Here is a 62,100-nt window from a genome sequence, read left to right as displayed (position 1 = left end):
GCTAGTTTTTTTGTATTTTTTAGTAGAGACGGGGTTTCACCGTGTTAGCCAGGATGGTCTCGATCTCCTGACTTCATGATCCGCCCACCTTGGCCTCCCAAAGTGCTGTGACTACAGGCTTGAGCCACCGCGCCCGGCCGACACTCAAATGTTACAGAATGGTTCTTGTGACTAGGCCTTTAGTCACAGCTACTTGGGAGGCTGAGGTGGAAGGATCACTTGAGCCCAGAAAGCTGAGCCTGCAGTGAGCCGTGATGGTGCCACTGCACTCCAGCCTGGGCAACGGACTGAGACTGTCTCAAGAAAAAAAAAGAGAAGGCCGGGCGCGGTGGCTCATGCCTGTAATCCCAGCACTTTGGGAGGCTGAGGCAGGTGGATCACCTAAAGTCAGGAGTTTGAGACCAGCCTGGCCGTCATGGTGAAACTCCGTCTCTACTAAAAATACAAAACTTAGCTGGGCATGGTAGTGGGCACCTGTCCTACCAGCTACTTGGGAGGCTGAGGCAGGAGGATCCCTTGAACCCCGGAGGTGGAGGTTGCAGTGAGCCAAGATCGCTCCATTGCACTCCAGCCTGGGTGACAGAGCGAAACTCTGTCTCAAAAAAAAAAAAAAAAAAAAAAGGAAAGAAAAGAAAAAGAAAAAAAATTCAAATGCTTTATACAAAGTCTTCTGTTTTGGAAAACTCATGTTATTAGTTCCAGCTCTGGAAGGATGAAGAGTGGTCTCTTGCTACATACCCTAGCTATCCAGATGTGTCTGTTCATGTTCTTTTTCTTGCTTCAAAACAAAACACATCTGTGTTTTAAGTTATAAGTATTAACTTGCTAGATTCAAAGCATTCATGAAACATATGTGACCACACCATTAAAGAAACACAGAAAAAAAGGAGAAAACAGTCAATTTATTTATTTATTATCGAGACAGGGTCTCAGTCTGTCACCCAGACTGGAGGGCAGTGGCGCAATCATGGCTCACTGCAGCCTCCCAATTGTACAGATGAGGAAACTGAGGCACGCATCTGTATGTCTCAGACTGATGGGCAGCACGGCTCACACCTGTAATCCCAGCACTTTGGGAGGCTGAGGCAGGAGGATCGCTTGAGGATCCAGCCATAAAGCAGTCAGTTTAGAAGCGGAGATTGTATGGTGGTTACAGCCATACTGAGTCAGGCACCATGGCTCCGGTCCCATGCATAACAGCCCTAGAACTATCAATCTGGATAAAATGATTCTTTTTATTTATTTATTTTTTGATAGAGATGGGATCTTGCTATGTTGCCCAGGCTGGTCTTGAACTCGTGGGCTCATGCAATCCTCCTGCCTCAGCCTCCCAAAGTGCTGGGATTACAAGTGTGAGCCATGCTGCCCATCAGTCTGAGACACACACATGTGTGCCTCAGTTTCCTCATCTGTACAATTTTGTAGCGACGAGGTTTCACCATGTTGCCCAGGCTGGTCTCGAACTCCTGGGCTCAAGTGATCCTCCCACTCAAATGCAAGGTTCATCACCCTCTTGCGCATGGGGTCATTGTGAGGACAGGGTGGGTTGGGCCTGGTGCAGTGGACATTGTCAGAGCGTGGGAAACAAGTCCCAGGTTGGATTTAGTGTCTTTTGTCTTCTCAGCTGCGTTCACTTGTTTACGCTGGTGTGAGCCAACCTAAAGTCTCGCTCTGACACATTGTCATCATCCAAATGGCCAACTGCTAATCATCAAGCACTTCCCTGCCACCGCAGCGAGGCGGTAGCAACAGTGTCCCAGGATCTGCCAGTTCCTGGTCACATCCCATTGCACAGCTGCCCCTAAGCAGTCCTGGGGCTGCTTAGATTCTAGAAAAATCTTGGGAGCGAGGAGCCCAGGGTGGCATCCTGTGGTCTTGATCCCAGTACCGTGCTCTCCCAGGGTCACTTGGAAGCTGGACTCAGTGTCCCAGTCGGGGAGCTGGTGGCTCAGGCAAAGCGACGCAGAGGAGCCCCGTTGGGGACTCAGCAATGTGGCCCTAAGGGAGCTGGGTGCAGTGCAGTGGCCCACACCTGTAATCTCAGCACTTTGGGAGGCCGACTGGGAGGATCACTTGAGCTTAGGAGTTTGAGACCAGCCTGGGCAACATGGCAAAACCTCGTCGCTACAAAAATACAAAATAGAGCCGGGCGCCGTGGCTCACCCCTGTAATCCCAGCACTTTGGGAGGCTGAGGCGGGTGGATCGCCTGAGGTCAGGAGTTTGAGACCAGCCTGGCCAACATAGTGAAACCCCGTCTCTACTAAAAATACAAAATATTAGCTGGGCGTGGTGGTGGGTACCTGTACTTTCAGCTACTCCAGAGGCTGAGGCAGGAGAATCACTTGAGCCCAGGAGGCGGAGGTTGCAGTGAGCTGAGATAGCACCACTGCACTCCAGTCTGGGTGACAAAGCGAGACTCCGTCTCAAAAAAAAAAAATTAGCCGGGCATGGTGGCATGCACCTGTAATCCCAACTACTCAGGAGGCTGAGGCAGGAGAATAGCTTGAACCTAGGAGGTGGAGGCTACAGTGAGCAACGATTGTGCCACTACACTCCAGCCTGGGAGACAGAGTGAGACCTTGTCTGGAGAAAAAAAAAAAAAAGCAGAAATACCAGGTGTGAGAAAATCGAGAAAATCTAGTAGAATCAGGAATATAGTGGAGAAGAAATCATCTGGTGCTGTGGAAGCTCAGGACAGAGTGCTACATCAAAAAAGAGGAGATTGTGCCGCTGCACTCCAGGCTGGGTGACAGAGTAAGACTCCATCTAAGAAAAAATAAATAAATAAATAAAGGCCAGGTGCAGTGGCTCCCACCTGTAATCCCAGCACTCTGGGAGGCTGAGGCGGGCGGATCATGAGGTCAGGAGATCGAGACCACCCTGGCTAACACGGTGAAACCCGTCTCTACTAAAAATATAAAAAATTAGCTGGGCATGATGGCGGGTACCTGTAGTCCCAGCTACTCAGGAGGCTGAGGCAGAAGAATGGCGTGAACCCGGGAGGCGGAGCTTGCAGTGAGCCGAGACTGTGCCACTGCACTCCAGCCTGGGCAACAGAGTGAGACTCCATCTCAAAAAGAAAAAAAAAAGAAAGAAAGAAAGAAAAGAGGAATAAAGGAATCAAAAAGTGTTTTCAACCCTGTAGGGAAACAGACACAAACTGTATTAAGAGAGATTAATGATGGATTAAGAGATGGATGTCCAGGACCTACCTGCTGGGGGCCACAGTGGCTTAACTCCACTGGCTGTGGGGACTCAGAGGTCATGGCAAGCACAGCAGTGAAATTCCTGCACCAGGAGGGGGCCCAGGCCATGCATGAGGAGTTACTTCATGAGTACCAGCATGGCCCAACTTACAGAACTGGCTGGGCTCAGCTGTTCAACATCATTGCCAAGGCATATCCTCCCATATCCATGTCCAGGGCCCCTGCTGCTGTCCCAATCATCCGTGGCCCAGGGAATAATGGAGAAGGGAGCCTGCTCTGTGCTTGACATCCCAAACATTTTGGTCACCAGCCAATCATCTTTGACCCCAAAAGACCCAACAAGCCACTCTACACCATGAGGAAAGGGTCATTCTTTTTCCTGGTGAAGTGCCCCCAGAGCCCACACTGATCAATGAGCTGTATGGGCTGGGGGTGGATGCCATCTTTGGCGTCAGCTTCAAGGGCAATGTTTGAAAGCCATTCTGTAACATTCTGAGTGTCCCGAATGGACTCACTGTGCCACTGCCAACGCTGACATTCCCTTGGAATGGAACATGGAGAAGGAAAACTCCAGAGGGATCCAGCCAGATCTGCTTCTTTCCCTGATAGCACCCAAAAAGCCTGAAACCTAGTTTACAGATTGCTACCACTACTTGAGGGATTGTTGACTGCCACCTGCTTTGGAAAAGAAGTACCAGCTAAAATCTGCCATTGTACCTTAACACTGAGTATGTCTCATCATCTACAGTGAGGGAAGGTGGATGGACATTCTTCCCAATAAAGACTTAGTGTCTCTGTCTCCCAGAAAACACATACACATGCACACACACACACACACACAAAACGCAGAGAGAGACTACTAAGGCTAAAGAGACAGTGGGCATACCATGTTCATGGACAGAAAGGCTGAGGCTCATACAGATGCAGATTAACTCATTTAATAGTCCCAACCCACCAGAAGGAACCAATCTTGCAGATACCTTGATTTCAGACTTCTAGCTTCCAAAGATGTGAGAGAATAAACACATTAAATTAATTTTCCCCTCTGTTGTTTCAACACAATCCCAATTAAAGTCATGTCACAGCTTTCCCTGTAACTCAATATGATAATCGAAACATCTAACTGGAGCAGCACAGGGTTGCAAATACTTGGGGCATTACTGCAGAAGAACAGGGCGGTCCTACCTGACATACCAGATATTGGAACCCATGGCAAAGCCTGTAATTAAGTCAGCAAAATACTGACACAGAAAGAAACACATTGACCAATGGATTAGAATTAAATGCCCACAGACAGCCCTACGCAGGTCAGGAATTTTCCTTCAAGAAGGAGAGAGTCTATCCCAGCAGCGGGAAGGGGAGGCTATCCCATGAAAGGATCTGGGGAATGGGAGACCATGTTGAAAACAATATTGGTTCTCTACTTCACACCATATGCAAAACAAAAATCCACATGGGTTAAGGAGTTACACACAAAAATATAACAAAATTAACCTTTTTATTTTATTTTTTTAGACAGGGTCTTGCTTTGTCACCCAGATTGGAGTACAGTAGCATGATCATAGCTCACTGCAGCCTCAAACTTATAGGTGCACATTACCATGCCTGACTATTCTTTTTAAATTTTTTTGTAGAGACAGGATCTTGCTGTTGCACAGGCTAGTCTTGAACTCCTGGTCTCAAGTGATTCTCCTGCCTCAGCCTCCCAAAGTGCTGAGATTACAGGCATGAGCCACTGTGCCTGACCCAAAAGAAAGCTTTAATGTCTTGGTAGAAAATAGAGGTGAACTTGAGGGCAAGCCTTGGTGCCTCATGTCTGTAATCCCAACATTTTGAGAGGCCAAGAGGGGAGAATCATTTGAGCCTAAGAGTTTGAGACCAGACTGGGCAACACAGGGAGACCCCATCTCTACAAATTAAAACATTATCTAGGCATGGAAGTGTGTGCCTGTAATCTCAACTACTCAGGAGGCTGAGGCAGGAGAATTGCTTGAGCACAGGAGTTTGAGGCCGCAGTGAGCTGTGATCATGCCACTGCTCTCCAGCCTGGGCCATAGAGTGAGACCCTGTCTCAAAAAAAAAGAAAAAGAAAAAAAAAGGCCAGGTGCCAGGAGCAGTGGCTTACGCCTGTAATCCCAGCACTTTGGCTGAGGCAGGCAGATCTCTTGAGGTCAGTAGTTCGAGACCAGCATGGCCAACATGGTGAACCCCGTCTCTACTAAAAATACAAACATTAGCTGGGTGTGGTGGCAGGCACCTGTAATCCCAGTTACTCGGGAGGCTGAAGCAGGAGAATCTCTTGAATCTGGGAGGTGGAGGTTGCAGTGAGCCGAGATCATACCACTGCACTCCAGCTGGGCCACAGAGCGAGTTTTCACCTCAAAACAAAACAAAAAGACTAGTTACAAATTAGGGGAAGATATTTGCAATACACTCAACAGATGGAGGAATACTATCAAACCTACATGAAGAATTCCTATAATGACAGCCAGGCACAGTGACTCACCCCTGTAATCCCAGCACTTTGGGAGGCTAAGGTGGGTGAATCACCTGAGGTCAGCAGTTCAGGATCAACCTGCCAACATGGTGAAACCCCATCTCTACCAAAAATACAAAAATTAGCCAGGCAAGATGACAGGCACCTGTAATCCCAGCTACTCAGGTGGCTGAGGCAGGAGAATCACTTGAACCCAGGAGGCGGAGATTGCAGTGAACTGAAATTATACCACTGCACTCCAGCCTGGATGACAGAGCAAGACTTGGTCTCAAAACAAAACAAAAAGATAAGTGACAAATTAGGGGAAGATATTTGCAATATACTCAACAGATGGAGGAATACTATTAGACATATATAAAGAATTCCTATAATGAACACCACAAAGAACACAGAGTAAGATTTCATGAAGGAGGAAATCTTCTTCATGTGGCAAGTGGCACATGAGATGGCAAGGAGATGATCATCTATTGGGGATCAGGAAGATGCAAATTAAAACACCAGGTAGATGCCATTTGATTGTCAAAAGCTACAAAATCCACCCATACCAAGTGTTTCCCAAGATATATTCATGAGAAACTCACAAATGGCTGGGGTAGGGTGAATAGTGCTGACACTTGGGAAAAACCTCTGGAGTTTCCAAGTGTCTCTGAGTCTACAACCCACATACTCCAGAAATCCCCAAAGAGAAATACACACCTTCCTGCTCCTGGCCAGAGTGCAGGAGGTAGGCACTACCCTCTCAGACCTGGAGGACCTGCAAGAGGACAGGGGAGTTTTTACTTGGGATTGGAGAGGGGACTGTGTAAGTTTCCTGGGGCTAATGTAACAAATTTGCACAACCTGGGCGGCTCCAGACAACAGAAATTTATTCTCTCCCGATTTTGGAGAGAAGTCTGAAATCAAGATAATTGCCAAGGTTGATTCTTTCCAGTGGTTTGAGGTGTTTAAATGAGCTAATATTTGGTACACACTAAACACTTAGTATATGCTTGCTGGGAGAAAAATAAAATGCAGGAATACAGCAAAGCATAAAATAAGCATCGGTTGTTGACTGGATGCGTGATTAAGACTAAGTGAAGGGCGGGGCACTGTGGCTGATGCCTATAATTCCAGTACTTTGGGAGGCCGAGGAGGGTGGTTTGGCTGAGGCCAGGGGTTCGAGACCAGCCTGGCCAACATGGCAAAATCCTGTCACTACCAAAAATACAAAAATTAGCTGGGCATAGTGGTGCATGCCTGTAATCCCAGCTACTCAGGAGGCTGAGGCAGGAGAGTCACTTGAACCTGGGAGGCGGAGGTTGCAGTGAGCCGAGATTGTGCCACTGCACTCCAGCCTGGGTGATGGAGTAAGACTCTGTCTCAAAAAAAAAAAAAAAAAAAAGTGGTGGCTGGGCGCAGTGGCTGATGCCTGTAATCCTGGCACTTTGGGAGGCTGAGGCAGGCGGATCACTTGAGGCCAGGAGTTTGATACCAGCCTGGGCAACATGGTGAAACCCTGTCTCTACTAAAAATGCAAAAAATAGCCAAGCATGGTGGTGTGTGCCTATAGCCCTAGCTACTTTGGAGGCTGAGACTGCAGTGAGCTTGAACCCGGGAGGCCGAGGTTGCAGTGAGCTGAGATCACGCCACTGTTCTCTAGCCTGGGCGACAGAGTGAGACTCTCTCTCAAAAAAAAAAAAAAAAAAAAGACAAGACTAAGTGGAGATGAAGGTTCAGTGCACCCCCCATCCCCTGGCCCTGCTGCCCACGAGCCAGACCCTGAGCTGACAGATTGCCCATTTCCTCTTATGGATTGATACGGGTCTCTTACCTCTGGGTTTGCTCAGCCCAGCAGCAGGCAGTCAGAGCCAGAAGCTGTTTGCAAACCGAAACCGGTCTGTGGCTTGGGCCACCTACTTGTGAAACCAGCTGTCGCTGTTTCCTCCCTGTGAGAAAGTACCCCAGTAAAACTGCGCGGGGGAGGAGAGGGAGGGTGAAGGAGGGCAGAGTAGCTTCCCAGGAGACCTTGGGGCGTGGCGACGCTGCTCTGGACTTTGGTTTGCCCATCTGCAACCGGGCACCATGCGGAAAGGGGATTGCAGGCTCCTGGCTGGGGAGTTTGGATCTGGGGATGCTGGACAAGTGACTTCACCTCTCTGAGCCTCAGTTTCCTTATCTGTGAACTAGTGAGAAACACATGGCCACCAGAGCTGCTGCAAAGGGGCATGTCCCTCTCTTCATTCAGGCCTGGGCCCCAAATGTCATCTATTCCAGGAAGCCCTCCAGGACTGCCTGATCAGGCAACGCGCTCCCCCTGCTGCATCTGGTCATGTATTCTACTTTATTCATCGCACTTTTCAACACCTGATTCCACATTATAGATGCATTGCTTCAGGTGCATAATGTCCTCTGGGTCCCACCTTTGTCCCCAGACCATGAGTCCTACAAGGGCGAGATTGCTCTCAATTTTCCCCAGCTGTGTCCCCAGACCACAGCCCAGGGCCTACAGCACAGCAGGCATCTGGTATTATCAGCGTATGATTATCTGTGAGCACACTCATTAAGCCCCAGCTGTGTAGAGGAGCCAGAGACACCACCATGAATGAGATACAAATTCTTTTTTTGTTGTTGTTTTTAGATGGAGTCCCATTCTGTTGCCCAGGCTGGAGTGCAGTGGCACAATCTCGGCTCACTGCAACCTCCACCTCCCAGGCTGAAGTGATTCTCCTGCCTCAGCCTCCCAAGTAGCTGGGATTGGTAGCTGGGACTACAGGCTCCCACCACCACGCAGTTAACTTTTGTACTTTCGGTAGAGATGAGGTTTCACCATGTTGGCCAGGCTGGTCTCGAACTCCTGTGATTTGCCCACCTCAGCCTCCCAAAGTGCTGGGATTACAGGCATGAGCCACCGCGCCTGGCCAAGATTCAAATTCTTAATGGCAGAGGAGGGAGAGAGAGTGTGATTGACGATGATATTTGAACGGAGACCCAAAGGAGATGGGGGAGACATATGGGCGTCTCTGGGAAGATGGTCCCCGGGAAAGCACAGCCTTTGGACAGGCCCCGAGGCAGGACCCTGTCTGACTCACCGGAGGAGCTTGGAGGAGGCTGAAGTGGCCTAAGTCGATTAAGCAGGGTGGGGAGGGAAGAGGTAATGGTGCAGTGAGACCAAGCAGGGCTTTGAGGTCTGGGGGAGAACTTTGGCTTTTACTCTGAGGAAGGTAGGAGCCACGGAGGTTTCTAGAAGGACTAGTTGGACTCAGGATACCAGGGTGGGGTATCTCTGGGGGATAAAGGGAGAAGCGAGGAGACCAAAGAGGGGTGCCTGTGCTGGTCCTAAGACGCAAGGAGAGTCTGGACCAAGGAGAAAGACCTTCATGAGAAGGAATCGGATGTGGGAGCAATTTTGACGGTGGATGAGTGGAAGAAGAAAATTCAGGGGCGCCAGTGTGAGCCCATCTCAGAAGGGAGGAGACTGAGACTCTGGGGGCAGAGGGATCTCAGTAAAGGAAAAACTGGAAGAAACTGGTGGGACGCTCAGAGGTGGCCAGGGTCCAGGAGGGAGCCCCCATACCTCCCTGAGTCACAGGGGTTGCCAGCTTCCTCCTGATGCAACCTGACCTTCCATCTCTCTGTTTGTTTTTCCTTTTTTTTTTTTTTTTTTTTTTTGAGACAGAGTCTCACTCTGTCACCCAGGCTGAGGTGCAGTGGCATGATCCCAGCTCACTGCAACCTCCACCTCCCATGTTCAAGCAATTCTACTGCCTCAGCCTCTAGAGTAGCTGGGACTACAGACGCACACCAGCATGCCCGGTTAATTTTTGTATTTTTAGTAGAGACGGGGTTTCGCCATGTTGGCCAGGCTGGTCTTGAACTCCTGACCTCAAGTGATCTGCCTGTCTTGGCTTCCCAAAGTGCTAGGATTACAGGCGTGAGATACTGCACCCAGCCTGTCTTTGATTTTATCTCTATAATTCCCATCCCTGTCAGAGGAAAGAGGCTCTACCACCCACGGACGCCAATAGTCCTGACTCAGCCTCCCATAGATTCATTTACTAAACCCTAAACCCTAAGACATGGGTACCAACCCTGTTTTACAGATGGGAAAACTGAGGCTCATATAGGGGAAGTGGTTTTCCAGGTTGACTAGTGGCAGAGGCAGTATTAGAACCCCGAGCCTTGACTCTAGACCCTGCTCTTGAGGTGGCACTCTGCTGGGGGTCATCAAACATTCCACCCCGAGATGCATTATTCAGTTCCCAGCTTCTGAGAACTTGGACTTGGGTGGGAGCCCCCTGCAACATGCTAAAAATCCAGGTTTAGGCATTTTTTTAATTAAAAAAAAAAACTTATTTATCGTCCAGGCGCGGTGGCTCATGCCTGTAATCCCAGCACTTTGGGAGGCCGAGGTGGGCAGATCATTTGAGGTCAGGAGTTCAAGACCAGTCTAGACAACATGGCAAAACCTCGTCTCTACTAAAAATGCAAAAATTAGCCAGGTGTGGTGGCGCATGCCTGTAATCTCAGCTACTAGAGGCTGAGGCAGGAGAAATCACTTGAACCCAGGAGGCAGAGGTTACAGTGAGCCAAGATCTTGCCACTGCACTCCTGCCTGGGCAACAGAGCAAGACTTCATCACAAACAAATGAACAAACAAAACTTATTTATTTATTTTCTAGAAACAGGGTCTCACTATGCCACCCAGACGAGTGCATTGGCATGATCATAGCTCTTGCAGTCTCAAGCTCCTGGACTCAAGCGATCCTCCCACCTCAGCCTCCCCGAGTAGCTGGGACTACAGGCATCTGCCACCATGCCCAGCTACATTTTTTTCAATTTTTTGTAGAGAAAGGATCTCACTATGTTGCCCAGGCTAGTCTTGAACTCCTGGGCTCAAGCAATCCTACAGCCTCAGCCTCCGAAAGTTCTGGGATTGCAGCCTTGAGCCACCAACCTTGGCCAGATTTAGATTTGTATGGCCTTAGGTTTCTGAGTTTGTAAGATTATATACGATTCATTTGTTCATTCGTGTTCATTCATTCCTGGCCACCTCCAGGTGCCTGCCTTATTTGAGGCGATGCTCGAGGCCCCAGCTTGGGAAGGTCCAGGCTGGATAGAGATATTCTGGTTCCCAAAGGGTCAAGGCTAGGCTGGAGAAAGGTACCCAGGGCTGGGGGTGCACAGCGATCCAGGAGGTGGGGGGCCTCCTGAAGAAGGGAACCTCATGCCAAGGGCCCGAGCCCCTTCCTCTTAACGCCCCCCACCCCCATGACGAAAGCCAGAGAGGATGAGGGCAATGTGGGGCTTCCAGACCCCAAATCTGAGCCTGGTGCCTGGCGTGGAACCCCAGAGCCTGCCACTGTGTCTCTAGTGATCCCTGAAAAGTTCCAGCATATTTTGCAAGTACTCAACACCAACATCACTGGATGGCAGAAAATAGCCTTTGCTATCACTGCCATTAAGGGTGTGGATGGAAGATACGCTCATGTGGTGTTGACCAAAGCAGACATTGACCTCACCAAGAGGGTGGGAGACTCACGGAGGATGACGTGGAATGGGTGATCACCACTATGCAGAATCCACAGCAGTACAAGATCCCAGACTGGCTCTTGAACAGACAGAAGGATGTAAAGGATGGAAAATACAGCCAGGTCCTAGCCAATGGTCTGGACAAAGCTCCGTGAAGACCTGGAGCAACTGGCATAGAGGGCTGTGCCACTTTTGGGGCCTTCGTGTCTGAGGCCAGCACGCCAAGACCACTGGCTGCCGTGGCCACACCCGTACCGTGGGTGTGTCTAAGAAGAAATAAGTCTGTAGGCCTTGTCAGTTAATAGTTTATGGCCGGGCGCGGTGGCTCACACCTGGAATCCCAGCACTTTGAAAGGCCGAGGTGGGTGGATCATGAGGATCAGGAGATCGAGACCATCCTGCTCACACGGTGAAACCCTGTCTCTACTAAAAATACAAATAATTAGCCAGGCGTGGTGGCACACGCCTGTAGACCCAGCTACTCTGGAGGCTGAGGCAGGAGAATCTCTTGAACCCGGAAGGTAGACGTTGCTGAGATCATGCCACTACACTCCAGCCTGGGCGACAGAGCAAGACTCCGTCTCAAAAAAACGAGTAGTTTATATACCAAAAAAAGAAAAAAAACCTGAGGCCAAAGCCTCACCCTAAACGTCACCTCCGGTCCCCATTCCTGGCTTGCACCAGGCAGCAGCCAACACCACGGGGACGTGGCCTGGGCTTCCTGCCAGACTGTCTGCTGGAAAACCAGCTCTGGGAGGTGGGGGTGTCACCGTCCAGTATGTCGGGGTGGAACCTTCTGGGCTGACCATTTATGGGTCAGGCCCCTAGAACGGGAGGCCCAGGATAGCCGGAGAGCCACAGAGCCCAGCAGCTGGACCAGGGTGACTGTGGTGCCACTGGGGCTGGGATACCTGCACGAGACTCTTCAGGAACAAGGCCCTATTTCCCCACCTAAAAATGGAAGTGGGACCGGGCACAATGGCTCACACCTGTAATCCCAGCACTTTGGGAGGCCGAGGAGGGTGGATCACTTGAGGTCAGGAGTTCGAGACCAGCCTGACCAACATGGTGAAACCCCGTGTCTACAAAAATACAAAAATTAGCCAGGCATGATGGTGGGGGGCCTGTAATCCCAGCTACTTGGGAAGCTGAGGGAGGAGAATCACTTGAACTGGGAAACAGAGGTTGCAGTGAGCAGAGATTGCACCACTGCCCTCCAGCCTGGGCCACAGAGTGAGACTCTGTCTCCAAAAATAAAAAAAAGAGACAAAGAAACAGAGAAACAAGGAGAGACAGAGGCAGTGAGAGCCAGAGACCCAGAGAGACAGACAGGGAGAGACAGAGACAGGTGAAACAGAGACAGAGAGAGATGAGACAGAGACACACAGAGAGACAGAGACACAGAGAAAAAGGGAAAGAGAGAAAGGGAGACACAGAGAAACAGGGAAAGAGAGACAGGGAGACACAGGGAGACAGAGATAGAGAGACAGAGACAAAAGTGAGACAGAGAGGTGAGACAAAGAGACAGAGAGAGAGACAGGGAGAGAAATGAGAAATGAGATAGACAAAGAAAGATGACACAAATATTTTGGGAAGCTGAGGGGGAAGGATTGCTGGAGGCCAGGAATTAGAGATCAGCCTGGGCAACATAATGAGACCCTTATCTCTACAAAAAGAAAAAGAAAAAAAAAGATGGCATAGAAAGAGACAAGGAGAGAGACAGAGAGACAAGAGACAAAGAAAGAGAGAGAGAGGCACAGGGAGAGAGACAAAAAGAAGCAAAACAAGCCATGCGCAGTAGCTCACTCCTGTAATCCCAGCACTTTGGGAGGAGGGTGGATCACCTGAGGCCAGGAGTTCAAGATTAGCCTGACCAACGTGGTAAAACACCATCTCTACTAAAAATACAAAAATTAGCGTAGTGGAGTGGCACACGCCTGTAATCTCAGCTACTTGGGAGGCTGAGGCAGGAGAATCACTTTAACCTGGGAGGTGGAGGTTGCAGTAAGCCGAGATCATGCCATGGCACTCCAGCCTGGGCAATAGAGTGAGACTCTGTCTCAAAAAAAAAAAAAAAAAATGGCAAGACAGAGAAATAGAGACAGACAGAGAAAGACAGGAAGATAAGACATGAGAGATAAGGAGAGACAGGGAGAGAGGAAGGAAATAGGAAGCTGGGGCTGGGGCTGGGGCACAGTGTCTCATGCTTGTAATCCCAGAACTTTGGGAGGCAGAGATGGGAGGACTGCTTGAGGCCAGGAATTTGAGACCAGCCTGAGCAGCAGAGTGAGTGCTCTTTCTACAAAAAATTCAAAAATTAGCTGAGCTTGGTGGCACACACCTGCAATCTCAGCTACTTGGGAGGCTGAGGTGGGAGGATTGCTTGAGCCCAGGAGGCTGCAGTGAACTATGATCACACCACTGCACTCCAGCCTGGGTGACAGACAGAGACAGTGCCTCAAAATAAAACAAAATGAAAATTAGGGCCAGGCACGGTGGCTCAAGCCTGTAATCCCAGCACTTTGGGAGGCAGAGACGGGCGGATCACGAGGTCAGGAGATTGAGACCATCCTGGCTAACACGGTGAAACCCCGTCTCTGCTAAAAAAAATACAAAAAGCTAGCCGGGCGAGGTGGCGGGCGCCTGTAGTCCCAGCTACTGGGGAGGCTGAGGCAGGAGAATGGCCTAAACCCGGGAGGCGGAGCTTGCAGTGAGCTGAGATCCGGCCACTACACTCCAGCCCGGGCGACAGAGCGAGACTCCGTCTCAAAAAAAAAAAAAAAAAGAAAAGAAAAGAAAAGAAAATTAGCAAGGCATGGTGGTGGGCACCTGTAATCACAGCAACTTGGGATGCTGAGGCAGGAGAATCGCTTGAACCCAGGAGGCAGAGGTTGCAGTGAGCCGAGATTGCACCATTGCACTTCAGCCCGGGAAAGGAGAGCAAAACTCCATCTCAAAATAATAATAAAATAAAATAAAGATCACTGCTGTTCAGTTGGTTAAGAAAATAAAAAAAGAGGTTTAGGGGTACAGGACCAGTCACTGGGAGAAGAGGGCCCTCCTCCCCAGCCAGAGGAGCCCCTGGCTGGAGCTCCCGATCCCAGCACATAAGGTTTAATATTATTAAAGGTGATGATATCTTGGAGGGTTGGGCACCTCCTTCACCTAGCTCCGTCTCACCTCTCATAAGCCCCCCGGGGTATAACTACCCCATTGCACCGATGGGGAAACTGAGGCTCGGAGAAGCCTTGGCTGCACAACTAGTTGGAGGCAGAGCCAGGACTCGGCTGGATCCTTGAGACATTTGTCGACTGTGTGATCCCTGGCCCCTTCAGTCTCCAACCGGGAGGAGAAACCCGCCACTCTTCCCCTCCCCCACCCCCAGCCCGCCTGGCGGGTGTTTTTTTTCCCCTCCTGCTGGGTATTTTGGTTTCGGCAGGAACCGCACAGGGCAGCAGGCGGTTCCCGCTGGCAGGGTCAGCCCAGAGCGGAGACTGGAGCCAGGAGCAGCTCCAGGCCAGGGAAGGTGGGGAGGACTCGGGGAGGGAGCCCGGCCGTAGCCCCGACCACTGGGACCAGGCAGGTCGCGTCCCCATCTCAATCTTCTGGTGCCTCAGTTTCCCCACCTGGAAAGCGGGGCCCTGCGTGATCGTGGCACGGCCCGTGGGGACGCGTAGCGCATAGTGCCGGGCGGGGTGTCTCCGTCTCCGCCAAGGTTCCGTCCGCTCAGTTATTAAACATTGATGGAGGCCTCCGATTCAGGGACGGAGCCACAGGCCACTGCCCCAAACTGGGGCGGGAGGTGGGGAGGAGGGGGGAAGGACAGGCCAGAGGTGGGGGCTGGGGGCGGGGAGGATGGGAGAGGTGCCCGCAAGAGGGGTTTATCAAGATCAGGAGGGTTCTTAAGTAACGCACCCAAAGCACAAGCCAGCAAAGGAAAATAGATCAACCCGACTCCATGCAATGTAAGACTTTTCTTCTGCAAAGGCCACTATTAAGAGAGGCCGGGCACAGTGGCTCACACCTGTAATCCCAGCATTTTGGGAGGTTGAGGCAGGAGGATCGCTTGAGCCCAGGAGTTCAGGATCAGCCTGGACAACATAGTGAAATGAGACCTTGTCTATACAAAAAATATCAAAAAATTAGCTAAGTGTGGTGGTGTGTGCTTGTATAGTCCCAGCTAATGGGGAGGCTGAGGTGGGAGGATGGCTTGAACCCAGGAATTCGAAGCTGCAGTGAGCTATGATTGCCTCGCTGCACTCCATCCTGGGCAACAGAGGGAGACCCTATCTAAAAATAAAAAAAGAAAAAAGAAAAGATAAAGAAGAAAGACAGAAAAAAAGAAAAAATAACCCACAGACTAGGAGAAAATATGCAAATTATGTATCTGATAAGGGTCAAAAAGATAAATAATCCAGCCAGACATGGTGGCTCACGCCTGTAATCCCAGCACTTTGGAAGGCTGAAGCGGGCAGATCACTCAAGGTCAGGAGTTCAAGACCAGCCTGGCCAACATGGTGAAACCTCGTTTCTACTAAAAATACAAAAATTAGCCAGGCATGGTGGCTAACACCTGTAATCCCAGCTACCCAGGAGGATGAGGCAGGAGAATCTCTTGAATCTGGGAGGCGGAGATTGTGGCGAGCCAAGATAGCACCACTGCACTCCAGCCTTGGCAACAGAGCAAGACATCATCAAAAAAGAAGAAGGAGGAGGAGGAAAAGGAGAAAGAGGAGAAGGAAAACAATGAGAAGAAAAAGGTGGCCAGGCGCAGTGGCTCACACCTGTAATCCCAGCACTTTGGGAGGCTGAGGTGGGCGGGTTACTTGAGCTCAGGAGTTCCAGAACAGCCTGGCCAACATGGTGAAACTCCGTCTCTACTAAACATACAAAAATTAGCCAGGCTTGGTGGCAAGAGCTTGTAATCCCAGCTACTTGGGAAGCTGAGGCACGAGGATGATCGCTTGAACCCGGGAGGCAGAGGTTGCAGTGATCCGAGACCATGCCACTGCACTGCAGCCTGAGTGACAGAGCGAGATCCTGTCTGAAAAAAAATAAATAAAAAGGAAAATAGCAAGTGTTGATGAGGATGTGTAGAAATTTGAACCCTCATGCCTTGCTGGAGGGAATGTGAAACGGTACAGCTGACGTGTGGAAGTCTGGCAGATCCTCCAGAAGTTAAACACAGAATTACCACATGACCCTGTGATTCCACTCCTAGATATAGACGGAGAAAACTGAAAACAGGTGTTTATGCCAAAATTTGTACACAAACGCTCAGAGCTCCACTATCCACAATAGCCAGAAAATGGAAACCACCCAAATGTCCATCGATGGCTGAGTGGATAAATAAATAGTGACACATCCACACAATGGAATGCTATTCAGCCATCAAAAAGAACGAAACCCTGACACACACTATAACGAGGATGGGTTTCAAAAACATCTGAGTTTCTTTCACAAAAGAACAGACAAAAAGGCCACATATTGTATGATTTCATTGATATGAAATGCCCAGAACAGGCAAATCCATAGAGAGAGGCAGCAGATTAGTGGCTGCCAGGGGCTAGGGGAGGGGAATGGGGAATGGTTACTATGGAATGAGGTTTTCTTTTTGGGCAGATGAAAATGTTCTAGAATTAGGTATGAGTGATGGTTGCACAACCTGTGATTGTACAAAAACCACTGAATTGTACCTTTTTTGTTTTGTTTTGTTTTGTTTTGAGGCAGGGTCTCACTCTGTCACCCAGGCTGGAGTGCAGTGGTACGATTATGGTTCACCGCGGCCTCAACTTCTTGGGCTCAAGTGATCCTCCCGCCTCGGCTTCTCAAAATGCTGGGATTGCAAGTGTGTCAACTGTATACTTTAAGAGGGTGAATTGTATGGTGTGTGAATGTATCTTAAAAAAGGAGGAATGGCTGGGCGCGGTGACTCACGACTGCAATCCCAGCACTTTGGGAGGCCGAGGTGGGCAGATCGCCTGAGGTCAGGAGTTTGAGACCAGCCTGGCCAACATGGTGAAACTCTGTCCCTAGCAAAAATACAAAAATCAGCCATACATGCATGGTGGTGGGTGCCTCTAGTCTCAGCTACTCAGGAGGCTGAGGCAGAAGAATTGCTTGAACCCAGGAGGCGGGGTTGCAGTGAGCCGAGATCGCGCCACTGCACTCCAGCCTCCTGGGCGACAGAGTGGGATTCCGTCTAACAAAAAAAAAAAAAAAAAAAAAAGGAATAAGGCTGGGCTCAGTGGCTCATGCCTGTAATCTCAGCGCTTTGGGAGGCTGAGACAGGAGGATCGCTTGAGCCCAGGAGTTCAAGACCAGTCTGAACAACATAGCAAGACTGTCTCTACTTTAAATTTTTTTTTTTTTTTTGAGACGGAGTCTCGCTCTGCCGCCGGGGCTGGAGTACAGTGGCCGGATCTCAGCTCACTGCAAGCTCCGCCTCCCGGGTTCCCGCCATTCTCCTGCCTCAGCCTCCAGAGTAGCTGGGACTACAGGCGCCCGCCACCTCGCCCGGCTAGTTTTTTGTATTTTTTGGTAGAGACGGGGTTTCACCATGTTAGCCAGGATGGTCTCGATCTCCTGTCCTCGTGATCCGCCCGTCTCGGCCTCCCAAAGTGCTGGGATTACAGGCTTGAGCCACCGCGCCCGGCCAATTTTTTTTTTTTTTAAAGAAAGAAATGAGTTAAAGAGAGAGAGAGAAAGAAATGGGCAGAGGGCAGAGTTGGAAGAAGGGGCTTCCTGGGCAGAAGGCTTGGCATCTGGGGGACAGATAATGAAGTATCAGGGGCCAGGCCAGGAGCTACCCTGAGTCCAGGGGTCATCTCCTGCAGCCCATGGTCCCCAGAAACCTCTGACACCTCAGTCCCATCCTGGCTCAAGGGCAGAGGCAGAGACAACATCTGTTTCTGACCAAACCCAGAGGCTACTGGAGAGATAGAGAAGGAAGGTACCTGGGGAGGTAAACTGAGGCAGCCTATCTCCCTGATGGAGACAGGCTTCCCACCTATAGGTGGGAGCCATGGAGAAGGGAAAAGATGGATCAGGAAAGACAGAGACAGAGGAGGGGAGGGGGGAATAGGGGCAGGGGCTCTGGAGAGACTGCCTGACCACATCCATTTTATGGACCAGAAAACTGAGGCTCACAAGATGAATCACTCACCTCCAGCTGAACTGCAGCCAGAATAAACTCTGAACATCTCACCAGTCAGGGCCTGACTCTCCAGCTCCAGGACCCACAACCTAAGAATAAAACCCTAGCCCACACGTGCAGTGGCTCATGCCTGTGATCCCAGCACGTTGAGAGGCCAAGACAGGAGGATCACTTGAGCCTAGGAGTAAGAGACCAGCCTGGGAAATATGGTGAAACTCTGTCTCTACAAATAATCAAATAAACTAAGCTGAGCGTGGTGGCATATGCCTGTGGTTCTAGCTACACAGGAGGCTAAGGAAGGAGAAACAGTTGATCCTGAGAGGTCAAGGCAGCAGTGCGCTGTGGTCACGCCACTGTACTCCAGCCTGGGTGAGAGAACGAGACCCTATCTCCAAAGAAAATAAAAACAACTCTGGCCCATATGTCCCCAGCCTCACGTGGGCTACAACCTCTTCCCCCATCCCTCACCATTCCCCACTAGCCACCTCAGGGCCTTTGCATTCCCTCTTCTGGCCCCTCTTTACCACCTTAGTCTAGCATTGCCTCCTCCAGGAAGCCTTCCCTCAGTCCCTACTCCTCACGTCCCCACTCGTCACTCTTACGGTTTCTCATGACTCTCTGTGTGATAATTAGATTAGTGTCTGCCTTCCCACCCAGCTAAGACTCCCTCATGATCAAGAAGATCCTGACTTGTGCAAGATGGGGCCTGTTATACAGTAGGCACTGAATGCTGACTTTTTTTTTTTTTTTGAGACAGGGTCTCACCTTGTCACCCAGGCTGGAGTCCAGTGGCGTGATCTCAGCTCACTGCAACCTTGACCTCCCCAGGCTCAGATGATTCTCCCGCCTCAGCCCTCAGCCTCCCCAGTAGCTGAGACTACAGGCGTGTGCCACCAAACCTGGTTAATTTTTGTATTTTCAGTAGAGATGGGGTTTCACCAGGTTGGCCAGGCTGGCCTCGAACTCCTGAGCTTAAGCGATCAGCTTGCCTTGGCCTCCCAAAGTGCTGGGATTACAGGTGTGAGCCACCGCGCCCGACCCTGATTTCTTAAATGAATGAATGAAACTGAGCTGTGAAATGGGGGCTAACATCGTCCTGACCCCTGGAGCTGCTGGGAGAAGCTGAGGCATGGCTGCTCTGAGGAGCCCTGGAGTAATAGTTATATAGCAGCCCTTGCTCAATATTTACCAGGCCAGGGCCCTGCTAAGCAAACTTGCTGAACCCATTGAGAAAAGGACTCCAAACCCTTTCCTATTTTATAGATGGGCAAGCAGAGGCCCAGAAAGAACCTCCTGTTGGTCATTTTCTAGGGGCAGAAGAAGGACTCAAAGTGGCTTCATCAAAACAGGGAACTGAGGCCGGGTGTAGTGACTCATGCCTGTAATCCCAGCACTTTGGGAGGCCAAGGCAGGTGGATCATTTGAGCTCAGCAGTTCAAGACCAGCCTGGGCAACATGGCAAAACCCGTCTCCACAAAAAATACAAAAAAATTAGCTGGGCATGGTAGCTTGAGCCTGAGGTTGAGGCTGGAGGATCACTCGATCCCAGGAGGTGGAGGCTGCAGTGAGCCAAGATGGCGCTACTGCACTCCAGCCTGGGCAACAGAGTGAGACCCTGTCTCAAAAAATAAATAACAAATAAAAAATAAAAATAAAATATCTATCTATCCATCTATCTATCTATTTATTTATTTATTTTTGAGACCAAGTCTCGCTCTGTCACCCAGCCTGGAGTGCAGTGGCACAATCTTGGCCACTGCAACCACCACCTTCCAGGTTCAAGTGATTCTCCCGCTTCAGCCTCCCAAGTAGCTGGGATTATAAGTGCTTGCCACCATGCCCGGCTAATTTGTGTATTTTTAGTAGAGATGGGGTTTCGCCATGTTGGCCAGGCTGGTCTCAAACTCCTGACCTCATGTGATCCACCTGCCTCGGCCTCCCAAAGTGCTGGGATTAGAGGCATGAACCACTGCGCCCAGTCTAAAATATTTATTTATTTATTTATATTTATATATTTTTTGATATGGAATCTCACTCTGTCACCTAGGCTGGAGTGCAGTGGTGCCATCTCCGCTCACTGCAAGCTCCGCCTCCCGGGTTCACGCCATTCTCCTGCCTCAGCCTCCCGAGTAGCTGGGACTACAGGCGCCCACCACCACGCCCAGCTAATGTTTGCATTTTTAGTAGAGACGGGGTTTCACCGTGTTAGCCAGGATGGTCTCAATCTGGTGACCTCGTGATCTGCCTGCTTCGGCTTCCCAAAGTGCTGGGATTACAGGCATGAGCCACTGTGCCCAGTAAATATTTTTTAAAAAAGAGGAACCAGATGGAAAATACTGTGTTTCAGGTAAGGCTGGATCCAGGAACCAATGCTTCATCTCGGTGCTGCTGTCCTCCCTGCAGTCTCCTCTCTCAGGCAGGCGTCCCCACGGTGGGAAGGAAAGAGGCTCCAAGCTCCAGGCTTCCCTCTGTCCAGCTCAGCCTCCCGCTAGCGGAAGCAGGGTGCACATTTTCCCCATGCACTCTGGCAAAAGTCCCAGCTGCTGCACAATAAACATTGCCTGTCTCCTACTTCTCGCATCCAAGAGACTGTGCATAGGGGTGGGTTTGCGGCCAACTCCAGGGGCCTCCAGGGCTCACACCTGCAATCCCAGCACTTTGGGAGACCAAGGCGGGTGGATCTTGAGGTCTGCAGTTCGAGACGGCGAGCCTGGCCAACATTGTGAAACCCCATTTCTACTAAAAACACAAAAAAATTTTAGCTGGTCATGGTGGCGGGCACCTGTAATCCCAGCTACTTGGAAGGCTGCGGCAGGAAAATCACTTGAACCCGGGAGGCGGAGGTTGCAGTGAACCAAGATCGTGCCATTGCACTCCAGCTTGGGCAACAAGAGCGAAACTCCGTCTCAAAAAGAAAAAAAAAAAAAGGAAGATAAACGCTCAAGGGAGGGCAAGCCTGGTGGAGGGAACGGTTTGAGCAGAAGCTGGGATGTGGCAGATCCGGAGCGGCCCGGGGGGCATCTGCAAAGCTCTGAGCACCCACTGTGTGGCTGGGACACGGGAGCCCAGGCCTCTGTTTCCCCATCTGGATGCGTCCATGGGGAAACGGGGGTCCCCCACCAAAGGGTAGGGGCCTGGGACTCTTGCCTCCTGGCCCTACTGGCTGCAAGAGGTCTCTCCCCGAGAGGTCTCATCCTTTTTTTGCCACAAAATTCAGTAGTTCTGGGCTTTAATTCCCCTCCTCTGAAACCGGAAAAGTCTGTTAGCAAACACGGTAGGAGAAGGCAGGGCGGCTCCGGCCGGGGAAACGCGCGCCGCTGTTGCCACCTGGTGGCCATGGCGGGGATCTGCGACTAACCGCTAATCGCCGGGACTGGGGTGGGATTTCAGGAGCCCCGCAACACCTCGGCTCAGACCGCAGTGGAGATCAGGGGGAGGAGGCTGCAGAGTGTGGGCAGAAAGAGGGAGGATTCAGGGTGTGTAAAGGGGGCAAGGGTCCTGCTGTGAGTTGCTGGGCGTGAAGAGGAAGGAGCATAGGGGCAAACCACGGTTCCTGTTACGAGAGTGCCCGGCTGCTCCACTCCCCCTAGGCCGTCCCTTCCCCTGCTCAGTCCCAGCTTAGCAGGGTTCCCAGCTCTCATCCGGCTCTGTCTCCCCCAGATTAGGTGCTCCTGGAGGAGACCCAGAGGAAGAGATTAATAAATATATGTGGAATGAATGAATGAATGAATGAACCCAAAGGCTCGTGTTTTGAGATTTTGAGGACATTCAAGCTTCAAACGGGAAAAAATGCCCAGTAGGAGGCTCATTTACGATGATTTTGAACAGCTGTGTAAGGTCATTACCATCACCCCCATTTTATAGGGGGGTGGGGATGGGATGGGAGGACCATCATTTTTTCCACAATGTTTACAGTCCCCTTCCCCCATATGCCTGGATCCTCAAGCTACAAGACCCCACAATGCTGCAGGGAGCCCTTGAGTCCAGACTCCCCATCCAGTGCTCCTGGGGGTGGATGCCCAGCCCAGGGTCCGGGGATCCATCTGATCCCCCTTTGCTCCCATTCCCAGTCTATTCTACTCCAGAACAGGTCAATGGCAGGGTCTGCTCCTGCTCCACGGACGCCAGGCCCAGCAAGGTGCAGCAGCTTCCATTTCATGGCAGCATCTAGGGTTCCCCCACAGGATGCGTGGCAACAGGCACCGGGCAGAGAGGAGGCAGGTGCACTGGAGCCTGGAGGAGCTCTGGGTTATTTGGGTCCAAATTTGACTCCTGTGTGTGCTGAGTAGCCTCAGGCGAGTCACTCACCCTCTCTGAGCCTCAGTGATCACATCTGTAAAATACAACAGTTATGGTTCCTTTCAGGGGGTGGTTGTGGGAATTTGGTAGGGAATCATGTGAGTGGATGGAATAGGCTGGGTATGCCATAAGTGCTTAATAACCAGCCATTGTGATTGAGATAGTCGCTCTTCCTGTGTGTGTAAGACAAAGTGGATGTTCCCGTTTCTCCCTGAAGCCTACAGGTCCTGATCTTCCAGGAGCGATGGACATCTAGCCCCCCACCCCGGGGCAGTGTTGCACCCCTAACCATCTGGCCCATAGGGCCCCAGGACCTTGGCCTTGCACCTGTCTCCATCCTCCAAGGACAGCTGTGTATCCAGGGCCAGCTCAGGGGCACCCTCAGGTAGCTCTGTCTTCTCAAGAGGCTCAGTCCTCTCGCCTTTGTCCCAGGACATCTCCACCACCAGGGCCTCCTGCAGGGATGCCTCTTCCTGTAAGTCCACTGGGTTGATCCACTGCCAAGTCTGCAGAGGGAGGGTAGGGCCACAGCTGTGAGCGGAGTTCTACTTCCTATCTACAGCAGGATGGAACGGACCGGGTCTCTGCTGGCTAAATTCTCTAAAATCCTGAGACCTGGATGGGCGCACTGGCTCACCCCTGTCATCCCCGCACTTTGGGAGGTTGAGGCGGGTGGATCACTTGAGGTCAGCAGTTTGAGACCAGCCTGGCAAACATGGCCAAACCCCATCGCTACTAAAAAGAAATACATATATATATCCTGAGACCAATTTGAGGATGAACTCTGCCTCAATGACCCCCATTCAGCCCCTCTTAGGAAGAGCACTTCCCTCTCTCTTTGGGAAAGTTCTCTCCCCTCTTTTCACAGATGGTGTGGCTGACAGTGCAGTGGCCCCACCTCAGCTCTAGCACTGGTCATGTGACCCTCGCCAGCCCAACCATCAGACCCTTCCCTAACCCTCTGGTTCCAGCCATAGGCTCAGGGAAGAGCCTGTGAACAAAGCTGGACCAATCAGTGATGGCCCTGAGACTTTTGCCCCAGTTAATGGGGAGAATGGACACCTTGCTTCCAATCAGAGAAGGCTCGGCATGCCTGGGGGAGAACCCTAAATGGGCAGCTCCGAGATAGACCCCAGTCCCTGGATTCAGCCATATCTAGAAGCCCACTGCCTTAGGATTTTTCCATCAGGTGCCCTTTATAATAAAGCCACTTTGAGTTCTGTTTCTAGTGCCAGGAAATGGACCTCTGCTTGCCTGTCTTTAAAGTGGGAAGGGGTTTGGAGCACTGGTTTTGGAGTTCTTACCTTGATGGATTGGGTGAGAATAAAATGAGCTAATGCGTGACCCTTGTCCAGCGTGTGCACCCAATAAAAAGACTTAGGATTAGAAAACAAGTCCTTACCTCCTTCCCTGCAGGAAACTGAATGGCAGAGCTGGCACAAGGTGTGGGCAGCGGCGGGCACAGGTGCCGTGTGGCCCTGAAGAGGAAAGGGGGATGGTGAGAGGAGCTGAGCTTTTTTTTTTTTTTTTGGAGATGGAGTCTCGCTCTGTTCCCCAGGCTAGAGTGCAGTGGTGCAATCTCAGCTCACTGCAACCTCTGCCTCCTGGGTTCAACTTATTCTCCTGCCTCAGCCTCCCGAGTAGCTGAGATTACAAATGCGTGCCACCACACCCAGCTAATTTTTGTATCTTTAGTAGAGACAGGTTTCGCCATGTTGGCCAGACTGGTGTCCAATTTGTGGCCTAAATCGATCTGCCCGCCTCAGTCCCCCAAAGTGCTGGGATTACAGGCATGAGCCACTGCGCCCGGCTTGAAAGCAGCTTTCAATCAGACATGCCCACCAGTGTCACCGCCCCTTTCCATGGGAATGACCCAAGGACCCAAAACTTACTACCCTTCCCTAGAAATTTCTGCATAGGATCACTTGAGGTCAGGAGTTCAAGACCAGCCTGGCCAACATGGTATCTACTAAACATTTTGTATCTACTAAAAATACAAAAGAAATAGCTGGGTGTGACAGCACGCACCTGTAGTCCCAGCTACTTGGAAGGCTGAGGCATGAGAAATGGCTTGAACCTGGGAAGAGGAGGTTGTAGTGAGCCAAGATCATGCCACTGCACTCTAGCCTGGGTGACAGAGTAAGACTCCACCTCAAAAAAGGAAACAACAAAAGAAAAGAAAAGAAAAAAGAAAAAGAAATTTTGCATAAACTGCCCTCTTAATCTGTATGCAATTAAAAGTAAGTATAAATCTGACTGCCAAACCGCTCTCAGTGGCTACTCTCCGCCTACAGGGAAGCCCTGCTCTGCAGAGGCAGTCACGGAGCTATAATTGCTTCTTCGGTAAAGCTGTTTTCTTCTACCTCTGGCTTGCCCTTGAATTCTTTCCTAGGCAGAGCCAAGAACCCAATCAGTGGGCTAAGCTCCACTTTGGGGCTCCCCTGCCTGGCATCATTACCATCACTATGGTAACGGTAAGAGGTGTCAGTTACCTGTTCAGGCCAAGGTAGCCAAGGACGCCCACGAGAAGGATGCTCAGGAAGCTCCCCAGGGAGGCGAAGAAGATGAACCAATCAGAAACCTGCACTTCTGGGGTGGGAGAGCGTGGGTTGGCAGAGGGCTACTACCTCCTGCCTCTTCCTCAGGGAAGGAGCTGGGAGGGCCCGGTTTCTCCACGAACTTGCTGCTCACCCTGGTGCGCATGCCACAGGCTTCTCACTGGGAGACCACAGAACCCACCTGCCCGGTAGCTGTCAAGGAATAAAGGCCTGGCATGCAGGAAGTGTTCAAGACTCTGTAATTCCAGGCCGGGCACAGTGACTCATGCCTGTTACCCCAGCACTTTGGGAGGCCAAGGTGGGCAGATCACCTGAGGTCAGGAGTTCAAGACCAGCCTGACCAATATGGTGAGACCCATCTCTACTAAAAATACAAAAATTAGCTGGGCATGGTGGTGGGCACCTGTAATCCCAGCTACTCGGGAGGCTGAGACAGAAGAATCGCTTGAACCCGGGAGGCGGAGGTTTCAGTGAGCCGAGATCACATCATTGCACTCCAGCCTGGGCAACAAGAGAGAAAATCTGTCTCAAAAAAAAAAAAAAGACTCTGTAATTCCAAGAGCCTACACATAGGGCACTGTGGCTGCCCCTGGACCCAGGCCTGCCTGCCCCATACCAACCCTGACTCTTTTTTTTTTTTTTTGAGACGAGTCTCGCTCTGTCGCCCAGGCTGGAGTGCAGTGGCCGAATCTCGGCTCACTACAAGCTCCGCCTCCCGGGTTTACGCCATTCTCCTGCCTCAGCCTCCCCAGTAGCTGGGACTACAGGCGCCGGCCACCTCGCCCGGCTAGTTTTTTTTGTATTTTTTTAGTAGAGACGGGGTTTCACCGTGTTAGCCAGGATGGTCTCGATCTCCTGACCTCGTGATCCGCCCGCCTCGGCCTCCCAAAGTGCTGGGATTACAGGCTTGAGTCACCACGCCCGGCCGGCCAACCCTGACTCTTTTGTTCTCTGGATTCCAGTTGGTTTTCTTGGAACTGAAAGGACACCGTGGCAGGTACAGGGATCATTTGATCTCTGAATCTCTTATAACCATGCACCCCAGACAACAGAGCCTGTATTGTTCTCTTCCTTCTCCTCCTTCTCCTTCTCCCTCTTCTTCTTTTCCTCTTCCTCTTCTTCTTCTTTCTCCTTCTTCCTCTTCTTCTTCTTTTTTTTTTTTTTGAGACAGGGTCTTGCTCCATTGCCCAGGCCAAAGTGCAGTGGTGCGGTCACGGCTCACTGCAACCTTGAACTCCTGGGCTCAAGCCATCCTCCCACCTCAGCCTCCTGAGTAGCTGAGACTACAGGTGTGTACCACCACACCCCACTATTTTTAAAATATTTTTTTGTAGAGATGAGGTCTCACCATGTTGCCCAGACTGGTCTTGAACTCCTGGGCTCAAGCAATCCTCCAGCCTCAGCCTACCAAAGTGCTGGGATTACAGGCGTGAGCCACCGCACCGGGCTTCGCCTGCGTCCTCCTTATTTTTGCATTGATTTATTTCTCGCTCAATGAACAGATTCCTGCACCTCCCTCCTCCCCAAGAGCCCCCAGATACTTTGACACATCTACCCCCAATCCACGGTGTCAGACCAGGGAGGAGGGCCAGTTGTAGACAAGGGCATGGCCAGAAGGAGGCAGAGAAGGCTTGCTGGAGGAGGGAACTTTTGAGCTGAGTTTTGAAGGATGAATAGGAGTTGGACCATGGGGAAACAAACATTCCAGGCAGGAGGGAGGGAAGGGCCTGCATGGGCAAGGCTCCTGGAGTGTGAGAGGAAGCTGCAAGAGAAGGCAATGGGAGCAGGTTGAGCTGCTACTTTCTTCTGAGGGCGGTAGGGAGCCATGGAGGGAATGAGGGTGAGGGCAGGGCTGCTAAGATCATTATGGGAAGCGCAGTGCAAATAACTGGGTCCCACCCCCTCCACTCACTGATGCTGAAGCGCTGGGGCTGGCTCCAGGCACCCCTCAGCCACGCCGTGTCTGCTCGCACCTGCACTGTGTAGGCTACACCAGCCCGCAGGCCACTGAGGGTTACTTGGGTCTCTCTGGGCTGCACAGGATGCTCTGCAGTGGGAGAGGCAATCCTGAGTCCTGGGACCCTTTTACTTCTCAGAGGCCGGGCTGGGCTACCACAGCCTGTGGGTGGGGTGGGGATTCATAGGCATTTTGCTAAAATCTCTTCTCTTAATGCACCCATTCAACTCAATATTTTTTTTTTTTTGAGATGGAGTCTCACTCTGCTGCCCAGGCTGGAGTGCAATGGTGTGATCTCGGCTCACTGCAACCTCCACCTCCCAGGTTCAAGCAATTCTTGTGCCTCAGCCTCCTGAGTAGCTGGGATGACAGGTGTCCACCACCACACCCAGCTAATTTTTTGTTTTGTTTTGTTTTGTTTTGTTTTGTTTTGTTTTGTTTTGAGACAGAGTCTCGCTCTGTCACCCAGGCTGGAGTGCAGTGGCCAGATCTCAGCTCACTGCAAGCTCCGCTTCCTGGGTTTTTGCCATTCTCCTGCCTCAGCCTCCCGAGTAGCTGGGACTACAGGCGCCCGTCACCTCGCCCAGCTAGTTTTTTGTTTTTTTGTTTTTGTTTTTGTTTTTGTTTTTGAGACGGAGTCTTGCTCTGTCGCCCAGGCTGGAGTGCAGTGGCCAGATCTCAGCTCACTGAAAGCTCCACCTCCCGGGTTTACGCCATTCTCCTGCCTCAGCCTCCCAAGCAGCTGGGACTACAGGCACCCGCCACCTCACCCGGCTAGTTTTTTGTATTTTTTAGTAGAGACGGGGTTTCCCCGTGTTAGCCAGGATGGTCTCGATCTCCTGACCTCGTGATCTGCCCGCCTCGGCCTCCCAAAGTGCTGGGATTACAGGCTTGAGCCACCGCACGGATGACTTGTTGGATCTTTGGGCAGATGGATCTGAGGTTGGAGGCAGTATTGGACTTTGGAGGCAGGGCTTGGACACAGGACCAAATTGAGGACTAGGTAAAACAGGTCCTGGGCTTTCCATAAGACACGCCCATCAGTGTGCCATGTCAGTTTACCATTACCATGGCAACACCCAGAAATTACCACCCCGTCCATGGCAATGATCCCACAACCCGGTAGTTACCACCCTCATCCTAGATATTTCTGCATAAACTGACCTTTCATTTGCATATAATTAAAAGCGGATATAAATATGAGAGGTAACTACCCTGCCTGTGGGGTGTTCCCGCTCTACAAGGAGCAGGACTTCTGCTGCTGCTGTACATGGCCACTTCAGTGAGCTGAGATCCGGCCACTGCACTCCAGCCTGGGCAACAGAGCGAGACTCTGTCTCAAAAAAATAAAATAAAATTAAATTAAATTAAATTAAATTTTTAAAAAACCCTGAAGTCTAATTCTCTTGTTTTTGTTTTTTGTTTGTTTTTGTTTTTGTTTTTTTGAGACAAGTTCTCACTCTGTCACCCAGGCCGGAGTGCAGCGGTGCAATCTCGGCTCACTGCAATCTCCGCCTCCCGGGTTCAAGCGATTCTCCTGCCTCAGCCTCCCAAGTAGCTGGGATTACAAGCATGAACCACCATACCCGGCTAATTTTATATTTTTAGGAGAAACGGGGTTTCTCCAAGTTGGTCAGGCTGGTCTCCAACTCCTGACCTCAGCTGATTGACCTGCCTTGGCCTCCCAAAGTGCTGGGATTGCAAGCACGAGCTACCACGCCCAGCCAATTCTCTTGTTTTAAGGGTCTGATAACCAAGGCTCAGAGAGGGATAGCAAGGTGCCCAGGGTCACACAGCAAAGGAAATCTCAGGCTAGGATCCTCTCTTCTTACCTGAGCCACGTCTGCATTGCCTCACGTACCTGACACCTGGTTGCTGTCTTCATCTTGGCAGCGGACAACATACTCCTTTAGGACGCCGGGACAGGTGCTCAGCAGGGATGGTGCCCAGTCCACAGACACTGAGTCCAAGCTATGATTCTTCACTGAGACGTGGTGCGGTGTCCCAGCTGCTGAGGCTGCAACCAGTACCATTGTCATAGTAAACGCCAAGAGTGCTGGTCGAGGCCTGACACAATGACTTGCTCCTGTAATCCCAGTACTTTGGGAGGCTGAGGTGGGTGAGTCATTTGAGGCCAGGAGTTCGAGACCAGCCTGGCCAATATGGCAAAACCCCTTCTCTACTAAAAATACTAAAATTAGCCAGACATGGTGGCGGGCACCTGTAATCCCAGCTACTCACGAGACTGAGTTAGGAGAATCACTTGAGCCCAGGAGGCAGAGGTTGCAGTGAGCCTAGATGGTACCACTGCATTCCAGCCCGGGCGACAGAGCAAGACCCTGTCTTAAAAAAAAAAAAAAAAAAAAAAAAAAAGCCCACCACAGCGACTCATGCCTGTCATCTCAGGACTTTGGGAGGCCAAGGAGGGCAGTTCACTTAAGGTTAGGAGTTCAAGACCAGCCTGAGCAACATGGTGAAACCCTGTTTCCACTAAAACTACAAAAATTAGTCGGGCATGGTGGTGGGCGCCTGTAATCCCAGCTACTCGGGAGGCTGATTCAGGAGAATCGCTTGAACCCAGGAGGCAGAGGTTTCAGTGAGCCAAGATCGTGCCACTGCACTCCAGCCTGGGCCAGAGAGTGAGACTCTGTCTCAAAAACAAACAAACAAAAAAAAGGAGTGCTGGTTGAGCACTTCCTGAATGCCCAGCCTCCCACTGTCCAGAGACGGGGGTAGCATTGGCCACAGAGTCAGGTGCTGGGTTTTAATTCTGGTTCTGCCACTCAGTCACTGTCATTTTCCTTCCCTGGGCCTCAGTTTTCCTATCTATAAAACGGACAATGCTGGCCGGGCGCAGTGGCTCACACCTGTGACCCCAGCACTTTGGGAGGCCAAGGCAGGTGGATCATGAGATTAGGAGTTTGAGACCAGCCTGGCCAACATGCTGAAACCCCGTCTCTACTAAAGATACAAAAAATTAGCCAGGCATGGTAGCACACATCTATAATCCCAACTACTCAGGAGGCTGAGGCAGGAGAATCGCTTTAACCCGGGAGGCGGAGGTTGTAGTGAGCCAAGATTATGCCACCATTGCACTCCAGCCGGGGAACATGGCAAGACGCTGTCTCAAAAAAAAAAAAAAAAAAAAAAAGGACAATGCTGTTAAGCCAGACAGAATGGCTCACACCTGTGATCTCAGCACTTTGGGAGGCTAAGGCTGATGGATCTCTTGAACCCAGGAGTTCAAGACCAGAAGACCAGCCTGGGCAACATAGCGAGATCCTGTCTCTATAGAACGAAAAAAATTTGCCATCCATGGTGGCATATGCCTGTAGTCCCAAGTACTCAGGAGGCTGAGGTGGGAAGATCACTTGATCCCAGGAGTTCGAGGCTGCAGTGAGCTATGATTGTGCCACTGCATTCCAGCCTAGGAAATAAAGCAAGACTCTGTCTCCAAAAAAAGAAAAATATGAACAATGCCACTCAGAACGTCTTTGCTGTCCAATGAGCTGAGCTCCATATGTCTGGCCTGACGTGCTGCAGGTGCCTCTAAATGCTCATTTTCTTCTCCTGACACTGAAAGTTCCTGCTGAATCCTCCATAGAGATAAACCTGCAGGTGGCTGAGTGCAGCGGCTCACACCTGTAATCCCAGCACCTCAGGAGACCAAGGTGGGAGGATCGCTTTAGTCCAGGAGTTTGAGACTAACTTGGGCAACACAGTGAGACCCGTCTCTATTTTATTTTATTTATTTATTTTGAGACAGATTCTTGCTCTGTCGCCCAGGCTGGAGTACAGTGGCACGATTTCGGCTCACTGCAACCTCTGCCTCGTGGGTTCAAGCAATTCTCCTGCCTCAGCCTTCCGAGAAGCTGGGATTACAGGCACCCACCACCACACCTGGCTAATTTTTGTATTTTTAGTAGAGACAGTGTTTCACCATGTTGGCCAGGCTGGTTTCAAACTCCTGACCTCAGGTGATCCACCCACCTTGGCCTCCCAAAGTGCTGGGATTACATGTGTGAGTCACCACGCCCAGCCTCTATTTTTTTAAATTATTTAAAAAGAAAAATAATGTAAACCTGCAGGTTTGGATCACTTACCATTGCCCCCAAAGTGGTAGGTGGACAGGACCGTAGACCACAAGGTGAGCTTCTTTGGTTGCGCAGAGGCAAAGATGGTAATGTGGTAACACTTTTCCTGCCCCATTGCCCCAGACTCTCGACTCCAGCTGTAGGTTGCTGGAAGGATAAGCAAAGGCCAGGCCATTCAGTAGATTGTGTTCCCACCTCTGCAGCTTTGCACTGGCTGTGCCATCTGCCGGGAACCCCCAGAAAACTCCTACTCACGCTTCAAAGCCCTTGCACCAATATCCCCTCCTCCAGGATCTCCTCTCTATGCAATGCACCCAACCCCATCCCCATCCTCCTCTAACCCAGCCCTTACTCCATGGAACCAGGGCTTCTTTTTCTTTTCTTTTCTTTTTTTTTTTTTGAGGTAGAGTTTTGCTCTGTTGCCCAGGCTTGAGTGCAATAGCGCGATCTTGACTCACTGCAATTTCCACCTCCCGGGTTCAAGGTATTCTCCTGCCTCAGCCTCCTGAGCAGCTGGGATTACAGATGTGCACCACCATGCCTGCCTAATTTTTATATTTTTAGTAGAGACAGGGTTTCTCCATGTTGGCCAGGCTGGTCTTGAACTCCTGACCTCAGGTGATCCACCTGCCTCAGCCTCCCAAAGTGCTGGGATTATAGGCGTTAGCCACCTTGCCAGGCCAATGGGGTCAGGGGTTCCTTGTCCAGTTCTGTCTCCTCAGGCTGTGAATTCCTCAAGGAACAGGCTGAGGTTGAGGCTTTCTGGGGCTCTGGCAAGGCCCAGAGCAGGAAGCAGGAGAATGAGAGTCTACCGGAGCCTCATAGTCCCCCCTTTCCCTAAAGACCCCTCATTAATTTGCCACCAGCATCTCATGATTGCCACCTTCCCTGGCGCAGTTGAATATTTAACAAACACCTTAGGATGTGAGATTCATTACCTCCAGGTGTGCGATCTGCCTGGCACTGAGCTCAGGATGCCAGCAGGAGGTTCCAGACCCACATGGGTGAGAGGCTCCGAACCTCACCCTGTCCCTACCTCTGTATGACCTCGAGTAAGCAGCAGCACCTCTCTGGACCTCAGACACCCGCTATGTGCCTTCCCTGCAGGTTTGAACCCACCAGGAGCTAAAAGGGAGGGCACAGAGGAGGAGCAGAGGCAGGCCGTCCCAGGCCATTACCCATTCCAGCCGGATCCGGGTCTTGAGGCGCAGTCACGTTGCAGGTGGCAAGGCTTCCATCCTGGCCCACGGGCTGCCATTCAATGCAGTACGTCGTGCTCTGAGCCCGGGCTGGCCAATACATGGTGGTTCCGTTGGTTCCGATGCTGATATTCAGAGCCACTGGTTCTGGAAGGAGAGGGGAGAAACCCATCAGACAGTTGCCGTCCCTCTCCCCAGCCCCCCCCTCTCTGGCTCCTGCAGCCTGTCTCCCACACTTTCGTCTATACCTCTGACCCTACAGGCCAGGGGTGTCTGTGTTTGGCTGTTTCCCTGCACTGGAGGCTGCCTAGGGAGTCAGGCACAAAGTGGGTAGCAGATGGCATTTGTTCTTTTTTTTGTTTTTTTTCTTTGGAGACAGAGTCTTGCTCTGTCGCCCAGGCTGGAGTGCAGTAGCATGATCTCGGCTCCCTGCAACCTCCTCCTCCCGGGTTCAAACGACTCTCCTGCCTCAGCCTCCCGAGTAGCTGGGACTACAGGCACGTGCCACCATGCCCGGCTAATTTTTTTTTCTTTTTTTTGGTGGAGACGAGGTTTCACCGTGTTGCCCAGGCTGGTCTCGAACTCCTGACCTCCAGTGATCCACCTGCCTTGGCCTCTCAAAGTGCTGGGATATAGGCGTGATCCATCGCATCCAGTCAGCAGATGGTGTTTGAATGAGCTGAGTCCTCCTCCAGCCTAACTGCTGTCTCCTTGCCAGGATATTCACCATGAGGGCTTCCTGTACTGCCATTACACCCACCTCCAGCCTTGTAGGCGTCTCCGGCTGCGGCAGATACCTGGCCGCCCACTGCTTGCCTCGCCTGGGCGGAGAGTGAGATGCAAGACCAGGCCTCCCCGGCCTGACTGGCCCCACTGGTGGTCTCATGCCAAACTCAGAAGCACGAGCACACACCCACTCTGTCCCTGGGCAAATCTCTCCCACTCCCTCCCGCCAGGGTGTCTGCACGAATGTCAGAGACGGATACTGCTTGCAATTCTGGGGATAGCAACAGCCGTTTATTGAGTACCGACTGCATGTGCCAAGCCAATGCTGAGAATTTTACAGGCACCATTTCACTATGATATGGGACCAGGCTGGGTGTGGCAGCTCACACCTGTAATCCTAGCACTTTGGGAGGTGGAGATGGGTGGATCACTTGAGCCCAAGAGTTCGAGACCAGCCTGAGCAACATAGGGAGACCCGTCTCTACAAAAAATAAAAATTAAAAATTAACCAGGTGTGGTGGTGCACGTCTATAGTCCCAGCTACTCCAGAGGCTGAGGCGGAAGGATCACTTGAGTCTGGGAGTTCAAGACTGCAGTGAGCCATGATTGCACTCCAGTCTGCCAACAGACTGAGAACCTAGCTCAAAAATAATAATAATAGTAGGTCGGTCACGGTGGCTCACACCTGTAATCCCAGCACTTTGAGAGGCTGAGGCAGGTGGATCACCTGAGGGCAGGTGTTTGAGACCAGCCTGGGCAACATGGTGAAACTCCATCTCTACTTTTTAATACAAAAATTAGGCTGGCATGGTGGCTCACGCCTGTAGTCCCAATGCTTTGGGAGGCCAAGGCAGGCGGATCACCTGAGGTCAAGAGTTCGAGACCAGCCTGGCCAACGTGGTGAAACCCCATCTCTACTAAAAATGATCCAGCTGCCTTGGCCTCCCAAAGCATGGGGATTACAGGCATGAGCCACTGCACTCGACTGATTACTGAATTTTTGATATACCCCTAAATTAGGCACTGCTTTAAAATTTTCTGCCTCACTCCTCTCACCCTGGTCTAGCTGAGGCCTACTCTAGCTCAGAGTAGGTGCTCAGCTCTGAGGGGCCCTCATACCTCCTCCCCACCCAGAGGAGGCACCTGTGTGGGTGTCAGCAGGAATGTGCCACGTCTGGTTTGGGCCAGGACCAAATCGGTTCGAGGAGATGACAGCCACGTTGTAGGCAGCACCCGAGAGATAGGGCATTTTCTCCAGGGGCAAGGTCCTGGTGGCCTTGGCCTTACACGGGCAGGACAGCATGTGGAGCTGCAGTTGGTAGGTGATCTCCGCTCCATGCGCCGGCCCTTGACAGCCTTCTGGAAGCTCCAGCTGGGTTGGCTGTCAGGAGTATGAAAGACAGCTCGTGGGGACCTGATCACATTCATCATCCCATGGGGAGACAGCAGGACACAGCCTATGAGGACAGACTTGGCCAAAGGCCACAGTCGATAACATGCATCAAAAATTTAAAAAATAATAAATTTCAATGCTGGCAAAGCTGCTGTGAGACAGCCATTCACCACCAGCACACATCTAGCTTGGGGGAAGTGGGAAATTGACAAAACCCACTGACATTCAGGAAAAAAAATGTTTCCATCTTTTAACCCAGTTACCTCAAGTAGAACATTTTTCCTTAGGAAAGGAATTTTGAGTTAGAGGAACATAGGAAGTAAAGGATTTTTGCTACAGCCTTATAGTAACAGCCCATTAGGGACCTGGCTAAGACGACTATGGTAAAGTCAATGAGTGGAATATTTGCCAGTTTTGTCTCAACAGAAATAGTCCCTCTGTGCCTCAGTTTCCCTCTCTGTAAAATGGGGCTAATCAGACTGCACTTAATGGGTTGTTTTGGGACTTTTTTTTTTTTTTTTGAGACGCAGTCTCACTCTGTCGCCCAGGCTGGAGTGCAGTGGCGCTATCTCGGCTCACTGCAAGCTCTGCCACCTCATGGGTTCATGCCATTCTCCTGCCTCAGCCTCCCGAGAAGCTGGGACTACAGGCGCCCGCCACCACTCCTGGCTAATTTTTTTTTTGTATTTTTAGTAGAGACGGGGTTTCACCGTGTTTGCCAGGATGGTCGCGATCTCCTGACCTCGTGATCCACCCGCCTCGGCCTCCCAAAGTGCTGGGATTACAGGTGTGAGCCACCGCGCCCGGCCTGTTTTGGGATTTAACCTGCTACCCAGGCAAATGCAGTCATCATTATCTCCTTCCTGGCCTTCTGGCTTCTGTGCAATTCCCACACACTCTGTTTCTCACACAGGAGCCAGGGAAAGCCTGTGAACATGTCCAGTCGTGTCCCTCCCCTGCTCACATACACTCCATGGCTCCTTATGGCCTTCAGAGTTAAACTCACAATCTGCCCACTTACTGCCACCTCTACTTCTCTCCTCCCTCCATCTCTCACTTGCTCATCGGCCTCCAGCCTTTTGCCTCCTGCTCCCCATCCCAGGCCACCCCACAGCCCTGTGACAGCCCCGTTACCTGCTCTTTCAGGGTCAGCCGCCTCCTCCCATCCCGGCCCAGCTGCTCCACTGAGAATCTCACCTGAGGCTGTGGGGGGTTTTCTGCAATCAGAATCAAACCAACCAGAAGAATTGGGAGGAGAGAAAGACTGATGGATGTTTTCTTTGTAAATGATGGATTCTCCACATTCACAAAGCGAAAATCCCTTGCTGCCCCAAATTGCAGAAAAGAGAAAAAACTGGAGGAAGAAAAATTAACACCGCTCGCATCCCCAGGGATAACTGCCACCTGTAATTTCATGTTGTCTAAGGTTTGTTGTTTGTTTGTTTGTTTTTTCGTTTGTTTTCTACCGCCCAGGCTGGAGTGCAGTGGTGCGATCTTGGCTCACTGCAACCTCTGCCTTCCGGTTTCAAGCGATTCTCCTGCTTCAGCCTTCCGAGTAACTGGGACTACGGGCGTGCACCATCACGCCTGGCTAATTTTTTATTTTTAGTAGAGATGGGGTTTCACCATATTGGTCAGGCTGTTCTCGAACTCCTGACCTTGTGATCTGCTTGCCTCAGCCTCCCAAACTGCTGGAATTATAAGCATGAGCCACCTTTGCCTGGCCTCTAAGTTTCTCTTCGAATGCAAATGTATTTCTCCGCAGGGTTTTGTTGTTGTTGCTGTTGTTTTATAGACTAGAGACAGGGTCTCGTTTTGATTCCTAAGCTTGTCTCAAACTCCTGGCTTCAAACAACCCTCAGGCCTCAGCCTCCCACAGTGCTAGGATTACAGGCATAAACCACAGCACCAGGTGTTTCTGCATGATTTGAAACCCTCTCACTCAATTCCCTGTTGCCCAGGGTCAGGGCAGCAGCCATTTAGTACACCCTGCCAGCTACAAGTGACATTGTCCTTGAGACACCGTGAGGTTCAGCCTGATGATTCTCACTTGATAAAGCTCTGTAGTGGGTGGAGCGCAGTGGCTCATGCCTGGAATTCCAGCACTTTGTGAGACCAAGGTGGGACGATCACTTGAGGCCAGGAGTTCGAGACCAGCTGGGCCAACATGGTTAAACCCCATCTCTACTAAAAATAAAAAAAATTAGCTGGGCGAGGGTGCGGTCACCTGTAGTCCTACCTGGGAGGCTAAGGCAGGAGAATCACTTGAACCTGGGAGGCGGACGTTGCAGTGAACCAAGATCGCACCACTGCACTCCAGCCTGGGTGACAGAGCAAGACACTGTCTTAAAACAAACCAAAAAACCCTAAAGTGAGTGCAGCAAGACCAGATGCCGCATTGTCAGGGTTTGAGCACCCATTTCTCCCTCTGCCTTATTTCTAACACTTACCACCTTGTTTCTAATACCTGCTGCCTTATTTCTTTTTCCATCTTATTTTATTATTATTATTATTATTATTATTATTATTATTATTATTATTATTATTTTACTTTTTGAGACAGTCTGGCCCTGTCGCCCAGGCTGGAATGCAGTGGCGTGATCTCCGATCAGTGCAACCCCCAGCTCCCGGGTTCAAGCGATTCTCCTGCCTCAGCCTCCCAAGTAGCTGGGATTACAGGCTCCCACCACCATCCCCAGCTAACTTTCGTATTTTTAGTAGAGAAGGGGTTTCACCGTGTTAGTCAGGCTGGTCTCGAACTCCTTACCTCAAGTGATCCACCCACCTCACCCTCCCAAAGTGCTGGGATTACAGGCATCAGCCACCACGCCCGGCCCCATTTTATTTTATTTTTTAGAGTTGGGGTCTCACTACGTTGCCCAGGCTGGTCTCAAATCACTGGCCTCAAGTGATCCTCCCGCCTCAGCCTTCTGAGCAGCTCGAACTACAGGGGTGCACCACCACCTCCAGCTGCTGCCTTATTTCTAACGCTTGCCCCTGTTCCTGTGCCCGGAGTGATCTTACCAGGGGGAACACACACAGGGCTGCTCCACTTGCTCCAGGAACTCCCCTGGCTCCCCAGCCGCCGTCGTCGGAGCTGGAACTCCTGGACCATATTCATCTCCAGGGGACAGAGGCAGGACTCTGGGGAGAAGCAGGTCAAACATCAGGCTGTAAGAATTGTCCAGGACTTGGCCCCAGTCACTTAGCCATCATGCACTTATCGAGCTCCAACTGTGTACAGAGCCATGTGCTGGGTCCTGGGGGCTCAGCAGAAGCAGGCCAGGTCCTGTCCTCTTAGGGCCTCCAGGATCACCCACATCCATCCCTGTCCTCAGTTCAAGTCCCAGCCATGACCATCCCTTGGGTCATGACCTTGGCCAAAGGCTTCTTACCCCCTCCAAGTCTTGATTTGTTTTCCCACCTGGAATATGGAAATAATCCAATACTGAACTTGGGGCAGGGTAAGAGGCATACAAAAAATTCAGCATTGGACCTGGCATACAGTAGGCGCTCAATTAATGCCAACTTGTTGCAGCTGTTGTTGTCATTACTATTATTATTCTCACCAGTATCATCATCCTGAGGTCCGCAGTCACCCTAGAATAAGAACGTATTCATATATTGTTTTGCGTTTTAATGCTGAAAAATATTTGCTGTTTTACAATTATTTATTTATGTACTTATTTATCTGAGACAGGGTCTCACTCTGTCATCTAGACTGGAGTGCAGTGGCATAATTATGGCTCACTGAAGCCTCAATCTCCCAGGGCTCAGTGATCCTCCCGCCTCAGCCTCCTGAGTAGTTGGGACTAGAGGCACGCACCATCACACCTGGCTAATTTTTGCATTTTTGGTAGAGACAGGGTTTCACCACGTTGCCCAGGCTGGTCTCAAACTCCTGGCCTCAAGCAATCCCACCCCAACTCGGCCTCCCAAAGTGCTGGGATTACAGGTGTGAGCCACCGCACCTGGCTAAATTTTTTTAAATTAAAGACTATACCTTCAGGGATTATTTCTTTTTTTTTTTTTTTTTTTTTTTTTTTTGAGACGGAGTCTCGCTCTGTTGCCCAGGCTGGAGTGCAGTGGCTGGATCTCAGCTCACTGCAAGCTCTGCCTCCCGGGTTCACGCCATTCTCCTGCCTCAGCCTCCCGAGTAGCTGGGACTACAGGCGCCTGCCACTTTGCCCGGCTAGTTTTTTGTATGTTTTAGTAGAGATGGGGTTTCACCGTGTTAGCCAGGATGGTCTTGATCTCCTGACCTCGTGATCCACCCGTCTCGGCCTCCCAAAGTGCTGGGATTACAGGCTTGAGCCACCACTCCCGGCCCAGGGATTATTTCTATAGTTAATTACTAGAGAACCTTCTCTAGGTTCAAACCTTCTTTAGAAACATATAAAGCAGTAAAAAATTATTATAACTAAATTTTAAAAATTAATAATTATTTTTAGTAAACACAATGTGGGATCCTGTATTGAATCTGGGAACAGAAAAAAGACATTCCTGGAAAAATTGGTGACATTCAAATAATGCCTGGAGTTTATGTAAGACATTAACATTTAGAGGAGTTTGGGTAAGGGCTATATGGGCGTTCTCTGCACTAGTTTATATAGTAACATTTCTGAAAATCGAAGATTATTCCAAAAGAAAAAAATTTATTTTAAAACATTTTAGTGGGAGCCAGGCGCGGTGGCTCATGCCTGTAATCCCAGCACTTCGGAAAGCCAAGGTGGGCAGATGACCTGAGGTCAGGAGATTGAAACCAGCCTGGCCCACATGGCGAAATCCCGTCTCTACTAAATATACAAAAATTAGCTGCGCGTGGTGGCAGGTGCTTGCCTGTAATCCCAGCTTCTCGGGAGGCTGACGCAGGACAATCGCTTGAACCTGGGAGGTGGAGGTTGCAGTGAGCTGAGACCGTGCCACTGCACTCCAGCCTTAGTGACAGAGCAAGGCTCCGTCTCAAAAAAAAAGAAAAAAGAAAAAGAAGAAACCACCTGAGGGGCTAGAGTGGGGGCTGGTTGGGAGCAGGGACAGATGCAGTGATGGTGAGACTGATTTGGGGGTGAAGGTGCCCTGGAGAGGCCCGTGTCCACCCTGGACTTGGGAAATAAACTCACCAACTTCCATGAGCTGCTGGGCGTCCGGTGCCGGAACTGCACCTCAGCGCCAACCTGGTTATCCGGGGTCTCCCACTCCATACGCAGCTGCCCAGCCAACTTGGACACCTTGATGTTTCCCAGAGGAGGCTCATATTTAACTGGAAGCAGAGGCAGGGATTGGCGAGGGGCAGCCCACACGAATGTCAGTTAATGGGCCCTGAAAATCCACCCGGTTCAGGCTAAGCAACCGAATCCCTAAATATGAATTAGCGGACACCTTGCAGGTCCCAGCTAAGCCTGGTATACTATGATTCAAAGAGTCAAGATTTATACACAAGCCACATATGGTGGCTCACCCTGTAATTCCAGCATTTTGGGAGGCCAAGGCAGGAAGATCTCTTGAGTCCAGGAGTTCAAGACCAACCTGGGCAACATAGTGAGACCCCCATCTCTACATAAAACTTAGCCGGGCATGGTAGTTCATGACTGTGGTTCCAGCTACTTAGGAGAGTGAGATGGGAGGATCACTTGAGCCTAGGAGGTTGAGGCTGAAGTGAGCCCTGATCGCACCACTGCACTCCAGTCTAGGAGACAGAGGGAGACTTTGTCTCTAAAAAATCAACAAATATGGCGAGGCGCAGTGGCTCATGGCTGTAATCCTAGCACTTTGGGAGGCCAAGGCAGGTGGATCATCTGAGGTCAGGAGTTTAAGACCAACTTGGCCAACATGGTGAAACACCGTCTCTACTAAAAATACAAAAATTAGCCAGGCGTGGTGGTGGGCGCCTGTAATCCCAGCTACTTGAGAGACTGAGGCAGAAGAATCGCTTGAACCCGGGAGGCGGAGGTTGTAGTTAGATGAGATCGCACCACTGCCCTCCAGCCTGGATGACAGAGCAAGACTCTGTCTCAAAAAAATAAATTAAATTAAATTTAAATTTAAAAATAAATAAATAATTTTTAATAAAGATTGATACACAGGATCCTGCTAGTGAAGATATCTTTAAAATATTAACACCTGGCCGGGTGCCGTGGCTCAAGCCTGTAATCCCAGCACTTTGGGAGGCTGAGACAGGGGGATCACGAGGTCAGGAGATCAAGACCATCCTGGCTAACACGGTGAAACCCCGTCTCTACTAAAAAATACAAAAAACTAGCCAGGCGAGGTGGCGGGTGCCTGTAGTCCCAGCTGCTTGGGAGGCTGAGGCAGGAGAATGTCGTAAACCTGGGAGGTGGAGCTTTCAGTGAGCTGAGATCTGGCCACTGCACTCCAGCCTGGGCAACAGAGCAAGACTCTATCTCAAAAAAAAAAAAAAATTAACACCCATTGCTGGCAATGCTGGGAAGAGACAGGCACTTTTGTGAATTGCTTGGCAGAGGATAATCGATTCCGACAAGCAATCCACAAAAGTGCCTGTCTTTTGAGGGTGATCCGCCCGCCTCAGCCTCCCAAAGTGCTGGGATTACAGGCATGAGCCACTGTGCCCAGCCAGTTCTTTTTTTTTTTTTTAGAACTCTCAGGGAAATTGTACTTAGTTTTTAGATCCGTTTCAAGGAACCTGACCTAAGGAGAGACATAAATTAGCATAAATTAGTCTTGCTGCACTGCGGCCATACCCTGCCTAATTCTTTATTATATCATTGTATAAATTTAAGAGGTATGATGGTTTGATGTACGTATCCATAGTGAAATGATTACTACAGTAAGCAATGTAACATATCCATGGCCAGGCACAGGGGCCCACGCCTATACTCCAAACACTTCGGGAGGCCAAGGCAGGAGGATCATTTGAGCCCAGGAGTTCAAGACCACCCTGGCCAGCATAGCAAGACCCCATCTCTTAAATATATATATATATACATATCCATCACCTTCTATAATTACTTTTTTGGCGTGTGATAAGAACACCTTTTTTTTTTTGAGACAGAGTTGCTCTGTCACACAGGCTGGAGTACAGTGGCGTGATCTTGGTTCACTGTAACCTCCATCCCCCAGGTTCAAGCGATTCTCCTGCCTCAGCCTCCCAAGTAGCTGGAATTACAGGTGTGCGCCACCACACCTGGCTAATTTTTGTATTTTTAGTAGAGACGGGGTTTCACCATGTTGGTCAGGCTGGTCTCGAGCTCCTGACTTCAGGTGATCCTCCCACCTTGGCCTCCCGAAGTGCTAGGACTACAGGCATGAACCACTGCACCCAGCCCTAAAATCTGTTATTTTGGCAAATTTTCAATATACAATATGCTGTTTTTAATTATAGTTCTCTACTGTACATTGGAACTCTAGACTTATTTATGCTGCGTAACAATCAATTTTATTCCTTTGACCTACATCTACCCCATTTCCTCCTTCTCCCCATCCCCGGTAACCATGGTTCTACTTTCAGTGTCTAGATGTTCGACTTTTTTTTTTTTTAAAGATTATACATGTAAGTGAGATCACGCAATATTTTTGTTTCTGTGCCTGGCTAACTTCACGCAGCATAATGTCCTCCAGCTCTGTCCATGTTGTGGCAAATGACATGATTTCCTTCACTCTTTTCTTTTCTTTTCTTTTTGAGACAGCGTCTTGCTCTGTCACCCAGGCTGGAGTGCAGTGGTGTGATCTCGGCTCACTGCAACCTCTGCCTCCCAGATTCAAGCCATTCTCCTGCCTCAGCTTCCTGGGTAGCTGGGATTGCAGGCACGCGCCACCACACCAGGCAAATGTTTTGCCTTTTTTGTGTGTGTTGCTGTTGTTTTTTAGATGGAGTCCCACTCTGTCGCCAGGCTGGCGTCCAGTGGCTCAATATCAGCTCACTGCAACCTCTGCCTCCTGGGTTCAAATGATTCTCCTGCCTCAGCCTCCACGGTAGCTGGGACTACAGGCGTGCGTGGCCTGCGCCTGGCTAATTTTTGTCTTGTTAGTAGAGATGGAGTTTAACCATGTTGGCTAGGATGGTATCGATTTCTCGACCTCGTGATCCGCCCACCTCAGCCTCCCAAAGTGCTGGGATTACAGGCGAGAGCCACTGCGCCCGGACAAATACAAGATGTTGAGTCATGAGAACAGATATTAAGAACCCAAGCAGCTCCTGGTAGCACTATGGACAGCAGAGAGAAACCAGAAGCAGCCTAAGTGCCCAGGAATAGGGGATTGGTAAGAGGACCACGAAAGACTGCTTTGTCATAATAGTGTTTGTGTGACACTACATGAAGTGACAATGGCTAGTAGTATCAAATCCCTTGCCAGGGGCCAGGAATCCCCCTCCAGCTCCAGCCTTGCAGCCTGATGGCCTCTGGGTATAAAAGGGACAGCGGGGAGAACAAGGTGCTAACCTGACTTGTAGAGCTGCAGAGTCACCTCAGGAGACTTCTCTGTCTGGTTCCTGACCCAGGATTCCACCCAGAGTGTGACAGTGTGCAGCACAGACACCCCGGCCTGGTCGGAGAACTGCAGCCTGGTGGCTGAGCCTGTGGCGAAGTAGCAACAGCGCCCGGAGCTAAGGCTGCAGCAGGAAGGAGGGTGTCAGTGCCGAGTCTGGGGTCCTGGTGGACCCCACAGCCAACTTTGTGCATCAAATCCCGGCATCATTTTATTGGTGTTTGTTTGTTTGTTTGTTTGGAGATGGAGTCTCGTTCTGTCGTCCAGGCTGGAGTGCAGGAGTTCAAGACCAGCCAGGCCAACATAGTGAGACCCTGTCTCTACTAAAAAATACAAAAATACAAAAATTAGCAGGCGCGGTGGTGTGTGCCTATAGTCCCAGCTACTCAGGAGGCTGAGGCAGGAGAATCACTGTAACTCGGGAGGCAGAGATTGCCATGAGCTGAGATCATGCCACTGCACTCCAGCCTGGGCAACAGAGCAAGACTCCATCTCAAAAAAAGAAAAAAGAAACAAGTAAGTAGATGGATGGATGGAAGGATGGATGGATGGATGGATGGATGGATGGATGGATGGATGGATGGATGGACGGACGGATAAGTGAAAGGGTGAAGAAAAAAGAAGGACTAGAGAGACCCTCATGGCCACCCACCCTGGGATGCCTACCCTCGCTGACCACCCCCCACCATAATCCTCCAACCCTTTCTTCTTAGATGAGAAACAGAAGCCCAGGAAGGAGTGTTGACCCAGCCAAGATCACGCATCCGAGAGTAGGGGCACCAGAGGGGGTTGGAGCAAGAGTGGGATGGTGGGTGAGGGTTTAGGAATGGTAGAGGGGTCCTCACCAGCACCGCAGGAAGTGGCTGACCCCAGCTGTGGGACCCTCATACTGCCAGGAGCACTCGTAACCAGCACTGGATATCCGATAGCAGCTCAGGTTCCTAGGGCCCGAGGCTGAGCCTGGAAGAGATCCTGTAGGCTTGGGAACAGACCAGAGTCTGGAGGGGTCTTTGTGCCCAGGACAAATCTTTGTGATGCTTACATCTTTCAGTGTCACCTCAGCCTAAACCCTCCCTGCGTCCTTCCTACCTCATCTCCCACCATCTCTCACCTCAACCTATTAGGAATCCTCGGCCGGGCGCGGTGGCTCAAGCCTGTAATCCCAGCACTTTGGGAGGCCGAGACGGGCGGATCACGAGGTCAGGAGATCGAGACCATCCTGGCTAACACGGTGAAACCCCGTCTCTACTAAAAATACAAAAACTAGCTGGGCGAGGTGGCGGGCGCCTGTAGTCTCAGCTACTCGGGAGGCTGAGGCAGGAGAATGGCGGGAACCCGGGAGGCGGAGCTTGCAGTGAGCTGAGATCCGGCCACTGCACTCCAGTCCGGGCGACAGAGCAAGACTCCGCCTCAAAAAAAAAAAAAAAAAAAAAAAAGGAATCCTCAGCCTTCTAACTCGTCCTCAAAGAGGCCAGATGTCCTGCTACCTCCCTCTCTATCCCTCACCCTCCTTCTGGTGTTTTTTTTTTGTGGGGGGGCTGCCCCGGGCCCCAGCTTCCCTCCTCTGGTTCTTCAAAACACATCATCACATGCAGTATAGACATTTGTTTGCCTGTTGTCTATCTCTTCCACTAGGCTGTGGTCTTGGGAAGTCAATTGAGCTCACAGCCCGCTATGTCTAGATCCATGTGCGCACATAGAAGGTGCTCAGTAAATCGTTATCAAACAAGAGAATGAACGGTGTGTCTGCTCAGTGTCAGACCCTTTGCAGGGTGCATTATGAGCATAAATGTTCCAACAACATGGCCGGGCGCGATGGCTCATGTCTGGAATCCCAGCACTTTAGGAGGCTGGGGCGGGTGGATCACCTGAGGTCAGGAGTTCGAGACCAGCCTGGGCAACATGGTGAAACCTCGTCTCTACTAAAAATACAAAAATTAGCCGGTTGTGGTGGCGGGCACCTGTATTCCCAGCTACTTCGGAGGCTGAGGCCGCAGAATGGCTTGAACCTGGGAGGGGGAGGTTGCAGTGAGCTGAAATCAGGCCACTGCACTCCAACCTGGGCAGCAAAACAAGACTCTGTCTCAAAAATAAATAAATAGGCCAGGCTAGGTGGCTCATGCCTGTGAGCACCCAGCACTTTGAGAGGCCGAGGTGGGCGGATCGTGACGTCAAGAGATCTAGACCATCCTGGCTAACATGGTGAAACCCCGTCTCTACTAAAAACAATACAAAAAAATTAGCCGGGTGTGGTGGCGGGCGTCTGTAGTCCCAGCTACTCAGGAGGCTGAGGCAGGAGAATGGTGTGAACCCCGGAGGCAGAGCTTGCAGCGGATCCAGATCATGCCACTGCACTCCAGCCTGGGCGACAGAGCGAGACTCCGTCTCAAAAAGAAAAAATAAATAAATAAAATGTTCCAATAATTTATTGGGTGGGGGGGGCTTCAAAATACTTAAAAGATACTTTCTCCCATGTACCGACCAATCTGAACGGACATAGACACCAGCCCTGAGACCATGCTAGGGAAGTGATGAGGTTCAGAGAGGCTGCTGGCTGCTCCAGGGTACCTTAAACCTGTTAAGAATGGGCCAGCAGGTGGTGGGGTGGGGGATCCCAAGACCACAGGCGGGGCTGGGTCTTCGGCCGGGTGGCAGAGGCCATGGGAGGGTCTGCTGTGGACGGGGTCAGGTAGAGCCCTACATAATCCTCAGCCAACAATGAGGAACTGCTCCGAACCTGAGTCTGCATCCGGATATGGTGGGTCCTGAAAACAGCACTCACTGGTTCTGCAGGCAGCTGCAAAGGCAATGAAGACATAATGACATCCCTGGCCTTGCACTGTGTGGGGAGAAGGGCTCGGCCTTGGGGTCTACACCCAAGTGATCATCAGCCCTCCCACCCACCCACCTTCCCATCTATGCACCCACCTACCACCACTCATCCATCCATCTGCCCATGTATTCATCCACCCATCTACCCATCCATCCATGTATTTATTTGTCTATCTACCATCTACCCATCCATCCACCCATGAATTCATGCATTCATCCATCCATCCATCCATCCATCCACCCACCTACCCATCCATCCATCCATGTCCTCATCCATCCATTCACCTATCTACCCATCCATCTATCCAATCATCCTTGTATTCATTCATCCATCCACCCATCTACCCATCCAGCCATCCATCCACCCCACCATCCACCCATCCACCCATCTATCCATATATTCATCCCTCCATGTATTCGTCCATCCATCCACCCATCTACCCATCCACCTATCGATCAATCCATGTATTCATTCATCCATCTACCTATCTACCCATCCATCCATCCATCCACATATTAATCCATTCATTCATCCACCCCGCCATCCATCCACCCATCCATCCACCCATCCATCCACCCATCCATCCATCCATCCATCCATCCATGTATTAATCCATCCATCCACCCCACCATCCACCCATTTATCCATCCATTCATCCATCCATCCATGTATTCATCCATCCATTCATCCATCCACCCCACCATCCATCCACCCCACCATCCACCCATTCACCCATCCATCCATGTATTCATCCATGCATCCATGCATTCATTCATCCAGTATCCATTCACCCAACCATCCATCTATCCATCTACTCACCAATCTATCCATCCATACATCCATGTATTCATTCATCCATACACCCACCCATCTTTCCATTTATCTACCTACTGATATATCCATCCAGCCACACATCCATCCATCCATCCATCCATCCATCCATCCATGTATTTATTAATTCATCCATCCATCATTTACCCACCCGTCCACCTGTCTATCCATTCATCCACCGCCCTTTAGTCCTCAGAGGTTGAGATGCATATTTGGGAGACACTCTCAGGAGGTCCCCCCAGCAGGAAAGAACAGTAAGACCAACAGTCTGGAGGGCAGAGAGAAGTGGGGGTGTGCCTGGGGTGGCACCAGTGTCTGAAGCCAGCATGGGGAGAGACAGTAGAGGGTGCATGGCAAGGAGAGGCCTGCCAGGGCTGGCCCAGGCAAGCACACTTGGCCCACTAGCAGTTGGAGCAATAATTAATAACATTTCCCCAGGAGGCAGCGACCTCCTTCAGCCACTGAGACCCTGTCTCTGTAAAAAGTACGCGCCAAAAAAATTAACCTGGCACGGTAGTGTGCGCCTGCAGTTCCAGCTGCTCAAGGAGCTAAGGCAGGAGGATCACTTGAGCCCAGGTGGTCAAGGATGCAGCGAGCTATGATCAGGTCACTGCACTCCAGCCTGGGCAACAGAGTGAGACCCTATCTCAATAAATAAATAAAAAGGGTATATGGAAGGATGCGCATAGGTTATATGCAAATACTTCACCATTTTATATCAGGAACTTAAGCATCCTTGGATTTTGGTATCTGCAGAGGGTCCTGGAACCATTGCCCCATAAATACGGAGACAATTGTATACATTATATTATGTATGTCTATCTATTGTAAACTACATACATAAGATACTATACTATATATACCTATTAGATACATACTTGCGTTTCATTCCTTCCTTAGTTTTTTTCTCACTGAACTCGGGGAGGTGGTGGAAAAGATTTAGTGCATTTCACAGAAGAGAAAAATCAAGACCGGAGGAAAGATGTCTAAGTTCGATCCCAGAAGCCATGACTGCCCATCTCCCATTTGACAGCAGGAAAGACTGAGGCACAGAGAGATGAAACCAACCCACACAACAGGCCCACAGCTCTCCACACATACACGTGCCTCTCCCCAGCAAGACGAGCCGCCATGCCGGGGTCGGGGGACTCACCACCCTGCCTAGACCGCAGGAAGAGGAGGAGGAGGGGGACCACCCAGGTCACCAGCGGCCCCATTGGATCCACGCAGAGCCCCACAGCCCCAGGGGAGCCTCTCTGCCACCTGCGAGGTTCAGCCACCCCGTCCCCACTCCGGAACACATTGAAGCTGAACAAGGGAAAAAGACCAAAAAAAAAAAAAAAAAAAAAAGTGAGTGTCACAGCCCATCCCTAGGGCAAGTCAAAGCGAAAGAGAAACCCAGGAAGTCAGCTCCGTGGTGGTGGTGATGGTGGTGGCCACAGACTCACCTTTGGAGCAAGTCAGGGTTCTAGGGGTTCTGCCCTGCTGGCCCCAGACCTGAACTGAACACCCAGATGCCAGCCCCATGGGCCACCTGTGGTTCCATGCACTTGACCAGGTCCCTGGCCCTCTCTAGCTGGTTTTTTTTGTTTTTTGTTTTTTTGAGATGGAGCCCCGCTCTGTCACCAGGCTGGAGTGTGGTGGCATGATCTCCACTCACTGCAACTTCCATTTCCCGGGTTCAAGCGATTCTCCTGACTCAACCTCCCGAGTAGCTGAAATTACAGGCAACTGGCACAACACCCGGCTAATTTTTGTATTTTTGGTAGAGACGGGGTTTCACCATGCTGGCCAGGCTGGTCTCTAACTCCTGGCCCCAAGTGATCTGCCTGCCTCAGCCTCCCAAAATGCTGGGATGACAGGCGTTGAGCTACCTTGCCCGGCTGCCAAATTCTTTTTTTCCTTCTTTTGGGACAGGGTCTTGATCTGTGACCCAGGCTGGAATGCAGTGGTCCAGTCACGGCTCACTGCAACATCAACCTCCCCAGGCTCAGGCCATCCTCCTACCTCAGCCTCCCCAGGAGCTGGGACTTACAGGCATGTACACCATGCCCAGCTGATTTTTGCATTTTTTTTTTTTAGAGAGGGGGTTTTTGCCATGTTGCCCAGGCTGGTCTCAAACTCCTGGGTTCAAATGATCCATCCGTCTTGGCCTCCCAAAGCGCTGGGATCACAGACGTGAGCCACCACACCGAGTGGCTCGCCAACTTCTGAGTCTGATACTCAAGAGCTGAAGGAGGGCAGTGTTCTTGGATGGCCTGAGTTCATCCTTCCAACAAATTGTTACAAAGAGCTTGCAGCATGCTGGCTGCTGGCCCCCCAAAATGCCCACCTCCCCATATGCCAAGCTCCAGTCTTGTGCACCTGGGTTCACCCCTCTAATCCCAGCACTTCGAGAGGTCGAGGTGGGAGTATCACTTGAACCCAGGAGTTTGGGACTAGCTGGAGCAACATGGCAAGACCCCATCTCTATAAAAAATAAAAAGTTAGGCCGGGTGTGGTGGCTCACGCCTGTAATCCCAGCACTTTGGGAGGCCGAGGCGGGTGGATCACAAGGTCAGGAGATCTAGAGCATCCTGACCAACATGGTGAAACCCTGTCTCTACTAAAAATACAATAATTAGCCAGGTGTGGTGGCGGGCACCTGTAATCCCAGCTACTCGGGAAGCTGAGGCAGGAGAATCGCTGGAACACAGGAGGCGGAGGTTGCAGTAAGCTGAGATCGCACCACTGCATTCCAGCCTGGGTAACAGAGTGAGACTCTGTCTCAATATATATATATCTATATATAGATAGATATATAGATATATATATAGATATAGATATGTATATAGATATAATTAAAACTTGGCCAGGCGTGGTGGCACGCATCTGTATTCTCAGCTACTCGGGAGGCTGAGGTGGGAGAATGGCTTGAACCCAGGAGGTTGAGGCTTCAGTGAATCATGATCACGCCATTGCACTACAGCCTGGGTAACAGAGAAAGATCCTGCCTCTAAAAAATAACAAATAAAACATTTAAGAGATTGCAACTTAGTTTTTCCCCCATGTTCCATTTCTTTTTTTTTTTTTCTTTGAGACGGAGTCTCGCTCTGTCCCCCAGGCTGGAGTGCAGTGGCATGATCTCGGCTCACTGCAAGCTCCGCCTCCCCAGTTCATGCCATTCTCTTGCCTCAGCCTCCCAAGTAGGTGGGGCTACAGGCGCCTGCCACCGCGCCCGACTAATTTTTTTTTTTTTTTTTGTATTTTTAGTAGAGACCGGGTTTCACCTTATTAGCCAGGATGGTCTCAACCTCCTGACCTCGTGATCCGCCCGCCTCAGCCTCCCAAAGTGCTGGGATTACAGGCGTGAGCCACCGCCCATGTTCCATTTCTTAGCCTCTGAGCATTTCATTTCCTGCCCCTCCCTCCCCACTGTCGGCAAAGCCTCTAAATGTCAGTGGAGAAGCTCTGATCCAAGCTACCGCGTGGAAGAACCCTCAAAAACATTATGCTGGGCCGGGCGCAGTGGTTCACATCTGTAATCCCAACACTTTGAGAGGCCGGGGTGGGTGGATCACCTGAGGTCAGGAGTTCGAGACCAGCCTGGCCAACAAGGTGAAATGCTGTCTCCACTAAAAATACAAAAATTAGCTGGGTGTGGTGGCATGTGCCTGTAATCCCAACTACTTGGGAGGCTGAGGCAGAGAGAAAAACTTGAACCTGGGAGGCAGAGGTTGCAGTGAGCTGAGATCATGCCACTGCACTCCAGCCTGGGTGACAGAGTGAGACTCCATATCAAAAAAAAAAAAAAAAAAAAGCCACACACAAAAAAACCCCATCATGCTGGGTGGACGAAGATGGACAGGAAAGGCACACATTGTATGATTCCACTTATATAAAACATCCAAAATAGGCAAATGTACAGAGGCAGACAGTAGCTGAGCGGTTGTCAGGGGCTGGGGGGAGGCGGGAGTGAGAAGTGACTGGTGATGTATGCGGGGTTTCCTTTTGGGGTGATGCAAATGTTCTGGAACCAGATAGAGGTGGTGGTTGCACAACACTGTGAATGTGCTAAATGTCACTGAATCGTTTGCTTTAAAATGATGAATTTCCGGCCCGGGCGAGGTGGCTCACTCCTGCAATCCCAGCACTTTGGGAGGCCAAGCCAGGTGGATCATTTGAGGTCAGGAGTTCGAGACCAGCCTGGACAACATAGTGAAACTCAGTCTCTACTAAAAATACAAAAATTAGCCGGGGGTGATGGCAGGCGCCTGTAATCCCAGCTACTTGGGAGGCTGAGGCAGGAGAATCGCTTGAACCCGGGGGGCAGAGGTTGCAGTGAGCTGAGATCATGCCACTGCACTCCAGCCTGGGTGAGAGACTGAGACTTTCTCAAAAACAAAAAAAGATCAATTTTAGGTTATATGAGACGCATCTACAGAAAAAAGAAATATTATTAGAGTCCAGGGGCACTGAGGAGGGAGACGGGGAGGGTCTCTTCTGGGGGGTGAGCATCTGTGGAAACTGAGGCCCAGTGGCCAGGGTCGCGCCATACAATTCAGCCTCCTGGGAGGAGGTCCCTCCTTCAAGAAGCCTGGCTCCTAGAGGCAGCTGAGCTGGCCAGGGTCAGGCGCCCAGCAGGCTATGAGGTCAGCGAGTTGGGGACAAAGACTCAGTGTCCTGGGCCTGGCACACTGGGAACGGGGACCCTGTGACCCCATACAGAACAGCCTTCTCTGGCCCCAGGGCCCAGGCCAGGGTCTGCTGGGGGATGGATATGTGAGGCCTGGGGGAGGGGCAGAGACAGAGAAAGGACAGAGATAGAGAGATACATAAAGATGGAGGAAGCCAGGCAGGGTGGATTATGCCTGTAATCTAGCACTTTGGGAGGCCAAGGCAGGAGGATCGCTGTAGGCTAGAAGTTCAAGAGCAGCCTGGGCAACATAGTGAGACCTCATCTCTATAAAAAATAATTTGCTGAGCGTAGTGGCAGGCACCTGTAGTCCCAGCTACTTGGAAGACTGAGGCTTAAGTCAGGGAGGTCGAGAGTACAGTGAGCTCTAATTGCGCCACTGTACTCCAGCCTGGGCCACAGAGCCCAGGCTGGGCTCAAAAAATAAAAACAATTTTTGTTATTTTTTGTCTCGAAAAAGAACAAGAAAGGTGGAGGAAACAGGTAGAGATCAGAGGAAAGTCATGGCCCCCTCCTGACCATCCTAGGCCCTCCCGACTCCACCAATTCCCAGAGAGTCCCTCACTTGCCCCATTTCACAGATTAGGAAACTGAGTCCAGGGGCACTCAGACCACCTGAAGCCCCAGCTGGAGATGAAGAGATGGATTCAAACCACCCCTCGTGGAGTACACTTTTGCCTCTTCCAGAGTGGGGACCGTGCCTCAGGGCTTCCCCCACCCCCGCAGAGCTTGGCCCTCCCAGACCTCATCTCTTCCACCTGCAAAATGGGCTGTTGTGAGTATGCAGGAGGGCTTGGCTCGCAGTGAGAGCTGTCCACCCGCTGGCCAGTGTGATTAGTCATTGTTGTTCCCCAGTGGCCTCTGCCTGGCGGCTGCTGGAAAAACATCAAGGGAGGGAGATACACGGCCAGGGAGGTGAAAAGCTGGACACAGACGCCCCAGCCCCTTGGGATCAGGGACAGATGAAGGCCGGGTGCCCTAAAGTAGAGCAGGGAGGGCTGCCTGGAGGAGGGACACTTGAGCTAGTATTTACAGAATTACAGGGCATCTCTAGCAGAGGCCACAGCAGAGCCAAAAGTCCAGAGGAGGTGCTTTGGGGACCACCAAGATGGACACAGTGGATCTGGGGTTCTGTGGGGTGATGGGCTGGGGCCTCGAGTGCCAGGCTAAAGGGCCTGGCTTTCTCCGAGGGCAGTAGGGAGCCATGGCAGGTGTGTGAGCTGGAGGGGTACCCCACACAAAGGTGAAGTGGTATTTCTCCCCTTATTGAAGTCACAACCTGACACTCCCTCTGAAGTTCGCCACATCCCACCTTCCCCTTGCCACATCTTGGCATGCCTACCTCCTTCCCTTCCTCTCTAGGCCTGCCAGGAGGCCCTGTGGGCCCCTTATGGCCCCACCCAGCTGCCCCAGAAGTTCATCTGAGATAAGCTGCCAGGGCTGCCCCACTTTCAGATGCCCCACAGACTCGGGGGAGGGTGAAACAGGAAGGATCGAGTCATGGGGGCCCCGGAAAACATGATGGGAGGAACCACAGCACTTCCCCACCTCCTCAGCTTCCGCCTTCTTCTCAGGGAGAGAGACCTTCAGCCCGAGGAGGAGGGCCAAGCGTCCCTCCATGTGGCCGAGATACCCTAATGCCGCTGAGGATCATCTAAAGAGGGTGTTGAAGGATACATAGGAGTTAGCCAGCAGAAAATACATTTGTTCATTTAAAAAACTTGTAGGCATCACTCATCAACAAGAACAATTTTCATCATTCAATCAGAACTTTCTAATGCCTCTGGGCGATCATTTGAAGATGTTTAATTATTATTTTTCTTTGAGACAAGGTCTCACTCTCTTACCCAGGCTGGAGTGCAGTGACACAATCGTAGCTCACTGCAGCCTCAACCTCCCAAGTTCAAGCTATCCTGCCACCTCAGCCTCCGATATAGTGGAGACACAGGCCTATGCCACCATGCCCTGCTTTGATATCTTTTTCTTTTTTTTTTTTTTACTTTTGAGACAGAGTTTTGCTCTGTCACCCAGGCTAGAGTGCAGTGGTGCGATTTCAGCTCACTGTAACCTCTGCCTCCTGGGTTTAAGTAATTCTCCTGCCTCAGCCTCCTAGTAGCTGGGATTATAGACGTGTACCACCATGCCCAGCTAATTTTTGTATTTGTAGTAGACACGGGGTTTCACCGTATTGGCCAGGCTGGTCTCAAATTCCTGACCTTAAGTGATCTGCCGGCTTCGGCTTCCCAAAGGGCTGGGATTACCGGTGTAAGCCACCACCCCCAACCATCCAGTTATTATTTTTTAATTTTTTTTTTTTTTTTTTTTTTTAGATGGAGTCTCACTGTGTCGCCGAGGCTGGAGTGCAGTGGCTGGATCTCGGCTCACTGCAAGCTCCGCCTCCCAGGTTCATGCCATTCTCCTGCCTCAGCCTCCCGAGTAGCTGGGACTACAGGTGCCTGCCACCTCGCCCGACTAGTTTTTTGTATTTTTTAGTAGAGACGGGGTTTCACTGTGTTAGCCAGGATGGTCTCAATCTCCTGACCTCGTGATCCGCCTGTCTCGGCCTCCCAAAGTGCTGGGATTACAGGCTTGAGCCACCGCGCCCGGCCAAATTTTTTAAAAATATTTTTTAAGTTTTTGGTAGAAATGTGGTCTCACGGCCAGGCGCGGTGGCTCAAGCCTGTAATCCCAGCACTTTGGGAGGCTGAGACGGGCGGATCACCTGAGGTCAGGAGATCGAGACCATCCTGGCTAACACGGTGAAACCCCATCTCTACTAAAAAACACAAAAAACTAGCCGGGCGAGGTGGTGGGCGCCTTAGTAGTCCCAGCTACTCGGCAGGCTGAGGCAGGAGAATGGCGTCAACTCGGGTGGTGGAGTTTGCCGTTAGCTGAGATCCGGCCACTGCACTCCAGCCTGGGCGACACAGCGAGACTCCATCTCAAAAAAAAATAAAAATAAAAAAAATAAATAAATAAATAATAAAATAAAAATACAAAATTAGCCAGGCATGGTGGCATGCACCTGTAATCTTAGCTACTCAGGAGGTGGAGGCAGGAGAATCACTTGAACCCGCTAGGCAGAGGTTGCAGTGAGCTGAGATTGTGCCACTGAACTCCAGCCTGGGAGACAAGAGCAAAACTCCGTCTAAAAAAAAAAAAAAGAAAGAAAGAAAAAAGAAAAAAAGAAATGTGGTCTCACTATGTCGCCCAGGCTGGTCTCAAACTCCTCATCTCAAGTGATCCTCCTACCTCAGCCTCCCAAAGTGCTGGAATTACAGGCATGAGCCACGGCTCCTGAACAGATTAGAGGATGTTTTAATGAAGACACAGGAGGTTACCAAGAAAAAAATTCAACGAACACACTTCCGGATATCCCTTATAGAGACATGTGAGGAGAGTTTTGATGGGTGCATAGAAACTCACAAGAATTGCCAGGCGCGGTGGCTCAAGCCTGTAATCCCAGCACTTTGGGAGGCCGAGACGGGTGGATCACGAGGTCAGGAGACCGAGACCATCCTGGCTAACACGGTGAAACCCCGTCTCTACTAAAAACTACAAAAAACTAGCCAGGCGAGGTGGCGGCGCCTGTAGTCCCAGCTACCCGGGAGGCTGAGGCAGGAGAATGGCGTGAACCCGGGAGGCGGAGCTTGCAGTGAGCTGAGATCTGGCCACAGCACTCCAGCCTGGGTGACAGAGTGAGACTCCGTCTCAAAAAAAAAAAAAAAAAAAAAAAAAGAAACTCACAAGAATAAAATGTATTTGCTCATTCAATACAAGGTCCTCTGATGCTTCTCAAAGAGAATTTGAAGTGGGTTTTGAAGAATATATAGATGTTAGGCTGGGTACAGTGACTCAACCCTGTAATCCCAACATTTTGAGAGGCCGAGGCGGACCAATCGCCTGAGGTCAGGAGTTTGAGACCAGCCTGGCAAACGTGGTGAAACCCTGTCTCTACTGAAAATACAAAAATTAGCCGGATGTGGTGGCGGGCACCTGTAATCCCAGCTACTTGGGAGGCTGAGGCAGGAGAATTGCTTGAATCCGGGAGGCGGAGGTTGCAGTGAGCCAAGATTGCACCACTGCACTCCAACCTGGGCAACGGAGTGAGACTCTGTCTCAAAATGTGTGTGTGTGTGTGTGTGTGTGTGTGTGTGTGTGTGTATTGACCATAGAAAAACTGCATTCATTCAGTCAGTCCAGTCAGTCAGTCACTAAGTAAGTGGTCCTTCTTGCCTATTAAGGGGTTGTTCGGGAGGCAGTTCTGTGTAGGAGTTCTCCAGAAGGAGCAGCGGATTTGAGACCTCTCTGGTGGCTCTCTCCAGCGGGTTCCCACATGCCCAATCCAACCCTGGTTCAGGGAACCTCTCTTTCCCCAGGATTCCATTCAAAGCCCCAGGGAGGGCTCTGATAGGCTGAGCTTGGGTCACATGTCCACCTTGAACCTATCACAGTGGCTGAGGTGGATAAACGACTCTGGGTTATGTGTCCACCCCAGGCTGGACTAAGGGAGAACTTTGAGGCAGAGCTGACCAGAGTCAGAACATTGGCCATTGTAGGACATGAGTTTCCCATCACTTGGGGTGTGCAAGCTACAGCCTGAAGTTCACTTAGTGTAGGATTGTCAGATAAAACACAGGACTTCCCCACGCCCATTGGTTTCTGCCTTCTCAGGGACCTTCAGCTTGAGGAATGGGGAGCTTCCCTCTATGTGGCCAAGAGACCTTGATGCCCCTGAGGGGTCATCTAAAGAGGGTGTTGAAGGATGCATAGGAGTTTTCCAGGAGAAAATCTATTCATTCATTTAACAAACTCGCTTATAGTCATTATTCATTAAATAACATTTAAGTTAAATTCCCAGTTAAATTGGAATTTCAGACAACCAACATATTGGTTTGTGTTTTGTTTTGTTTTGTTTGAGACAGAGTCTCGCTCTGTCACCCAGGCTGGAGTACAGTGGCACTATCTCAGCTCACTGCAACCTCTGCCTCCCGGGTTCCAGTGATTCTCCTGCCTCAGCCTCCCGAGTAGCTGGGATTACAGGTGTGCCCCATTACTCCCAGTTAATTTTTGTAGTTTTAGTAGAGACACGGTTTCACCATGTTGCCCAGGCTGGTCTCAAACTCCTGACCTCAGATGATCCACCCACCTCAGCCTCCCAGAGTGCTGGGATTACAGACATGAGCCACCAAACCCAGCCAACACATTGTTTTTTAATATAACTATGTCCCAAGTACTGAAGGGGGCATTCTTATATTGAAAAACATTCATTGTTTATGGAAATTTAAATTTAACTGGGTGTTTGCTTTGGAAAACAGCCTGGTTGTCTTTTACAAATTTAAAACATAGAGTTGCTGGGAGTGGTGGCTCATGCCTGTAATCCCAGCACTTCGGGAAGCCAAGGCAGGAGGATGGCTTGAGCCCAGGAGTTTGAGACATGGCGAAACCCTGTCTCTACAAAAATTTAGCTGGGCATGGTGGTGTGTGCCTCTAGTCTCAGCTACTCCACACTCCAGCCTAGGCAAAAGAGCAAGACCCTGTAATCCTAGCACTTTGGGAGGCCAACGTAGGTGGATCACTTGAAGGTCAGGAGTTCGAAACAAGCCTGGCCAACACGGTGAAACCCCGTCTCTACCAAAAATGCAAAAATTAGCTGTGAGTGGTGGCAGGTGTCTGTAATCCCAGTTACTCAGGAGGCTGAGGCAGGAGAATCAATTGAACCTGGGAGGCAGAGGTTGCAGTGAGCCAAGATCACGCCACCGCACTCCAGCCTGGGCATTAGAGCAACACTTCATATCAAAAAAAAAAAAAAAAAAAAATCTATGCAAAACATTGTATGCCAAAGTTCATAGCAGCTCTATTCAGAATAAGTACCAAAAAGTGAAAAAATCCAAGTGACCACCAACAAATGAGTGAATCAGCGAAATGCACGTGTACGTATACACAATGGAATATTATTTGGCCATGAAACAGAATGAAGTACTGATATTTGCCACAACGTGGACACATCTTGAAAGCATGATGCTGAGAGAAGCCAGACACATAAGGCCACATGTTATATGTTTTCATTTTTCTGAACTATCCAGAACAGGAAAATTCATAGAACAGGAAGTAGATTGGTGGTTGTCAGGGACTGAGGGAGGGGGAATGAGGACTGGCTGCTAATAGGTACAGGGTTTCTTTCGGGGATGATACAAATGTCCTGGAATTAGATCGTGGTGATGGTTACACAACTCCGTGAATATGCTTAAAACACTGAATTGCACACTTTAAAAGCGTGGATTTTATGGTATGTGAATTTTATGTCAATTTTTTAAATTATATGAGAAAAACAAGTTTTCCCTGGCATCCTGTATTTTTTTTTTTTTTTTTTTTAAGACGGAGTCTCGCTCTGTCGCCCGGGCTGGAGTGCAGTGGCCGGATCTCAGCTCACTGCAAGCTCCGCCTCCTGGGTTTACGCCATTCTCCTGCCTCAGCCTCCCGAGTAGCTGGGACTACAGGCGCCCGCCACCTCGCCCGGCTAGTTTTTTGTATTTTTTTTAGTAGAGACGGGGTTTCACCGTGTTAGCCAGGATGGTCATGATCTCCTGACCTCGTGATCCGCCCATCTCAGGCCTCCCAAAGTGCTGGGATTACAGGCTTGAGCCACCGCGCCCGGCCAACATCCTGTATTTTTATTTGCTCAATCTGGCCATCATAACTTGATGCAACTCTACAGTACCTCATGGACAATCGGGCCCAGTGATCCTAGGGTCTCTTGGAGCCTGAAAACATACTCCAGTGTCCAAACTGAACAGTGGGGCAGCTGAAGACAACTGTGGCTGCAGAGAAAGTGCAAGTTGCAGGGAAATAAAAAATGCAGGTGCTAAGTCAGGCACAGTGGCTGATGCCTGTAGTCCCAGCGCTTTGGGAGGCTGACGCAGGAGCATCACTTGAGGCCAGGAGTTCGAGACCAGCATGGGAAATATGGCAGTACTCCGTCTCTACAAAAAAAAACACACACACACACACACAAAAATTAGCCAGGCATGGTGGCATGTGCCTGTGGTCCCACCTACTCTGGGAGCTGGGATATGGGGGCTGAGGCGGGAAGATCGCTTGAACCCAGGAGGTAGAGGCTGCAGTGAGATAAGATTGTACCACAGGACTCCAGCCTGGGTGACAGAGCAAGACCCTGTCTCAAAAAAAAAATTTTTTTTTTTAAATGTGGGTGTTATTTTTGGACTTTGGGCTTTTCTCAGCCTCAGTTTCCCCTTCTGCAAAATGGAGTAGAGCAATTATCTTCAAATATCTGTGAGAGGTGGTGCTTATGAGACATTTAGGGCTGAAGGGCAATCATCCTCAAAAAAGAAACTGACAACTGCAGCAGCTACCTGTTTTTGTAAGTAAAGTTTTATTGGCACCAGGGCCAGCATTAAAGGGAGGCAAACGAGGCTGAGTGGTGCAAGGACAAGGGTCTGATCATGTCTTAAGAGTTTTAGTGTTTTGGCCAGGCAAAACACTAAAACTCTTTGGCCTGTAATCCCAGCACTTTGGGAGGCTAAGGTGGGTGGATCACCTGAAGTCAGGAGTTCGAGACCAGCTTAACCAACAAGGTGAGACTCCATCTCTATTTAAAAAAAAAACAGTCTGGTGTGGTAGTGGGCACCTGTAGTCCCAGCTACTAGGGAGGCTGAGGCACGAGAATAGCTCGAACCAAGGAGGCAGGGGTTGCCAAGATCATGTCACTGCACTCTAGTCTGGGTGGCACAGCAAGACTCGTCTCATAAATTAAAAAAAAAAGTTTTGGTGTTTTGGCCATATGTGGTGGCTCACACCTATAATCCCAACACTTTGGGAGGCCTAGGTGGAAGGATCATTTGAGGCCAGGAGTTCAAGACCAGCCTGGGCAACATAGTGAGATCCCCGTCTCTAAAAATAAGATAAAAAATAAAAGTTTTGATGTTTTGTTCATCATGTTTTCATTAATTTTATGTTTTTAAAATATTATTTCTCCTGATGGCTGAGTTTTTTGGGGCCCCCTTAAATTTTGCACAGGGGTGAGATCCTCACTTACCTCACCCTAGAACCCGTTCTGTTGTGTGTACTGGTCACATTTCTTGTTGTTGTTGTTCTTGTTTTTGTTTTTGAGATAGAGTCTTGCTCTGTCACCCAGGCTGGAGTGCAGCGGCGCTATCCCGGCTCACTGTAACCTCCGCCTCCTGGATTCAAAAGATTCTCCTGCCTCAGTCTTCTGAGTAGCTGGGATTACAGGCGCGCGTCATCACGCCCAAGTAATTTTTTTTTTTTTTTTTTTTTTTTAAGTAGAGACAGGGTTTCACCATGTTGGCCAGGGTGGTCTCGAACTCTGACCTCAAGTGATCTGCCCATCTCGGCCTCTCAAAGTGCTGGGATACAGGCGTGAGCCACTGTGCCCGGCCAATGCGCTGAGCACATTGATTAACCTCTCTTAGCCTCAGTTTCTTCATCTGCAAAATGGGGCTAAATGATGCTCCCTTACTTCTGAGAGGATTCATTGTAAAATATTTACTTCTGTGCTCTGCTGGAGGGGCGGGGCCAACTCGCCCAGTGGGGGCGGGACCCTGTGGTCGGGGCCCCGGGAAGGGCGGGGCCAGGCCTCGTCAGCTGACCGGCCTGGCCAATGGCACCCGGCGGCGGGGCCTGGCAGACCGAGGCGGGGCCGGGGGCGGGCCTGGCGGCGCGGACTCCCGGGCCATGGACGAGTCGAGCCTCCTGCGGCGCCGCGGGCTCCAGGTGAGGCCCCTGCGCGGGCGGGCGGGAGGCGGAGGGCGCGGCCAAGAGGACGCGGCCTGAAAAGTGCGGGGGAGGGGGGGCGGGGCCTTCGCGGGCTGTAGGGAAACTGAGGCAGAAGGCAGGGAACGCTCAGATCGCTTCTTTTTGACCACTCGCTTCTCAAAGTGCTTTTTCTCCTGGTGGGAAGGGGGAAGGTGTCCCCCTTGGACATCTAGGGAAACTGAGGCTCCAAGCGATGGCGTGGGAGGAAGAGGCTGAGGGCTCTGCCCCTCCCCACCAGCTGTTCTAATAATAATGCTAGCAACAGCAGCCAGAGAACTCACCATATGTTCATGGTTGTTTTAGTCCTATTACTAGCGATGTATTAATATTAGTTCATATGTATTAATACCTCCTTGGGTCGTCGCTGCACCGCAGTACCCCCCTCAATTCAGCCCTACGACGACCTGGGGAGGTTGGGGCTGTCAAGCACCCATTTGTCAGAATAAGGAAACTGAGGTTCTAGTCCCGAAAAGCCACTCTCCAAGAGGTCGCCTAGCTGGGATTCGATCTTGCGCCCTCAACCAGCTGTCTTAGGGCACAAGGCGCTGCCAACCAGCGGTGTGACCTGGGGGGAGGGCACCCTTGCTTCTCCGGGCCTCAGTGTTCCAACGGGCCACAGGGTCCTCCTTTGACCGAGTTCATGTTTGGGAGGCTGTGTCATCAGGACGGCGTCGGGGACAGCAGAAGCCTAAGTTTGAAGCCACACAGGGGCTACATGACCCCGGACAGCCACCCCTTGACTTCTCTGGGCCTCAGTTTCCCCGTCATAAGAAATGAAAAACAAGAATTAAGATTTGGCCATTTTCCTCGGGGACTTAGACCACACCCTTAAGAAGCCACCAAGTTTTCAGGTAGGGAACCTGGGATTCAGCACTTACCCAACGAACATTTATGGGGCGCCTGCTGTATGCCTGGCTCTGGACAGGCAGTAGGGTGTTCTGCAACCTCTGGAGCTGCCCTCCTAGAAACCCCAACCTGTTGGGGAAGGTAGACGCCGGAGCAGCGGTGACTCCATGGAGTGGTCAGTTGTGATAAGGGACTCACCGCAAGTGAAGGGGGCGCCTGACCCAGGCATTGCTGGGAGCCCTGTGTTAGAGGAGGCAGTCAAGGGTGGCGGGGCATTGCAGCGGTGGGCGGTATTTAGGGAAATGAAAGAGGTTGACAGAAGCTGGTACCCAGGGAGGACTGAGCAGGTGTGGTGGGGGTCGTGGATTGAGGTTAACTCCGGGCGGGTTGAGGGGGTGAGAGGAATGGGGCCGGCGGGTCTCCAACCTGGAGCCGCACCGGTAGCTGCAGGACTGCGAACTCAGCAGGTGATGGGAAGCCAGGTCTGGAGTGGTCAGGGAAGGCACGGGCTGAGCTGCAGATCAGAGACACCCGGTCTCTGGCCGCGCGGGGGTGGGGCAGAACTGGAAGCACTGAGGCCAGAGGCAAGAGTGGGGGACTTGGGCGGAAAGGAGGGGGCGGGGAGGGATTGGCGAGCAGCGTGGTGTTGGGGGGGGCAGCCCCGCCTCCAGCCCCAGTTAGATGCCAACCCGCCCGCAGCCTCTTAAAATAGAGAAACCGCCTCCGGGTAGGCGAATGGGGGTGCTGCTGACGTCAGGAAGTGGGGCCTGTTCCATGGGGGGGTCAAACATTTCCTGATGATAAGTTCTGTGTTACAAAAGGGGAAACTGAGGTTCAGAGAAGCATAGACACTGTCCGGGTTTCACAAAGTGTAGGTGACAGAGTCAGACAGGATTTGAACCCAAGCAGTTCCGGCTTCCTCTCCAGACCAACCCAGCACAGGCGTCCATCCACGAAGGTGGAGGGATGAGCACGGATTCCGATGGAATGAGGGCATTCGGGCAGAGGCCACAGTACGTGCAAAGGCCCAGAGTCATGTAGCCTTTCTTACCTGTTTATATG

At 50.9% G+C, this 62,100-nt stretch overlaps 2 protein-coding genes and 1 pseudogene across 23 annotated transcripts in view; 2 read left to right on the top strand and 1 right to left on the bottom strand.

The window, feature by feature from the left end:
- The first annotated feature begins 10,821 nt into the window (after positions 1-10,821).
- On the top strand, positions 10,822-11,492 carry LOC111554190 (annotated as a pseudogene).
- A 10,606-nt stretch (positions 11,493-22,098) lies between these two features.
- IL12RB1 (interleukin 12 receptor subunit beta 1) lies at positions 22,099-48,115 on the bottom strand. 18 transcript variants are annotated; one of them, XM_026456950.1, is made up of 17 exons: positions 47,875-48,115; positions 45,795-45,854; positions 43,903-44,017; positions 43,012-43,181; positions 39,715-39,854; positions 38,164-38,194; positions 37,619-37,738; positions 35,729-35,811; positions 34,345-34,582; positions 32,455-32,622; positions 31,286-31,423; positions 29,044-29,199; positions 27,138-27,272; positions 25,160-25,256; positions 24,070-24,145; positions 22,982-23,173; positions 22,099-22,701 (listed from the first exon to the last, which is right to left on the bottom strand). In XM_026456950.1, the coding sequence occupies exons 1-17, from the start codon at positions 47,936-47,938 to the stop codon at positions 22,696-22,698; spliced, it is 1,989 nt and encodes a 662-aa protein (XP_026312735.1). In that variant the 5' UTR covers positions 47,939-48,115; the 3' UTR covers positions 22,099-22,695. The 18 variants fall into 18 exon arrangements, with proteins under 18 accessions (XP_026312735.1, XP_026312736.1, XP_026312733.1 ...); XM_026456951.1 differs by having other exon boundaries at positions 22,995-23,173; XM_026456948.1 differs by having other exon boundaries at positions 43,903-44,029; positions 47,875-48,107.
- An 11,973-nt stretch (positions 48,116-60,088) lies between these two features.
- MAST3 (microtubule associated serine/threonine kinase 3) overlaps positions 60,089-62,100 on the top strand; it is a 57,327-nt gene continuing 55,315 nt past the window's right edge. For 2 of the 5 annotated variants that reach the window (XM_023229622.1, XM_023229621.1), the window contains exon 1: positions 60,089-60,150. In XM_023229622.1, the coding sequence (XP_023085390.1) occupies positions 60,112-60,150 (39 nt within the window). In that variant the 5' untranslated portion in view covers positions 60,089-60,111. The remainder of the gene's footprint in view (positions 60,151-62,100) is intronic. The other 3 variants (XM_023229619.1, XM_023229618.1, XM_023229623.2) reach the window with 2 other exon arrangements.

The sequence above is a fragment of the Piliocolobus tephrosceles genome, chromosome 21, assembly GCF_002776525.5.
Source record: "Piliocolobus tephrosceles isolate RC106 chromosome 21, ASM277652v3, whole genome shotgun sequence".
Classification (NCBI taxonomy): domain Eukaryota; kingdom Metazoa; phylum Chordata; class Mammalia; order Primates; family Cercopithecidae; genus Piliocolobus; species Piliocolobus tephrosceles.
Note: the sequence above shows the minus strand (reverse complement) of the source record. Positions and strands in the feature narration are given on the sequence as shown.

Coding starts and splice junctions, on each gene's coding strand:
- IL12RB1 (XM_026456943.1), bottom strand. CDS start 47,938: ATGGGGCCGCTGGTGACCTGGGTGGTCCCCCTCCTCCTCCTCTTCCTG. Junction 34,583..35,728: donor GGCTGACCCTGAAAGAGCAG/GTAACGGGGCTG, acceptor TACTCCTGACAG/CCAACCCAGCTGGAGCTTCC. Junction 27,273..29,043: donor AGACAGCAACCAGGTGTCAG/GTACGTGAGGCA, acceptor CTCCCACTGCAG/AGCATCCTGTGCAGCCCAGA.